General features: G+C 36.8%; 2 protein-coding genes and 1 long non-coding RNA gene across 6 annotated transcripts; all 3 read right to left on the bottom strand.

Annotated features, from left to right (window-relative positions):
• Positions 1–23949: 23949 nt before the first annotated feature.
• Positions 23950–25436, bottom strand: LOC141598309 (uncharacterized). 2 transcript variants are annotated; one of them, XM_074418110.1, is made up of 5 exons: positions 25289–25436; positions 25076–25183; positions 24898–24973; positions 24357–24455; positions 23950–24249 (listed from the first exon to the last, which is right to left on the bottom strand). In XM_074418110.1, exons 1-5 carry the CDS (start codon positions 25345–25347, stop codon positions 24187–24189), a joined length of 405 nt encoding a protein of 134 aa, XP_074274211.1. In that variant the 5' UTR covers positions 25348–25436; the 3' UTR covers positions 23950–24186. The 2 variants fall into 2 exon arrangements, with proteins under 2 accessions (XP_074274211.1, XP_074274212.1); XM_074418111.1 differs by lacking the exon at positions 24357–24455 and having other exon boundaries at positions 24087–24249.
• A 1269-nt stretch (positions 25437–26705) lies between these two features.
• On the bottom strand, positions 26706–28184 carry LOC141600104 (uncharacterized). The gene is made up of 3 exons (XR_012524139.1): positions 28042–28184; positions 26939–27448; positions 26706–26853 (listed from the first exon to the last, which is right to left on the bottom strand). It is a non-coding gene; the product is annotated as an uncharacterized LOC141600104 (long non-coding RNA).
• Positions 28185–28287: 103 nt separating this feature from the next.
• On the bottom strand, positions 28288–36755 carry LOC141600103 (uncharacterized). Of its 3 annotated transcripts, XM_074420290.1 has the most exons (4): positions 36497–36740; positions 29438–29745; positions 28443–28649; positions 28288–28350 (listed from the first exon to the last, which is right to left on the bottom strand). In XM_074420290.1, the coding sequence occupies exons 2-4, from the start codon at positions 29735–29737 to the stop codon at positions 28315–28317; spliced, it is 543 nt and encodes a 180-aa protein (XP_074276391.1). In that variant the 5' UTR covers positions 29738–29745; positions 36497–36740; the 3' UTR covers positions 28288–28314. The 3 variants fall into 3 exon arrangements, 2 of the variants coding, with proteins under 2 accessions (XP_074276391.1, XP_074276390.1); XR_012524138.1 differs by lacking the exon at positions 29438–29745 and having other exon boundaries at positions 36497–36711; XM_074420289.1 differs by lacking the exons at positions 28288–28350; positions 28443–28649; positions 29438–29745 and adding an exon at positions 33195–34044 and having other exon boundaries at positions 36497–36755.
• Positions 36756–72089: the final 35334 nt, after the last annotated feature.

The following is a 72089-nucleotide window of genomic DNA, read 5'->3' on the forward strand; positions in this document are numbered from 1 at the left end:
CATTTGTTCATCTTAATATTGGTATAATTCCTTTACTCTTTACTTTATTGCTTATTGTTTTACTCTTCTATCATGTTTATACTTGCTAAGATGATTGACATCATTGTTAACATGTTTTCCATGATAATGAGTGAGTAGTTTCCTAACTAGGGATTAGTGGGGGATTAGGGGAGTTAATCATGGGGAAGATTTGTAAGATTCATTAATCTCTTATTAGACATTTCTAATAACTATATAAATTTAGTTTAGTCATAAACTAACTAGATCTTATGCATGCATAACAAAATAACATAAAGTAAGAAGAAATCGATCAACTTACATAAAGGGCCGAATGGTTATACTAATTGGACACCTTCCAAATTAGTCTTCTTAGGAAAATCCTAGTGCTCCAAGGATGAACTTAGATTCAATATTAGAATCTACTACTCAAGGATTTGTACCAAGATAATCACCCTTAATACATATACTAATTTAAATACTAGAATTAGTATATGACCCCTTAAAATTAATAACTAATATTATTGATTACTACTACTAATAATGGTGGAATAATATTAGAGATTTTGTGAGATTTCTTCTTAAGAGTAACTAACTAGAATTAGAGAGAGTATTTAAAATTACCCTACTCCTTTTTATGTATGAATGAACTGTATGGTTAAGAAGAGAAAAACTCTCCTCTTTCTCCATGAGTGGCCGGGTGGTAATAGGGGAAGAGTGCCCTATCCATGCTGAAGATGTTCTTATGAAGATATAGGGTGTAGGGCTAGGTATAGGTCTTTTAAAAACATAATCATTGTGCTTAATTCTCAGTTAGAGCAACAATTAAGTCCTGAACCTACCCACTCCTTCCATTTACACGGCTCACTTAAGGACTTAATATGGTCCATTTTAAGTTTGTCAATTGTTCATTTGTATAGTGTGACAGATTGGACATGTTACTAGACATGTTATTTAATAATGCATTTTTAACTTATTAAAAATCATTATATAAACAAAATAAATCACATACAAAAATTGACTAGTAATTCATGATTACAAGTACTTAAAATGGGTCATAGAATTATAAATCACAACAACTTGTATTTATAATAAACCATTTATTCTTATTTTAATTGTTTCATAAACAATAAATAAACCTAAGTAATAAAACAATTTGATTACTTAGTACGAATCTTATTTAATCGAATAACAATAAGATACGAATTCTCACTCACAAAATCATCCGTTCAATTTTAAGGAATTAATTAACTTGTATCAACATACAATTAATTAATTAATTAATCAATTAAGAGTATTACCCTAGAGGTATGACCTTAAGGGATCAACTGATCACCACCGTCATACGACAGTAAAGTCCAACTCTAGCCAGCCAATCATTACCGATTAATGTGGATCAGTTGACAATAAAATATTACTTTTCCTCAAATATTCTTATCATGAGATTTAAACATGTGATCGCATTATTGTCGAGGACACATACTCCAACAATCTCCCACTTGTCCGCGACAAGTGTGCGTCACCAATTTTCTTGTGCTATTACTATCTCCCACTCAATGCAAGGTGTCTTGCAGGTCGTACTTGCATTTGATCATATCATGAGTGGTTTCCTCGATCTGGAGAATAACTGTCTGACCGGAATTATCTACCGTAGAAACTTTCCGAGTGTGGCCACGCATTTCCAATTCATTACTCCTCGAGTGACCTTGAGATATAAGATACCCCTGACAGGGATGGACAATTCCTATTGCACTCTTCCCTTCGAATAGCCATAACTCATTATGACCCAAAATGTGCTCATTTGACCCCAATTACGAAAGTCGTAGAACATAAATCAAAGTCACTCTGAAATTGTGCCATCTTAGGCGAACAGTCTTTAGTCAAAGAATCGACACTCTAGTTACTTCGAGACGTCACCTCATATAAGCAACTATTGGCCAATACTATGTTAATCCAGTTCACTTTAATAGCGTTCAACATTGTCCTTACAACCTATTTGGATATAACAAAGTAATAGAAGAGTTTTTAATAAAACTCAAACGATGAATGTATTATCACATATGTAAAATTGATACCATATCAATTACTACATAATCTATAATCCATATTAAATATTGTATATAACTATACATCTCAACTCAATTGAAATGCCATGACTTATCATGCTTAGCCTATGAAAAGGTCATGGTTAGCAAGTTTTAGCAATACATTGCACTTTCCCTAACCTTACTATACACTATTTCTCATTTTGTATAATCTTTATTATGACAACCTTTTGAATACACGTCCCAATCCAATCTAGAGATAGGTTCCTTCGCCTTAGAATATCTCCCACTGTCCTTACAGTGAATGGGATAGGACCTTCGGTTATTGGAACGAACTACCATAGTTCCTCCAATTCACAAAACCGAATCCTAATATCATCCCTTCCTTCTTGCATATCTCATTATTGCAAGTGTACTCAATTTCCGTTGTATATATCTCATTGTTCAACTGCCTAGGACGTTTCTAGCAGATATCCTCCTTAAAAATATAGCCAAGATGGTTCTCCAATCATCCTTATGTGTTTAGAATATGGTTTTTGTGTAACTCCTTGCACATAAATCCATCTCATTTCTAAATGCTTAGCTTCATATCTTTATTACTTCCTGAGTACTAACTAATGAACTATGTGGCTATATAGAGACTTCTCTCAAGGATTCGATTTGTAACATCTCGTTATACTCCAAGTATACGAGGTTTAATAATGGTAAATAATACATCTTAGCGTAATGAATTAATCCCGCAGCGGAAGCAAGTGGATTAAATTTCTTCATGTTCAACACCTTGAACTTGTCTAGACTCTTATCAATATAAGAATATTCATTTATCGCTAATATCCTCTTAGATCTATCTTTATAGGTCTGGATACCTTAGAGATGTATTATTCCTCTTCTAAGTCTTTCATCATTCACAATAATCAATATGTTGCTTACATATAAGACTAGTAACACCACATTACTCCCACTAAACTACATGTATAAACAAAACTAATCGACGACCCGAGAAAGGTTTATCACATGATCAAAATACACACTTTAACTGTAACACCCCGGTTTATGAAGGAGCCTTTCGCAAGACATTCCCTAATAAACCGGACTGTTATCATCTCGGTTTCCCGAGGTAGTGAATAACAAAGTACAACAATGCCAAAGTACTTTAAATTAAAACTTAACGAATACGGGTTTATTACAAATTATCCAACTAATACTTAATATGAAATAAATACAACCCGCAGCGGAAAATAAATTAAGTGATAAAATCTTCTATGTGGTCTAGACTTCTAGGTAGATTGGCCAAGTCCTCACGCATCCCATAGCTCCCAAGTCAGCTAAACTTTAGCACCTGTCAAATCTGCTCCCCATTATGGTTCATCACAGGTGTTCATGAATACACAGGGTCAACCACGAGGTTGAGTAGGGAAAACAATGAAACAATAAATATGAATGCATGCTCCTCCGTCACCTCCATCTCCATCTCAACTCATATCTCATCTCATACCCCGGACAACCCAGCCATACCGATCCCCGGTAGACTATATATATATCGACCGTAGCCGATCTGCCAGCTCGCAGCTGAGGACACCAGGGCAAGTCCTGCAGAACCCGCTTGGGCCTTATCACAACATCGCATCGTATCCCAACATCGTCACCACCACATCCTCCTCCAACTCCAATGCACATGAAATGCTCAACAGTAATTAATGCAATGCAATATGTAAAACATTGAACTGATAAATCATAAAATCATGCCAGTTACCCGATGTTGTGATATCATACTCAATATAGTCAATTCAGTCAATCACCTTCTCGTATATGAAACATAACGTAAATCAACAACCACGAATCAAGTCAACTCAATTCAACAACAACGATAATAGGACAAGTGTATTTCCCTACCTCAAAGTGCCAGCAAATCCAATTAAGCGATTAAGCGAAATTAAAGTAAGCGAAGTGAATTTGGTTACCGATCCTTCACGAATTCGTCACCTAGAATAATTATAATAATTATAATTACTAACTACTAAATATAGAAATCTCCCAAAATAGAAACTTTCCCGATATAGTAACTTTTCTCTTTTAACAAACCCGACTCAGAATAATTAATTATGATTAATTATTATTTTATTTTAATAACTCGGAACTAAAATCAAATGATAATTAAAGGATTAAACAAATTATGCGATTTTAATAAAAACCCGAATCGATTATTTGAATAACTCAACACCCGACTCAAACCCGTCTTTAATTATTTAAAAGACTCGGAAACAAATTAATTAATTAATTAATTAAGGGTACGATAACTTAAATAATAAAGACACGAATCAACCCACTAAATACCACGCCCCAACCACGGTTTCCAACCCATTTCCCGACTCCACACGCCACCTAACCACCGTGACAACCACCAGTCGTGTCCCCCACTTCGACCCAGCCACCAACCACCGACCCCAAGGTGGTCGACTACCGCCGGCGAGTCAAACCCAGGCCGCCATTTGGCCTGGTTCACCACCTCGCATCACCAAACACCTCTAATACCCAACCTACAACCACCGCACCCATTACCTAACCTCTGCCAAACAACCACGACCCTACTCGCCGTCAAGCAGCGCACCCAGGTACAGTGGCACCACCATTTCGACCTCCCCCAAGTCCACGGTGGCGCCACCTCAAAGTTACCCATCTAACTCGCCTGAAAACTCATACCCAAACCCGTTTTTATGGACTCGTCGACAAGACCTCCCCACCATTTCCGCCGTCTCTCTGTACACCCTAACTACCACCAACAGGGGCGCCTCTAACCACCCAATACAATTTCCCGACACCCACCATCATTACCACCCCCACTGAGACACACTGTGCCAACTAAAACTACTCGACAAACGACAAAATGGAAAAGGAACGGGAACTGCTTACCTAACTGCCACGAAAACCGCCACTACAGCCGCCTCAAAGCGTCGACAACCACTCCGTGCTCCTCCTTGTTGCGCCGTCAACCACCACTCTCTCTCTCTCTCTCTCTCTCGAATTGCGTGAAGGTTGAGTTTGGAGCTGGTGAAGAAGGGAGGCGTGAATGAGGGAGGCGGGTTGAGGGAGGTTAGGGTAAATTAGGTTTAGGGTTTAGGGTTAGGGTTAAATTAGGTTAGGGTTATTGGGCTGGACATGTTATTGGGCCAGCTCAAATGGGTCGATGATTAATTGTTTAGCTCACCTTTCGAATTCCTTATAAACCCGTCTTAAATAACTTAGCTCGATAACTTAACATAATTCTCGACTAACAATTAACCCGACATAATTAGTAATATGAAAATACATAATAATTAATATATAAAAATATCCGTTTACTCGATTATATAAAATACGGGGTATTACAGTCTTCCCCTCTTAGAATGAACTTCGTCCCGAAGTTCGCTCCCGTACTCAAACCTCAGAAGGGTACACTATATCGTACATACGGATGTCACGCATTTCTAACACAGTTAACACACACTTTTGACACATCAATTAAACATAACAGACACGAAATGTTACATTCTCGCCTCCTAAAAATAAACTTCGTTCCGAAGTTTAACTCATCTTCACTTAACCCAACTAACTACAACTAATAACTACCTGAGAACACAAATGCATAACAACTAAATAATCGTCTGAGAACACCGTCGTCTTCCATCTAAATTTCGATCTCGAACTCAAGTAACTCAATAACCATGATCACACTGGACCGTAAACATAACTCGGCACAAAGGCCCCACAACTCATAACTCAATACCAGTAGTTTGACTTATATTCTCCTTTTTCACCTCAACCAACTAACAGAAGTATGAATAAAACGTATAGAACTCATTTGCATAGATACCCCACAACGATACCCCACAACGAAACATCTACTTGGTCAAAACTACCATCTACAAACAAGTGCAACATAAACATTAAGATTTTACAATCCTACCCGACTAGAAACATGGTTACGTCCTCGTAACCTCTTTTCAATTTTCATATACCTATACAACAAAATCATTATCAACCACATGTGACAGGAAAGAATACATGATAAGAGATTGCGCATCAACATTAAGGTCGAAACGAGGTTTTATTAAGGAATTAACTGATCGTCAACAAGTAGCATTTATTACTAGCTCATGCTTAACTTAAAAACACAACATCAAACTAAAAGAACAACAAGAAAGGAACCAAGGTTTACACGGTTTCACAACTAAACAAATTTGATGATCAATTATAGACTATGAACGAGCGAGAGCAAAATCAACAAAACAATTTAAGAACTTCTCACATTTGTAAACATATCACAGAAATAGATCTACCACTATTATCTATCACAATCACAGGATCTTATTGACACGTCCATTCAACCCTTTACTCACTCACTGGTTTAGGTCACGAATTAGGTCGATGAATTTAAGCAATCAACAACATACCCATAATTCATACTTTAAATTATAAAAATTGTTTGCACGATATCAATTCTGAAAACATGTTTCCCAATAAAAGTAACTACATATGATCTATGACAACGACAACATTACTTCCATATCACACCTATGTTTCACATTTTAGCAACCATATCATTCAATTGTGTCCAAAGAACTTAGTATAATTCATTCTCAAAGAAAACAAGGGATATTGTATAAATAGTTTAAACATATACATTTGCCATCATATACTTTGTAGAACACTAGCTATGATAAAAGATTAGCAACTTGAACAACTTCTCTGATTTGCATGATTGAATACTTAGGCAACTCGTAGGCTCAATTAAATGTAACTATAATGACTATCAATTAAACCAATGCATATCATGTGAATCATCAAAAGAGTTATCCCATTATAATTGCCAACATAGTTATCATGACAATTTTATTATAATATAATTGATAGTAACGACTGGAGAATATAGATATGCCAATTGTCATGTTATATCAAACAGTTTCCTTTATATCACACCCATACAATTGCAAGAATCACTTTAGCATTTTATGACAATATAATAACGAACATATTCAATAAGGAATAACAACATTGTTTATTATCATGTTATAGTTTTAGGTCCAACTGAAATAATTTAATGTGATGAGGGTAATAAATATAACTATTGGCACACAACTCATATGAAAGACGTTAGAACTTAGATGCATCCTACATGTGTGAACATTTAGACATAATTATTATAATTATTCATGCGAGTATATTAGAACAATCAAATTAACTTTTAACGCCATCAACTTTACCAAGATATGAGAACATAGTTTTATATTTATGTATATCCGACCACCATGCAAATATAATGAGCATACTAGAGATATTACAACATGCCAAACATACGTAAAATATGCAACAACTGGACTCGTATAAAATATTTCATCCTTGATTAAGAATCAATTTAAGTTATCCAATTTTACCCACGCTATCATGCCAACAATGTTATCAACTAGACTTTAATTTTATCGCCTGTTAAGATACATAACTACTGAACATGCGTGCTACTATCATCATATAAAACATTATAAGATCATATTAATAAGGCTCATGAAATAACAAAACAATTATATGAGAACTCACATAGTACGCACATGTTACAAGTCATGATTCACGTTGTAACTTTCAAAAATCACAAATAAATAACCGTCCAACGAATACTTGAGTTAGATTACTTTTTATAACATACCGAGAGTTAAAAACATAGGGGAAAAAGAATTATGTCTAAAGTACAAGAATTTCATTTTTAAAGCATTTTACAACTCAGTTGCTCTAAATAAGTATGTGACGGCAATTGGTTCGAAACTTGGGTCAGTTTGCAAAATGTACCATTTAATATAGAAACATCAAGAATTTTCGTGGCTTAACAATTTGAAAACATATGCGAATCTTCTGATCGATGGAGTTGGAATTATGCAAAAATTATCAGTACAATTTAAATGAGGATTTTTACAAAATCATTGGTCAAAACATCACTGCACAGGAACTTCCTGACCACAGCCCACTAAAATATTTATTACTCCTAATCCGTATATCATTTAAGCATGAAACCAACGCCAAATGAACACTAACTCACGAGGCTATCTCTCACAAAATGTTCATCCATAGGGGTTTAACAGAAAAGAAATGACAGCAAGATCAATTAGGGAGTAAAATCAAACAAACGTGTTTCAGCACTAGGTCATTCATCTAATATGTTCCAAGCTCTTACAACCACACTATCGATACTAACTCATCCTAACTTAAATCTCACACTGCATACCTTCGTAACATCTACCCCATAGAATCCCGTTGCATCTCGATCTACTCCTTAAATCTAATCATGATTGCTATGACTAGAAACATGCAATTCAATAGTGTTTCTTATTACTATCACAAGACTATACTAGCATGGCTTTGGGATCACATAACCGCATATCACTAGACATAATAGTACTATCAGCACATCATTCAACATCCACCTAGGTAAATATCATAATTTCGTAATTATTTTCACGCTCACGATTACCACATTCCAACACTTCATTGATTATCAATCTGAACACGAAGATTTATTTCTCATTTCCACAACATCATATGATCACATCATCATTCATACAAAATACTTACCGTAACGTTGTCCTGTAGAATGGTTAGAACATATGGGTCTCAAGGTGTACATCCACTCGATTATATTTAAGGTTTTCCTTCTAACTACCCATTCACTCAATTTCTCTCGGGTTACCTGGTTCAAAACTGAGAGGGCAAAATAGCACGTATTAAGGGCGCCTTCTTAAGCGCACTGTGAGCTCCTATCAGTTTATTCCCAGGGGTTCATTTTACTTGGACACATCCTACGTTCATTGGGTTCATTGGTTTAGGCCAGAGGATCGTTTGCTCTGATACCACTTTGTAACACCCCGGTTTATGAAGGAGCCTTTCGCAAGACATTCCCTAATAAACCGGACTGTTATCATCTCGGTTTCCCGAGGTAGTGAATAACAAAGTACAACAATGCCAAAGTACTTTAAATTAAAACTTAACGAATACTGGTTTATTACAAATTATCCAACTAATACTTAATATGAAATAAATACAACCCGCAGCGGAAAATAAATTAAGTGATAAAATCTTCTATGTGGTCTAGACTTCTAGGTAGATTGGCCAAGTCCTCACGCATCCCATAGCTCCCAAGTCAGCTAAAATTTAGCACCTGTCAAATCTGCTCCCCATTATGGTTCATCACAGGTGTTCATGAATACACAGGGTCAACCACGAGGTTGAGTAGGGAAAACAATGAAACAATAAATATGATATGCATGCTCCTCCGTCACCTCCATCTCCATCTCAACTCATATCTCATCTCATACCCCGGACAACCCAGCCATACCGATCCCCGGTAGACTATATATATATCGACCGTAGCCGATCTGCCATCTCGCAGCTGAGGACACCAGGGCAAGTCCTGCAGAACCCGCCTGGGCCTTATCACAACATCGCATCGTATCCCAACATCGTCACCACCACATCCTCCTCCAACTCCAATGCACATGAAATGCTCAACAGTAATTAATGCAATGCAATATGTAAAACATTGAACTGATAAATCATAAAATCATGCCAGTTACCCGATGTTGTGATATCATACTCAATATAGTCAATTCAGTCAATCACCTTCTCGTATATGAAACATAACGTAAATCAACAACCACGAATCAAGTCAACTCAATTCAACAACAACGATAATAGGACAAGTGTATTTCCCTACCTCAAAGTACCAGCAAATCCAATTAAGCAGTTAAGCAGTCCAGAAAGTAAGCAATGAATTTGGTTACCGATCCTTCACGAATTCGTCACCTAGAATAATTATAATAATTATAATTACTAACTACTAAATATAGAAATCTCCCAAAATAGAAACTTTCCCGATATAGTAACTTTTCTCTTTTAACAAACCCGACTCAGAATAATTAATTATGATTAATTATTATTTTATTTTAATAACTCGGAACTAAAATCAAATGATAATTAAAGGATTAAACAAATTATGCGATTTTAATAAAAACCCGAATCGATTATTTGAATAACTCAACACCCGACTCAAACCCGTCTTTAATTATTTAAAAGACTCGGAAACAAATTAATTAATTAATTAAGGGTACGATAACTTAAATAATAAAGACACGAATCAACCCGCTAAATACCACGCCCCAACCACGGTTTCCAACCCATTTCCCGACTCCACACGCCACCTAACCACCGTGACAACCACCAGCCGTGTCCCCCACTTCGACCCAGCCACCAACCACCGACCCCAAGGTGGTCGACTACCGCCGGCGAGTCAAACCCAGGCCGCCATTTGGCCTGGTTCACCACCTCGCATCACCAAACACCTCTAATACCCAACCTACAACCACCGCACCCATTACCTAACCTCTGCCAAACAACTACGACCCTACTCGCCGTCAAGCAGCGCACCCAGGTACAGTGGCACCACCATTTCGACCTCCCCCAAGTCCACGGTGGCGCCACCTCAAAGTTACCCATCTAACTCGCCTGAAAACTCATACCCAAACCCGTTTTTATGGTCTCTGCCGACAAGACCTCCTGCCACCATTTCCGCCGTCTACAAACACCCTAACCGCCACCAACAGGGGCGCCTCTAACCACCCAATACAATTTCCCGACACCCACCATCATTACCACCCCCACTGAGACACACTGTGCCAACTAAAACTACTCGACAAACGACAAAATGGAAAAGGAACGGGAACTGCTTACCTAACTGCCACGAAAACCGCCACTACAGCCGCCTCAAAGCGTCGACAACCACTCCGTGCTCCTCCTTGCTGCGCCGTCAACCACCACTCTCTCTCTCTCTCTCTCGAATTGCGTGAAGGTTGAGTTTGGAGCTGGTGAAGAAGGGAGGCGTGAATGAGGGAGGCAGGTTGAGGGAGGTTAGGTTAAATTAGGTTTAGGATTTAGGGTTAGGGTTAAATTGGGTTAGGGTTATTGGGCTGGACATGTTATTGGGCCAGCTCAAATGGGTCGATGATTAATTGTTTAGCTCACCTTTCGAATTCCTTATAAACCCGTCTTAAATAACTTAGCTCGATAACTTAACATAATTCTCGACTAACAATTAACCCGACATAATTAGTAATATAAAAATACATAATAATTAATATATAAAAATATCCGTTTACTCGATTATATAAAATACGGGGTATTACAGTCTTCCCCTCTTAGAATGAACTTCGTCCCGAAGTTCGCTCCCGTACTCAAACCTCAGAAGGGTACACTATATCGTACATACGGATGTCACGCATTTCTAACACAGTTAACACACACTTTTGACACATCAATTAAACATAACAGACACGAAATGTTACATTAACTCCTTAACATCTACTTAAGACTTCTTCTTAAGTTTTCATCCCACCTTAGGATAGTTGCGATTTTCAAAACTCGTGCAAGATGATTTTAAAATCCAACCATTACGGAATCCGAATTCAATGAAACTTTGTTGTAGCGTGCAAAACTCTTTGCAATAAATTAACTAAGCTAAATGAACATCTTCATGTTAATGCTCACTTTGGATTCTTGTGGAGTTTAAACTAGATAAAGCATCTTAATAAGTTACCGGTTTGTTACTTTTGAAAATAACATGACTCCTATCTACTTAGATTTCGAAGAAATATTTACTGATTTTGACCAAGAAGGAACATCTTCCTACGTCTTATTCTCAGCTTGTGGCTCTTGAACATTTTCTCCCACTCTGTTTATAAGAAATAATACTCTTTTCACTAATAGACAGCATCACGAACCACAAACCCTTTGTTCTTGTGAACATGTAGGAAGAGAGACCACACGTTCATTATCGAAACAAGCTACAATTTAGGTATCATGCCTAACCATATTACATATGAAATGTATATTATTGCTTTAATTATGTTTTGTTTTAGTGGAATAAGTAAAAACTAGACAAATTGTGATAAAAACTACTTCCAACTTTATAGTAAAGATTCAATCATATCGTATAGGATTCTTTGTCACTTTCTAATATTATGAAGGTGAACTTGTGGTACCATATCACACTCCTTTTGGTGCATATAAAAGCCTTCACTTTGTTGTTCCCTATATTAACAAAGTACTAATACTTTGGTCACAATCTCTAAGTTTTGATACTTTTAAACATTCATTGAACTTATTCAAAGAATTTCTCTTCTTACCTCATTAAGTGGATACCAAGTATCTACCTAGTTCGTTGGTAAAAGAGATGAAGAAGTAATAACCCTTTCTGATTGAATTGTATTCAACCATACACATCAAGGTGTAAATAGGGCGAATATCTTGCTATATTCATAATTCTTTTCTAGAAAGAAGTCATGAATTAATCTTGCTTTGAATACAAGATTCACACATACTAAGAGATTCCCTATCAAATGGTTTGGGACACTAGTCAAAACTAGTCTTTATGAGCAATTTCAATCGAGAATCGAGAAATAATGGGGTTCACCAATTTGAGTCTTATACAATATATATAAAATTTATTTTAGTTTGAATATAATTACCTAGATATGTATGGTTTCACCATAACCTTAATCGTGATATGCAAGGGCACAACACTTGTTTTAATTGCACAATAGTGAAACCCTTTGCGTTTTTCTACAAAAACGCGAATTATATTCTTATTTAGACTTAGTGTACATCATAACAATTATTGAAGTGCAATTCTAAATACAAAACTAAAATGAATACACTATAACAGTTATATGTCCATGGATGAAATGGCAACTACCCTAGTTCCATTCATGTAAATTTCTGAATTTATTCTTGCTAGTCGTCGTACGATAATTCAATGTTAGGATTCTAAGGATTTAAAAAACCCTCGGATTGTGTTACGAACACATCCTCCTCTAATTACCCATTTAGAAAGGTGGTTTTTGACATCCTTTTGCATTTTTCATAATCATGAAATGTGGTATTTTCTAACAGTGTTCATGATGAGCTCCTATTTCTACTACATTTTGGTATCATTTTGAGCTCATTTGGTAGCATTTGGTAGCGGTTTGTGACGTTTTTGACGTTATTTAGCCAATTCTATATGTTTCACCATTTAGCGTAGTTTCAAGTAAAGATTAGGAAGCCGAAAGATCAAGAGAAATGTCCAAGGAAGAGCCAAGAACAAGCTTGAAGAAATGCACCAAGAAAGCCTTCCAAAGGATCAAAGGAAGAACGAAAGGAAGACGGACTCCAGCAGAGAAACCGCACGGTGCGAGTTTCCAGACTCCATAACTCGCACCGTGCGAGTTTTCTGGGTTTGACGGTTTTTGTTAGCGTTTTGTATTACGGGCCTGTGTTTTGTTAAGCCCATAAGTGTTAGGTTACGGGGTATTATAAATAGGAAGTTTGCAATTAGGTTAACCATCTTTTGTCACTTTAATTAATCAAGGTTGTAATTTGGGAATATTTTCATCTTTTGAATTAGGTATTAGATCTAATTATGGAGAACTAATCTCCTATCTTAATCCGGCTCAAGGCTTAAACTTTGGTTGTAAGATCCTTTAATCCTTCTTTAATTTTAATTATCATTGTTAATCCTTTTATGTTTATTGTTGAATTTTGGAATCCTTGTTTATATTGAGTAATTAAGTGTGATTTCCTTGTTGCTTAATTAATCAAGCTCCTTAATTTATTGTTGTTGAGATTATTAAGTGTGATTTCCTTGTAATCTCATCTTTGCAACACCTTGTTATTATGCTAATGAATGTGATTTCTTCTTGGCTTAATTAGCAAGTAAAGGATTAACTTGTAATTGGGCATTAATTGTGATTTCATTGTGTCTAATTACCCCTATTGAATCTCTTGTGCTCATATCTTCTTATTTATTTGTCCAATGTATGTGATTTCTACTTGGTAGAATTGATAAGTTGGGTTATTTGATTAAGTGTGATTTCCTTGTCATTTGACCATTATTAAGGAGATTTAGAAGATTTATCTTCACAATAGGGTGATAATATATAATTGAAGTATTGATTGAAGGGTTTGTCAACTAAAGTGTCATGCTTTGAGTCGGGTTAAGTCTTTCCTAATATTGATTAATTTCCATCTTAAACTCTTGATTGTTTACTTGTTCTACTCTCTTGTTTGAATCCCCTTGCTTTGGTTACAATTGAAAACTCAACCCAAAACCCTCCTTTTTATTTACTTGTTGTTATTGTTGTCACAATTGTTCTAAATACTCTTTTAATTTCACTTTTGCAAAACCCATCTTCTCTTGGGTTCGATCCCTTGCTTGCTATTTTACTAGTTTATAATTAGTGCTAATTAGTGTGTTTAGTGGTATATAAATTGTTAATTTGGCCGTCTTTTAGTGCGACATTTTAGGCGTGTCAAATTTTGGCGCCGTTGTTCTTAGGGAAGGTAACGGTTTTGCTAGTGTTTGTTATTTGTGTTTTTAGGATAGTTGTGTTAGTTAGTCTTTGTTTCTTGTTGATAGTGTCTTGTTCTTTACTTGTGGGAACCTTTTGATTGTGTGCACTTGTGTAGAATTGTTTATGGTCAATACTAGGAACTCAAGAGAACCACTTTTTCCTTTCGACCCGGAGATTCAAAGATCACTTGCTTGGATAGGAGGAGGTATTAGAAGAGACAACCCGATTATTGAAGAAATTTATCCCGGTTTTCAACAAGACCAAAGAGGAGATAACAACATCCCTTTTGAACAACCCATACCCATTCAAATCATCATGGGTGATCGTGAGGACGGACAACCACTTGGGCATGGTGAAAGAGAGAACCCACCACGGCCTAGAACTATTAAGGAACTTACCGCCCCGGATCTCACACAAGTACCCTTGTGTATCTCCTTTCCGGCCTTGGCGGAAAATGCCACCTTTGAATTGAAGTCCGGGCTCATTCACCAATTGCCTAATTCCATGGTCTTAGCACGGAAGACCCCAACAAACATCTCAACAAATTTCATGTTGTTTGCTCAAGCATGAAGCCTAATGGGGTTACCGATGAGCAACTTCAACTAAGGGCCTTTCCTTTCTCACTCAAGGACGCGGCCAATGATTGGCTTTATTATCTCCCTACCGGGAGCATCACCACTTGGAATCAAATGAAGAGGGCTTTCTTAGAAAAGTATTTTCCCGCTAGTCTCTCATCTCAATTGAAGAAAGAAATAAGTAATGTTGAGCAATTGGATAGGGAGAACTTGTATGAGTATTGGGAGAGGTTTAAACAACTTCTTGCTAGTTGCCCATACCATGGGTATACCGACCACGACCTTCTCTTGAACTTTTGTGGTGGTTTACTTGAGGATGATGCTAGGATGATTAAAGCTGCCACCCAAGGTGGAATTGAATACATGTCGGTCCAAGAAGCAAATGAGTTGATTGAAAGGTTGGTAGGAAGCTCTAGGAATTTTGGGAGGAGAATTAAGAAGTCAAGTGGAACATTCTCCTCAAGGCAAGGTTCCAACCATATGGAGGAGAAAGTTGACTTTCTCACTAATTTGGTGAAGGAACTTACAAAAGGTGGTGGGAGTACTTCTCATGTGAAATTTTGTGGTATTTGTAATGACCCAACTCATCCCACCGATGGGTGTCCATCTTTGCAAACGGAGGAGGCAATTGAAGCGGTGAAGGCTATTGGTTTTAGGAAGTTTGACCCCTATTCTAACACTTACAATGAAGGTTGGAAATCTCATCCAAATATGGGGTGGGGTGGAAACCAAAATCAAAACCAAAATCAAAATCAAAAAGGGGCTTCAAACTCTTCATTTCAAAAGCCAAATCAAAACCAAGACCAATCACAAAATTCCTTGGAAGAAATGATGAAGACTCTTACCATGAATCAAATGGCAATGCAACAACAAACCAAGGAATTTCAAACCGCCGTGTACCAACAAAACCGACTCACCGACTCTAGGTTTGTCAACCTTGAGACCCAAGTTGGTCAAATCCTCACTACACTCAATTCTCAACCCAACCAAGGAGGGAGTCTCCCTTCTCACACCATTCCTCCACCGAACAAAGAACAAGCAAAAGCGGTCTCTTTGAGGAATGGTAGAGAGTTGGAAGAGGCACCCAAAGCTCCTAAGAAGACAAGACCACTTCCTATTGTTCATGAAGTGGAGGATGTGGTTGAAGATGAAATTGAAGTGGTAGTGGAACAAGGGGAAGCATCTTCACCTCAACAAGTAAGGGTACATGAACCTCTTCCGGAATATGAGCCACAAGCTCCATTTCCAAGTGCTTTGAATGATACAAGGATAGTTGACAAGAAGACTTCAAGCTTTTATGATATCTTTCGTAAAGTGGAGGTAAACATTCCTCTTCTTGATCTTCTTAGTAGTGTACCCAAGCATGCAAAATTTTTGAAAGAGTTGTGCACTACTAAGAGGACCAACAAGGCTAAGAGCATGAAAAAGGTAAGGGCTAGTGAACATGTGTCGGCAATGTTTCAAAAACGGTTGCCACAAAAATGTAGTGACCCGGGCATGTTCACCATCCCTTGTAAAATTGGTGATTTGGATTGTCAACATGCTATGCTTGATTTAGGTGCATCCATTAATGTCTTGCCCAACTACCTTTATGAGTCACTTAAGTTAGGACCTTTGAAACCGACTCGTACGGTCATTTCTTTGGCCGATAGGTCCAATATCTATCCTAAAGGGGTTGTGGAGGATGTCTTGGTGAAGGTGGGGGGAATGCTTTTCCCCGCCGACTTCTATGTGATTGAAATGGAACCCGAGAAAGGCTCCACTCCCATTTTGTTGGGAAGGCCTTTCATGAGAACTTCTAACACCAAGATTGATGTATCTAGTGGCCGCCTCACAATGGAATTTGAGGGGGAAAAGATTGAGTATAGCATACATGAGGTTATGAAATACCCATCCGAGACTTCATCTTTGTGTTTTCTTGAAATTTTTGAGCCAATTGTGCAAACCGTGTATGAATTGTGCAATGTTGATTCATTAAATGTTGTTTTGACTAATGGATTGGTTGGAGAGGATACGGGGTATGCTTTGTCTTGTGATTTGCAGGAAACAATCAAGGACCTAGAGGAAAATCCCCCAATGGAAGAATGGGAAGAAAAGGAAGAAATCCGGAAAACAGCACAGAACTCGCACCGTGCGAGTTCTGGGGAGGGGAAACTCGCACCGTGCGAGTTTGGTCCTGTCCAGGAACTTTTCTTCCTTTCTTCCAAATTGTTATAAGAGCTACCAAAGGAGAAACTTGTTCCCTCTATTGTCAAGCCTCCTACTGTTGAATTGAAGCCCTTACCAAGCCACTTGAAGTATGCATTTCTAGGAAATGAAGAAACTCTACCGGTAATTATTTCAAGCAAGCTTACTAAGGAGCAAGAAGAGGCTCTCATCCGGGTTCTTAAGCAACACAAGGAAGCAATTGGGTGGACAATGGCCGACATCAAGGGCATTAGTCCCACTTTATGCATGCACCGGATTCTTCTTGAAGATGAAGCAAAGCCCGTCCGACAACCACAAAAGCGTTTGAATCCTCCAATGATGGATGTTGTGAAGAAAGAGGTACTCAAACTCCTTCATGTAGGTATGATCTATCCTATCTCCGATAGTCAATGGGTTAGTCCAACCCAAGTTGTCCCAAAGAAATCCGGGCTAACGGTAGTCGAGAATCATGAAGGTGTTTTGACCCCCACTCGAGTTCAAAATGGGTGGAGGGTATGTATTGACTACCGTAGGCTCAATGCCGTGACCCGAAAAGATCATTTCCCGCTCCCCTTCATGGATCAAATGTTGGAGAGGTTAGCGGGAAAGGCTTTTTATTGCTTTTTGGATGGCTACTCGGGGTATTTTCAAATCCCAATCGCACCCGAGGACCAAACGAAAACAACCTTCACATGCCCCTTTGGAACGTTTGCCTATAGAAAGATGCCCTTTGGTCTTTGCAATGCCCCGGGGACGTTCCAAAGGTGTATGATGAGTATCTTTTCGGATCATGTTGAGGACTTTATTGAGGTGTTCATGGACGATTTCACCGTCCATGGTCAATCTTTTGAGGATTGTTTGAGTCATCTTACTTGGGTCTTAAAGAGGTGTATTGATACCAACCTCGTTTTCAACCATGAGAAATGTCATTTCATGGTTGATGAAGGAATAGTCTTGGGACATGTTGTTTCCTCTAGGGGAATCGAGGTTGATAAGGCAAAGGTCGATACCATTCGCACCTTGCCTTATCCTACTAATGTGCGTGAAGTAAGATCTTTCCTAGGTCATGTCGGGTTCTACCGGCGTTTCATTAAGGATTTCTCCAAGATTGCCGCTCCTCTATGCAAGCTACTTCAAAAGGATTGTGAATTTTTCATGAGTGAAGAATGCAAAGGAGCTTTTGACATGCTCAAGGAGAAGCTTATTTCGGCACCTATAATTCAACCTCCCAATTGGAATGAACCGTTTGAGATCATGTCGGATGCAAGCAATTATGCCCTTGGCGCGGTACTTGGCCAAAGGGTGGGAAGAGCACCTCATGTTATTCAATATGCATCGACAATGATGAATGAAGCTCAAAGGAACTATACAACTACCGAGAAAGAATTTCTTGCGGTGGTGTTTGCCTTAGAGAAATTCCGATCTTATATTCTTGGAGCCAAGGTCATCATCTTCACGGATCATGCCGCTTTGAGGCACCTTGTCTCTAAGAAAGAATCCAAGCCCCGTTTGATGAGATGGGTATTACTTTTGAGTGAGTTTGACGTTGAACTCAAGGACAAGAAAGGCTCCACCAACACGGTGGCGGATCATCTTAGTAGAATCATCCAAGAAGACTCCTTGGTACCACAAAGCTCAATAAAGGAGACCTTCCCGGATGAAGCCCTTCTTGCCTTGATGTCTACCGAACCTTGGTATGCACATATCGTGAATTACTTGGTCTTGGGCAAATTTCCACCGGGTTTGACTCGACATCAAAGAGACAAAATCAAGAGTGATTCCAAGTACTATGTGTGGGATGATCCTTATTTGTGGAAATTTTGTGCCGATCAAGTGATAAGGAGGTGTGTGCCGGACACCGAAATCATGTCAATTCTCCGGTTTAGTCACGAGTATGCTTGTGGCGGGCATTTTGGAGCCAAGAAAACGGCTAGAAAGGTGTTGGAAAGCGGTTTCTTTTGGCCCACATTATTCCGAGATGCTCATGCCATGGTGAAGACATGCGATAGATGCCAAAGAGTTGGTAATATTTCAAAAAGAGGAGAAATGCCCCAAACACCCATGATCTATTGTGAAATATTTGATGTGTGGGGTATTGACTTCATGGGACCATTTCCCGCCTCTTGTGGCAATGTTTATATACTTTTGGCGGTGGACTATGTCTCCAAGTGGGTGGAGGCTAAGGCCACCAAGACCGATGATGCAAAGGTGGTTGGAGAATTCATCAAAACCAACATCTTTTCTCGATTTGGTTTTCCAAAAGCTTTGATAAGCGACCGGGGTACTCACTTTTGCAACAAAGCCATTGGAGCTCTTCTCAAAAAGTATGGGGTACTTCATAAGGTCTCAACCGCCTATCACCCTCAAACCAACGGTCAAGCCGAGGTTTCTAATAGGGAGATTAAGGCTATCCTTGAGAAGACGGTGAATCCCGACCGCAAGGATTGGAGCTTGAGGTTAGATGATGCCTTGTGGGCCTATCGCACGGCTTACAAAATGCCAATCGGGATGTCACCTTACCACTTACTTTTTGGGAAATCATGTCATCTACCCGTGGAGGTTGAGCATCGAGCCTATTGGGCGGTTAAATCCTTCAATTTGCAATTGGATGAAGCGGGACTTCATAGGAAACTTCAACTACAAGAGTTGGAAGAAATCCGGAATGATGCTTATGAGAATGCTTCCATTTACAAGGCAAGAACAAGAACAAGAGCATGGCATGATAATATGATTTCAAGAAGAGTGTTCCAAGTGGGAGAGAAAGTCTTACTTTTTCAAAATCGACTTAGACTTTTCTCCGGGAAATTGAGGTCTAGGTGGATGGGACCATATGAAGTGGTTCGTGTCTTCCCATATGGAGCAATTGAAATCAAATGCTTGAAATCTGGAAAAGTTTTGAAAGTGAATGGGCAAAGGCTAAAGCATTATCATGAAGGAATTGAAGTGGGTGAAGTGGAAACACTCCATCTTGTTGATCCAATCTACTCAAATTGATGAAAGTGCAACTTTGTCGAGCCATCGACGTTAAATAAACGGCAAAAGTTTGTAAATATTTCTTTCCCTTCATATTTAAATTTTGCATTGCATTTTTTATATTGCATTTGTCATGTTGCATTGTTCATATTGCATTTCTCATGTTTAAATTCATTGCATCCTTTACTTTTTGCATAATAAATTAAATCATTTGCATTTTCACTAATGTTTTTGGCATATTAGAATGGTTTAATGTGTGTTTTAGTGTTAGGATATCAACTCAAGGGCATATGTGAAGAAAGGAAGGAAGAATGTTGGGTAAAAGAATTAGCTAAAGTGAAGAATTAAGCAACAAAAAATCAACATCCAGCAGCAAAGTCGCACGGTGCGACTTTTACGAGGCCAAAACTCGCACCGTGCGAGTTTTTTTTTTTTTTTTGAGAATACGCGAATTTCAGCTCTAATTTCGCACGATAAGCTCACTTGTTCTTCCCCAATTCTTCTCACATTCTACCTCTCCCTTCACCATAACCCTAAACACCCAAATCACCAACCAAAATCCTTCTCAAATCATACAAATCAATCAATTTACCTTCAAGTTTCATCAACTTTCATCTCCCAACATCGATTTGGGTAAGGTAAATTGCATACAATCCGAGGAATCATCATCATTTCAAGCTAGGGTTTCGGGTCAATTGAAGAAGTTGAAGATTTGGGGTTGCAAATCGGTTTTAAGGGACGAATTTGAGAAATTTGGGTTAGCATTCTTCACCAAACAACCCAAGCAAGGATCAAAGGGAGGTATAACACCTTATTCTTCTCCTTGTCAATTCTATTTCACTAAAATTCGAATTTGTGTTCTTCAAATTCGAAATTTAGTTGTCTATTTGTGTTGTTATCGTCCTTAAAACAACCCTTTAACTAGTGAGGTGTTTCTTTCCTAGCAAAAAGCTAATTAGCACAACATTTCTTGTAGTGCATATTAGGTGTTTGATCAATTGCCTCACCCAAAATTTTGTTCAAAAATTGTGTTTTTCTGAGATTCTAATTGTTCTATAATGGGAAAAGGAAAAGAAACCGCGGCTTCCTCCTCCAAAGGATCCAAGGGAGCCTCGGATTCTTATGCAAATGAGTATTCGGGTAAGGAGGGCCTCCGAGACACGGCCCTCTCAAATTGGAAAAAGTTTGCCTCGGTGTCTACCGTGGCACAAACCAAGTTCCTTGATGAAAAACTTCTTATCGAGTTGGGAATTCTTCCCATAACTCGTATGCTTTTAGAAAAGGTCGGACTTGAGGCCTTTATTCATGTTGCCGCACCCACCCGAAGGGGTGTCACCTTTGAGTTTTTGTCATCGTTGGAAAAGGTTAAATTGGGGAGGGACAAAGTTCCGGGAATCAAATTCCGGGCATGCCGCCTCACCCATACTTTGACTTATGATGAGGTGCGCGAGGCCCTCCATATCACCAAAGCCCCCGTCAAAGAGAAACTTGATAAACCATTGATGAGTGCTTTTTGGAGCGATATTACGGGTGACGTACGTCACGGGAACTCAAAGAACACCACCATCCCCAACCCGGTCTTACGCCTCCTTAGCCGTCACATAAATACAAATTTCTTGGTCATGACCGAAGCAACAAAAATGCAATACCAACAAATTCAAATTCTTTGGTCAATGACCCCGGAAGGGAGGGGAGTGCCGGATTGGGTGGAATTGTTTGTGAGTGGGTGCCTTGAATTGCAAAAGAATCCCAAAGGGACCATTTTTATTGGGGGCATGATCGATTTGATCGTGCAAAAGACGGGTGTGCCATTTCCACCCAATGCTTACCCTCTTGATGGTAGTGGTCTCATAGACTACCATTACTTGAAGCACTCTAAAGTGATTGAGGTGGTTGACAAAGTCTCTCCCTTGGTCATTTGGTGCATGGGTGGGCAACATTCCAAGCATTACATGTATTTACCCCGTTCCTCCGACTTACCACCCTTGGGTTGGGGGAGTGCAAAAGATTTCTACATGCCCCTCGATGATGCTTTTGTGTACCTTTGGGTTGATAAAGCCCAAGTAGTTGAGCCGGAAGAGGATGAGGGAGGAGAGCAACCGCAAGTGGGGGGGGGGGGGGCTTTGACTTTTGGTGACATGCCTCATGATGCACCATTTGATGAACCCATGCCTAATGCCCCCTTTGATGAGCCACATTTCACTCCTCCCCATATGCCACAACAACAACCACAATATCCTTTTCCGGGTCCTCAATTCGACTACCCGGCTTTCAACACATGGCAAACCAACATTACCAACCGTGTCTCAAACATTGAATCTACCCTCTCCCAAATACAACTAACGGAGAATGCTCGGTGGGGAATCACCGAAAACCGCTACCACCATTATCAAGAAGATTTGGAAGAGTTGCGTTATACTTCAAATGCAACTTTTGATATGGTGACCGCGATGAATGCTCAATTCATGCAACAATTCCCCACCCAATATGAAGGGTACAATGCGGCTAAGGTTGAGGAAACAAGAGCCGAAAGGGCTAGAATGAGAAGAAGAAGAGAAGCAAGGAGAAGAGGAGGACCTCCGGACTTTGGAGGTGCCTCAAGCTCACACTCTTGAGTGAGTTTAGGTGTGGTGTTTGCCTCACACTTTGGGGACAAAGTGAAGATTTAAGTGTGGGGTGGACATGAGTTGGTATCATGTATATTTTGTAATATATTTCAATTCCATGCATTGTTTTTCATAAAAAAAAACGAAAAAAAAAAAAAGAAAAAAAGAAAAAATAAATAAAAGGAAAAGAAAAACCCGGCTAGGATGAAAACCCGAAAGGGCATCCTAGGCAAAAATGGGAAAGTGGCCGAGGTCGGAGTGAAAACCCGAAAGGGCGCTCCGGGCAAAATGAAGAAAAGAGTGCGAGCCACGAGAGTAGAGGTGAGGAAAAGAGCTAAACCGAAAACCCGAAAGGGCGGTTTAGGCAAAATGAGAGAATTAGGAAAAATTAAAAAAATCATGTGACCTCTTTGAAGCCTTGAAATCATGTCACATACTTGACTATTTCCATTGAAGTTGGTGACATAAGTGGTGGAGCTCTAGAAGGCCGGAAGGGTAGGATAGTGATATGCCAAGACTAGGAGGGGGATTTGGAAGCTTACTTTGTTACTAATGCTTGGTATACTTGAAGCATGGGATTGTGTTGACTTGTATTGTACTTTGTTGGAAAGTTGTGTTTTGATTGATGAGTTGTTGAGTTGTTGTGAATTGTTGAAGAATGGAGGTGTTTGAGGTTGCCAAATTGATTGGAAGGAGAGGTTTTAGTGACCATGGTAGCCTTGTATTACCAAGTGGAGTGATAAGGGGGAGTAATAAGGAGGAGGCACTACTACAAAACATAGGAAAGAAGACGGTTGAAAACCGTTCTCATATTATGAACGGAACCGTGCTCCCGTTGGCCGTTCTCTTTTCCTAAGAGAACGGTTTGTGATATTCTAACCGTGCTCTTTATTTAACTTAAATAGGACGGTTCAATTTACAACCGTCTTCTTTTGTACACCCTTTTAGACCGGTTAAATATGGAACCGTGCTCTTTTGTCGTTCTCTTCCTACAACTCCAACCGTCCTCTTTATTAAAACTTCCCGCACTCCAATTTTTACCAACGGCTATATTTTTGAACTAATAGAGCACGGATGTTATTGAACCGACGTCTTTGTACCTGTTATTTTTTTTTTAATATACAAAATTCTATTTTAATCTACCCAGCTATAAAGCTTACAATAATGGCTAAATCCTGCAATATGTTATACCAAAAAAATCTCCAAATACTCCATTAATGTCAACATGCATCTTCGATCCACAAATTCTAGCTAGCACAAGTTTTCAATAAGCGTACATAAATATATGTAAGTTGATCAATATTCTCTTACGACACAAGTAAAGCAAACAAAAAACTACTTAAGCTAATTAAACTTCATCATCGCTTATCTTCGGCTTAAATTGTAGTGCAAAGTTAGCTCATATATCCCTCACTTCATCAATTTGCTCAAATGCATATGTCTTGGGAGCTTTAAGCATGAACTGAAAACGTATTTACAAAAATATTGTTAGGAAAATTATATGCATGACGTCTAAATGAAAGTAAACAAATAGATTGTAACAATTTAAATAAAGAAACAAAAACATACATTCGGAATAATGCTAACATATCTTCCTCTGATGATCTCCGGCATGTATCGACAGATATAGTATCCACATAAGACACTACCTATGGGCTGCGTAGGGCACTAAAATAGAAGCTCATATTATAAATACATACACACTATACTTAATAAGAGAAACGGCCAAACAACCAATACACACTATACTTAATAAGATTTGATAATGAAAATTCAGGGACCTTCAAAATCTCTCGCATAGACAAATTAGCTACAAGTATGTTAGGGTGACTAGAGGCAACAAGGAAGCTACAAGGGTCGGGACTAATGAAGGTAATACATGTACTTCATGGTTAGAGGCTGCTGCTGCAAAGAGAGCAAAGGGAAGAGGCAGGGGAATAGGAACTTCATATAGGTCACATTCACCATATGGATTAGGTATATATTATGGTGGTCAAGGGGAGGTGATATACAAAGGTAGTATGACGGCTCCAGGTATCGTTATTAGTGACCCCAATGTTCTCGACAAATGACTCGAGCAAAAACTAAAGTATTGACACACAAGAAGTACCTTAATCTTTTTCCAAACAAGCTCTTTGGCTTCATATGCAGCAAGTGGATCAATTGAGTTCCTTTTATCAAAGGCCCTGTATATATAGATAGGTTTATAAATTTATTCCGTTTTAGAAAATGAAATGATAATTTGAAGCATAATAGAAAAAACAAGATCACATATACATTGAACATACTTAGAAATTGTATTCACGAAAAATTGACGAGGCTCCTCATATCCAGCAGGATCACACCAATAAACTATACTTTGAGCCGGATTGATCACACCCAACATCCAATGTTCACTATGAGTCATGGATAAAAAAAAACAATTAAGATATCAATTTAATTATGGGCAAAAAATAAGATAATCACCAATAATAATACTTTGAAAAGAAGTTTATATTTACCCCTCGACATATGGAGCAAATATAAGTTTCCGACCTCTACCACATCCGGTACATGTCATGGCCCTAGCAATATAATCGGATCGATAATTTTCATCCTCGACACTTGAATACGGGGACAATGTATGTGGGCACAAGAATCCATATGAACTCGTACTGTTCGAGGTTTAGGGTATTAAGTTTCGTAGAAGTGTCTAATTCATCCATGACTCCACACAAAATGTAATACCAAAACACTTCATGAATGATGAAACACGGGTGCTCTAGAGAAAGTAACCTAGAGCAACGTAAGTCTTCACAAAAGATTATATTCTATGGCAAAGAGCTTTTAAACAACATTCTACCTGATAGTAGAATAAAAAGAATACTATCAAGTATATACAGAGAGGAAATCTTATAAAAAAGGAGTTGAAGGGAAAACATAAGAAAATACTTCATTCAAGGGATTCACTATATTTTTCTTCTGATTCATTCAAGGAACATAAGAAAACATGCGATCAACGGAGTCGTTATATTTTTCTTCTGAGTCATTCAAACCAATTAACCACTCCTGATAACAATGTACTTTTTTCCCTTGGTGAAAAACTAAATCTCGCAAGTTGCTGGAGTGGAAGATAAATTTTGGTTAGCTAAGTGTTACTATTAGAGATGAATACATGAACAAAATCAAATCAGATAAACTCCAACCATAGCTACATAATAGCTAGCTGAACTTTATGCCTACTTGAACCTAAACCATGTTCAAATACAGTCTTCACCATAACAAATCATTAACACATCTAATTAATTGTTTAGATGGGGAAAAAAACAAATCTTTGAACAACCAGTCGGACAAGTAGTAATTCCAAAGGGCTAGAAAACTTCCAACAACCACAAGTCAGCACAAAGATAAAGGCCATGCCAAGATCTCAGCAAAAAAAGCGAACCTTATAAAAAGAGTAATGTGAGAGGCACCAATCTCATCTTCATCCAACAAATGAACAAGCTCCTCATAACTAAGGTTGCAAATTTGTTTATTGTGTAATATATGTTCATCAATCTCAACGTTGATCATTGTCCCGCTTGCCTTTAAAACCCGAGCCTCAGTTTCTAATAACTTCAAATCCATGGTCCTATGCTTTTTCTTAAACTCACGGCTAACTTTTATACCAAGGAAAGTGTTTGGCCGAATCAAGGGCGAAACCTTTTGAGGCTTGGCCTTCATTGCTAATGCTTCTTCTCCTTGATAATTCTTTTCATATTTATTTAAATTAGCATAAATAAGTGGATACACGTCATAAATGTCAATGTATTTTATATTATTATAGTAAAAATATTAATTACCTTATCAGGACTATGAATATGACTTTGCGGCCACTGAACATATGATCCCTTAGCATGAATCAATGTCATCATATCATCAACAGGCACGGGTAATAGACCTCCACGATTGATACTTTTCTAAAACCATCACGAAGGGTGATGCCATGAACAGAAACAATTTCGTCCTTATTTGATAGGTATACCAATCCTGAAGCCACTATCTTTGGTGATTCCCTTGGCAATGATAGTACACAAGCTTTCCAGACCTGAACATTTATGATAAAACATAATTTCAAACTACTTTCATTTACTTTGAAATTAGGGTCTTAAATGAAAAGCTTATAGAATAACCTGCTTTGGTGATGGGCCAGGAATCTTCGGAATAATGGTCTTGGGTGTACGATAAACCTCCTCTCGGGGTGTCTCCTCTTGGGGTGTCTCCTCTTGGGGTATCTCCTCTCGGGGTGGCAGTGATGACTCTTCGTTCTGTTGTAGTGATTGACTATGAGACCCCTGAATAGATGCAGAATTTCTCGATCCCTCGGTACTCATAGATACCCCCTTCATTAAATCATCTAATACTTCAGGACTTGGTTTCTCACCAGTTTGCCAAAAATGCATCATCATCGCTTTCATCTTTTCTATGTCAGCAATTTGCTTTTGCATGCAATTTATCTTCTCGTACAACTCTTCTCGTGTCGGTTTTCTTGGTCCCTTCCCAAAATACTCGATTATGCATATACCTTGAGGAACTCCTCGCACACGACCAGGATGCTCGCCTTGCCTATCGCCCTAGCAAGTATGTCTTCCCGTCCTTCGTGGCACAAATGCACCAGCCTCAACATCCTTTTCTAGTGCTTCCTAGAAAAGAAAAGGAATACATTTTCAAGTTTTTCTTCCTACAAAAAGCAAGTTACCTGTTTTCAACATCAAAACGCGCACATAGGAAGGTGAAAATTAGGGATCGGAGTGATATCCCATTCGCATCCACGAAAAGAAAAACTGACTAAGCTAGCAACACCAACTCCCTAATTAACACAAACATGGAACTTTGGTAAAAAGTGACATCCAAGTAACGGTAGTATTTACATTTGTACAACAAACTGAAATTGAGAGGCAACACATTCTATATACCTACATCAAAATGCAAACCCAAAGACTCGAAAAATGAAAACAAAACAAGAAATGTTCTGAAATGCAATTTCAATGAGATTGTTGATCAGAGTTTTTATGTAACACAAGAACAAAAGTTTTTATGGGAGGTGGTAGTGAAGGTGTTCTAAGACTTCGACAACTGGAGAGTTGACTGATGATTTTATGGCGCTGGGAGAAGCTAGTGTGATGGGCAACGAAGAGTTCGGATAACATAATCACAAAAAGAGTTCGGATATGCGATATAAATGCACTATAATAACAATAAAAAAGATGCTAAATTGCAAACATCTTGAACTTACAATTTTCAAAGAGATTTCTTTAACATAATCAGTCATGTCCCCTTTGTCAGACTTGTGAGCCCTGAGCCAGGTTAAATATCGATCAACTTTTTCCACTTGTTTTCCCTTGGCGGCTAAATCTTTTTCTAACAAAAACAATAGAGTTCATGAAAATTAACGCCAACTTTTAACTTACAAGTTAGTATCAATATTAAACAAATACAAATAACTTACGACTTTAACTTGAACACCTCGATATCCCGCTAACGAGAGCCATAGTATGTTCCTCTTCTTTTAGCAAAGATTCTCCTTGTTCTTTGCACTTATTGCCTTATAAAATAAGTATATAGGAAGAAAATAGTTTGAGATACTATATTATCATAAAATAATTAATGTGTATTAAAAAAAAGAGCAAATATTACCTTAAATGCTTCAGTAGAGTGAGATGCCACAAACATGTTCCACTCCTCTTGTGTTATATTCTTATACAAGGGTGGTGTTGTCATTTGGATAACTCCCGTCTCATCATACATCCACTTACGAACCAAGGTACATTTCCACTTTCTCCATAAATCAGCCAACTTGTGGAGACACCAATCGTGACGCTCTTCAATGACATTGAAAGCACCCTAAAATATACAACAAACGATATTCAGCAGCTCTTGATTTGGGTGTCTATAAATATAGATTCATTATGAGCACATCATTGAAATGAAGGAAAATGGTATAATGAACATTTGAGGAGATAAAGTCACTGCCGCTTTAGACATTAGATCAGTTAGAGCAAAAGAAACCCGCTCCAAATATTTATCAAAGTGAAAGGTCTCTGTTTTTTAAGCCTGCATGCCATGACCCTCAAACAGATGTCTAAGCTTCTACACTTTACCGAGTCTGTGAGCCTCTGCTTTTTAAAAAATAATTATGGTGTATATTTGTTCTTTCACTTTGTGGCTTATAATTTTGGTTGATTCATAGAGAAATTTGGTCCAGATGTCAAGTGCCTGTGTACAGATCCATGACTTTTGCTTCCACGAGCAAACTTAACCTTTTGGCGGGAAGGAAAGGTAGTACGTGAAGGTAATGCCATGCTTCCTACAATTTCTTCCAAGGTCAGAACAACTACTTTTCTTAATCTCATTTCCCTGTCAAATGTTATTTCCACCATCCTTCCAGAACTGTATAAGGTGTCTGATATCTAATACAAAAGTTATTATGCTAAACTACTCCAAATTTGTGTTGAAGCGTAAATTGTTCTGTAATGGCACTCGCCTGTTAACATTAATATTTTTGTAGGAAAACTATGCTCATTTCTGAGCAAAGAGTATCAAGGCCATGATTATATGTATTGATTTTCATGTGTTGAACAAATGGCGTGTATACCCTCCTCCTCTTCCTTAAATTGGGAAAAAAAACATACCGTGAGTTCACTCAGCATAAGGTCTAACGTCGGTTGATCCACCTCATCCCAAGAGTTCAGTGTGCAACTAACGTTCCCTCTAACAGTCACACCAATCCATGAACTAAACTTAGACGCATATTTTCCTGTTGGCAAGTTATCTTCTTTATCCCACTCAAGTTTAATGGGGTTTTTATCTTTAAGAGCTTTTGCAGCCATATCTAACACTGTTCGACCCCTGTGAGAATATCTCCTCTTCTTTCCGCTTGCCTCACCATCAGAGGGGTTCTTCCGACTTCGTTTACGTCTTTGCGGGCCCATAACGCAACCTGAACATAATAAATAACAATCTCATTAAAATAGCTAAATTAAATAAATGATAGTAAGTACTCAGATTATGTAACTGCCAGATATTGAAATAAAGAAGCTATAGATATAAATATAAATAAAACAGTTGGTCTTATTTAAAACCGTCTTAACATAAAAACCTCACACAACTTCCGTCTATTTCCACCTTGTGCATTTGTTTTCTGAGAACATTCTAGCCACAAGAAGAATAAAAATATGGACTAATTCTCGATTATATTTCCCACATTGAATTTGAGTTAAATCAGTTGTGGCATTTATTTTCTGAGAACATTTGTTTTCTGAGAACATTTGTTTGCATGGTTAGTGTATATGAATGCTCTAAATACTAGACATAAGCTGAAGAGAATTGGGGTGAGTGACTCATCTCTGTCTGTGAACAAGAGGATGAAACTGTGCAGCATTTGTTCTTTGACTGTGCTTATAGCAGGAGGGTGAAAGCTGTGGTGAGTGCTTGTGTTTATGGCATTTGGAAACAAAGGAATGAGTGTAGATTGGAATACAAAATCCATAGACCAGAATACATTGCTGAAATCAGGAGAGTGATGAGTGCTAGGTGCCTGCATTTGACTAGGAATCCAGTCCACGGACCTGATGCTAATTGGCTAAGGAGAATCAGTACAGTCCATTGATATCTTAATCTTAAGATGAGAGCTGATTTGTATTGATCTATATCTTGCTATATAGCTCATATTTTGGTTAGAGTTTTTGATACCTGATGGGAGGAACTAAATGATGCTCTCATGAGCATGTCTTAAGTTTCCTATTTTGTAATTATTCTTCTTTATAATATATCTTACATTTTAGAAAAATAAAAAAATAAATGATAGTACATATATATATATAGTAAAACTAGAATAAAAGCATGTAATAACAATAATAATAAATCACACTTATCATGCATCAAAACCGCGAGGGCGTTTTTTTGAAGTAGACTCAGTAGTGATCCATATCCCTTCATCGTGATCATCACGGATGTATAAACTAGGAGGGTCGACTATATCCATATCATCTAACCGTGATACATGAGGATCAAAGCCCTCAAATACCACATCGCCGTCGCAACTGTCCAATGTGGGTCTACACCTTACAGATAGAGCAACTGACCACTGTTTATCCGACGGGTCGGTGACATAAAACATTTGTTTCGCTTGTGTGCCTATTATAAAGGGATCTTCCTTATGACCAAACTTATTAAGATTTACCAAGGTGAATCCTAATTCATCCTTACGAACGCCATTATTACTTTTAATCCACTTGCATCCAAATATAGGTATTAGAAAATCTGTGTAATCTAACTCCCAAATCTCTTCAATAACTCCATAATAATGCATTTTACTTAAAACTGGATTCTTATCTTTTGAACTAGCAAAATACATTGCTTCTGCCTCTACACAAACCCCACTATTTTGCATCGTGCTCAAGTCATCTTGCTCACGAGTGTAAAAGGTGCATCCATTAATGGCATAACCACTATAAGACGATGCAAAAGTCTTTGGCCCGAAACAAAGTCTCCGTAATCTGGAAGAAATAGAATCTGGATATTGTTGCAAGTCTTCTATCACTCGACCCTTGAACCAAACTCTAAAAGACTTGTTGTGCTCATTTGCGATCCACTTCTCTGTTTTATTTCGATGCTTCTCCCTCAAATATACCATGTGCTCCTCAATGTATGGTTGTACCTCATCCTCGTTATGAAGAACATATGTATGTGTTATATGCCACTTCTCAGTTGTCATATCTCGACGAACATGCCCCCTAAGACCTTTTCCCATCATCCACTCACTATGCCTATTCTTAGGAACCCCAAGTAACTCAGAATTTGATAAGTGTGTATAGCAATAAGAAAGTGCTTCATCCGTGATTGCACGCTCAGCAATACACCCTTCAGGACGATATCTATTAGATGTATAGTCCTTGTACACTTTCATCAATCTTTCAAAAGGATATTGATACCTTAGATAAACTGGGCCAAGATATTTGATTTCTCTAACCAAGTGTACAGTTAAATGCACCATTATTGTGAAAAATGAAGGAGGAAAGTACATTTCCAATTGACAAAGAGAAGTGGCAATTAGTTTTTCCAAAGACTATAACTCAGTGGGATCTAACACTTTATTGCATATGGCATTGAAGAAAAAGCATAACCTAGTGATGGCATACCGAACTTTTTTAGGTAAAATCGACCGTATAGCCACTGGTAGTAATTGCTGCATTAAAGTATGACAATCGTGAGACTTTAAACCAATAAGCCTTAGATCTTTCATTGATACAAGGCTGCTGATATTGGAAGAATATCCCTCAGGCACTTTAACACCACGCAAGCACTCACAAAACTCTATTTTCTCCTTTCTTGAAAGTGTGTGAGCAGCCGGAGGCAAATAATATCGCGATCCCTTCTCTTGTGGTGCCAACTCGGGTCCAATTTTCATATCCACCATGTCTTTCCTAGCCGCTGTGCTGTCTTTTGACTTATTAGGAACATTGAGAAGAGTGTTGATTATATTGTCACATACATTTTTCTCAATATGCATAACATCTAAGCAATGTCTTATAGAAAGGTCACGCCAATATGGAAGTTGCTCAAAAAGAGGAGACATCTTCTTATATCCACGAGACGCTAATTTAGAACCCTTCTTGCCATAAGTTATCTTTTTATCTTTCACTCTTTGATATACTTCATGACCGGTCAATATCTTAGGAGGGGATCGATGTTCAGGTTTTCCATTGAACGCCTTTTGTTGCTTACGATATGAATGACCATCTTCCAAGAACCTACGAGATCCCAAATACGCTTGTTTGCGAGAAAACTTCAAATAACAAGAATCGACATCTTCTCCGCACAGGGGGCAAGCCTCTTTCCCGTGTACAGTGTGTCCACATAGATTACCATATGCAGGAAAGTCAGAAATAGTACATAGTAACATTGCTTTCAAATTGAAATTACTATTCTGGTAGGCATCAAAGACTTCTATTCCTTTATCCCACAATAGTCTCAAATCATCCAGAAGAGGTGCCAAGTAGACATCTATGTCATTACCAGGTTCTTTAGGACCAGAAATCAATAAAGACAACATCAAATACTTTCGCTTCATGCAAAGATAGGGAGGCAAATTGTAAATAGCTAAAAACACCGGCCAAGTACTATGCTGACTACTCAAATTTCCAAAGGGATTTATCCCGTCAGTGGAGAGTGCAAGGCGAAGATTTCTAGGTTCTTTACCAAACTCGGGATATTTTGCATCAATAGATTTCCAATCTATCCCATCAGCCGGATGTCTCAATTTCCCATCATTTGCTTTTGATGTTCTATGCCATGTGAGCAATTTGGCATCTTCTTTATTTGCAAATAATCGTATTAGTCTAGGAATTATTGGAAAGTACCACAAAACTTTAGCTGGGATCCCCTCCTTTTTGTATCGTCATTCTTTACAAACTGGACAATTAGTGAGATTAGCGTATTCTTTGCGATACAGTATGCAATCATTAGGACATGCGTGGATCTTTTCATATTTCATGCCAATCCCCCTAAGTATCTTCTTTGCCTCATATGTACGATTAGGAAGTACATTATCTTCGGGAAGCACGTCCTTCAATAATTCCAGGAGGCCAGTGAAACTTTTGTCACTCCATCCATTTGTTGCTTTTAAATTATATAGTTTAACAATAGCTGCCAATTTTGTGTGCTTACAACTACTATACAAAGGCATTTCAGAATCTTTCAATTTCTCCAATACAACACTTGTATCCTCCAAAGCAGTTTCATCAGGATCTTCATCAGTTTCGTTTAGGATATCATCAAAAATTTCATACATATTCCCTTCTTCTTCATCATCTCTGAACACATCTCCCCATGATTTATCCGACATATCATCACGCCCATCACTAGACTCAAAATTCTCACAACCCGAACCTTCTAGTGATGAATTAGACTCATATGGATCTTCATCATCACTCAAGCATGTTTCTCTTTGAATCTCCCCAAATTGGACATCTACATTTTCTTCCATATGGTCTATAATTTTTGATTCTCCATGGAAAATCCAACGGTTATACTTTGGATTAAAATTTGTCTTCTCTAAATGTATTCTGACATCTTCGAAACTCATATACCTAATATTTCGACACATATCACAAGGGCACGCCATACTTGATTTGTCTTTCACATTCGTTCTTACGAAGTCATAAAATTCAGCTAACCCGGCATCATATTCTAGGTCACCTTTTTTACCTCCAATCATCCAAGTACGAGCCATATTCGTCTATATAATCATAACATGTACATACAACACATTAGAAACTCGTCAAGGGTATATATTGAAGTCTTGAGAAAATTAGGTCCCTATACACCACCCTAAACCCATCGTTGACACCCCCCCCCCCCTCGGAAAACCACAATATAAAAAACGAAAACCAATAAAAAAAGCACTTAAAAGCTAGAAAACAAAGAAGATGATGATTTAAAAACCGAAAAACAAAGAAAAAAAGGGACTTAAACCCCAAACAAACAAAAGTAGCTAGACAATGTAAACACAAGAAAACAACAAAGAAAAAACACGCTTTTACCCCAAAAACAAAGATCAAGACAATGCAAAAACCAAAACAAACAGAGCAAAAACACACTTTAATCCAAAAAAAAGGCAACAAGACAATTGAAAAAACAAAAACAAGAAAAAAAGCATTTTAATTCTAAAAAAAGCAAGAAGAAGAACTAAAAACCAGATTACAAAGAAAAAAACGCACTATAACCCCAAAAAAACCGCAAGAAGATAATGTAAAACAATAAAACATCACAAAAAAAAAATACTTAACGCTTGAAAGAAGAAATAAAACAAAAGCCCTAAAAATTCAAAGACACCAGTTAAATATTTCAAAATTCAACTTGGCTTCTAAACTTTTTTAAAGTGTTTTATAAATAAAATTTTTATCCTTAAATAAGCTAATCATAATTTATTATGAGGTCTTGTAATAGAAAATAATAATTTATTATGAGATTTATCCATATAAAATTTAAACGGAGTAATTAATCAAAGGTAGGTAAACCAATGATCGGGACGAAGGAGTAAGTTGTTGTGAGTTATTTTAGAAATGACTCCAGGTTGGTTCACCTCACGCTCAGGGGCGTTTTTAGGAGTTGAATAATGGCAGTTCAAGTTTTGACAACGATGTTTTTGCGGTAGAAAATAATTTTGCGAAAATTTTAGAAAGGAGAAGTGACAATAAAATGAAATGACTTGGATATTTTATATGGTAAAATTTCAAACAAGGTAACCCAAAATTTCATAGGTAAGTAAAAATGAAATTAAAAAGGTAAGTTTTAACGATAAATGACAAAGAGAACTTTTACGAATTCAAAGAAAAGAACAAATTAAAAAAGGAAAATGGCAAAAAAATTACTGGGATTCGACACCCTCAACCTTAAGAGAAGAATACTCTCATCTTTACCACTACACTTAGTTGCTTTCACTGTCAGTTTAGTGTTCTAAATTGTACATATATTTTTCAATGGGGGTAATTAGCGGGTTTAGTTCCAAATTAATACGTTTTGTAATGTAGACTCGGATTTGTAGAATAGGCTTGCTATAAGGTAAGGGTGAATCCATACTCATGGGTCACCCGCTCTCAATCTAAGCCTTTTTTTAAATTTGAACTTTGTACATTACAACTATAACAATAACGAAATTTGATTAATTGAAGTCTGACAATGACAAACTAAACAAATGTAAACAAAATCTCTACAAAAAATCTTATTTAATCTCATCTAAGGGTGAAAAGTAAACCGTATTTAATCTAATCGAAGGGTGAAAAGTAAACAGTCGTGCCAATAAAAATTGGGTTTGAACAGTTGTAGGCCAAAAAATGAAATCCTCAAAATCGCACCCGAATTTTTAAATTGAGATTCCTGATCTACCATTTACCAAACAAAAAATTGAAATAAAACACGGATGAGGAGGTAAATTTGCCGTTATCATTATTGGATGTTATTAAGAATGGATAGTTTGCAGTATGCCTCCATCAAACATTTTCTATTTTGGTTATTAAATTAATAGACAAGGCACTTAAATTATTAAACATTTTCTATGTGAATACTATAGCATATGAATTATGATAGATAGCCTTAAATACATTCAACTGTTTTTTAATAATCTTTGTTTCTCAAAGCAGACTTAAAGTTCCAAACAATCAGCTATAATGTCGTCGTCAATGAGTAAAATATTCCAACGTCTCAAACCTAAAACCCGTTTCTGCAAAGGAGGAATTCATCTATCATGGCCTTCACCTCCCGTCAATCCTCGGCCAAAGACGTAAAACATAAATAAGAAACTTTGCATAATCAAACTTTGATTATGAGCACGTCAATCCTTAGGCTCACTATCTCATGCCAGGACTAACAAGACTAACAAAGAGTTGATGGATTAACATTCAATGGTACACGAAATTTGCGCAACAAATAGGAAGAGTCATGTAAATATTCACATATAAAGGCTGAGATTATACACAAATCATAAAAAATTGGATTAAACCCTAAACCCACAAATACAAGTAAATCACGATTAATACAAAAATAAAGCAAGATTAAGCAAGGAGAAGCAAAACCAAACAAATTCAATGAGCAGTAAACCCAAATCAAATGGACAAATATTAATTAATCAATGGGTAATTCATAAAATTTGCGAGAAATATAAAAAATAGTTGATCAGAAAGAGGGCGTACGATTGCTGGTGCTTGGAATGGTGGTGAATGTCGCAGTGAAGGACGAGCAATGGCCGATGAGTGTGCAGAATTCGATTAGCTAGGGTTTGAGTGATGCGTGATTGAGAAGTTGAGAACGAAGTTGAATATGGTTGTGTATATCTAAATTATGAAGAAGGAGGAGGACGGTTGAATAGAAAACCGTCTTTGTTTTCGGTTTTCTAGACCGGTTAAGTTTCTCAACCGTCTTCTTTGTTTTTTTTCTAAAATATTCAAGACAGTTGGTAAAAGGACCCGTCTTCTATCTCTATATCACAATTGGCGCGCAATATTGGTGAAAATTTAAGACGGTTGCGAAATAATTCGTTCCTTATGCCTCGTCTCCTAAGGTCATATTTGTAGTAGTGAGGGGTTGAGTTTTGGGAAGGATGTATGGATGAATTGGTGGACTTAGGACCATCTTAGTTGAGGGATGACACAAGGAGAGGGAGTGAGAGAAGAGAGGTTCGAATAGGTGGAACTTGAGTCACTTAGTCACTTATTGGAGCTATGAAGGAAAGTGACCATGAGCTTAGTTGAGGGATGACATAAGAAGGAAGAAGTGAGGTGAAGAGAGGGGAATTAGGAGTGCCCATACTTCTTGGCCTAGGTGGTGATTAGACTTATTCTAGTTTGCTCGGGACGAGCAAAGGGATAAGTGTGGGGTGTTTGATGAGCTCCTATTTCTACTACATTTTGGTATCATTTTGAGCTCATTTGGTAGCATTTGGTAGCGGTTTGTGATGTTTTTGACGTTATTTAGCCAATTCCATATGTTTCACCATTTAGCGTAGTTTCAAGTAAAGATTAGGAAGCCGAAAGATCAAGAGAAATGTCCAAGGAAGAGCCAAGAACAAGCTTGAAGAAATGCACCAAGAAAGCCTTCCAAAGGATCAAAGGAAGAACGAAAGGAAGACGGACTCCAGCAGAGAAACCGCACGGTGCGAGTTTCCAGACTCCATAACTCGCACCGTGCGAGTTTTCTGGGTTTGACGGTTTTTGTTAGCGTTTTGTATTACGGGCCTGTCTTTTGTTAAGCCCATAAGTGTTAGGTTACGGGGTATTATAAATAGTAAGTTTGCAATTAGGTTAACCATCTTTTGTCACTTTAATTAATCAAGGTTGTAATTTGGGAATATTTTCATCTTTTGAATTGGGTATTAGATCTAATTATGGAGAACTAATCTCCTATCTTAATCCGGCTCAAGGCTTAAACTTTGGTTGTAAGATCCTTTAATCCTTCTTTAATTTTAATTATCATTGTTAATCCTTTTATGTTTATTGTTGAATTTTGGAATCCTTGTTTATATTGAGTAATTAAGTGTGATTTCCTTGATGCTTAATTAATCAAGCTCCTTAATTTATTGTTGTTGAGATTATTAAGTGTGATTTCCTTGTAATCTCATCTTTGCAACACCTTGTTATTATGCTAATGAATGTGATTTCTTCTTGGCTTAATTAGCAAGTAAAGGATTAACTTGTAATTGGGCATTAATTGTGATTTCATTGTGTCTAATTACCCCTATTGAATCTCTTGTGCTCATATCTTCTTATTAATTTGTCCAATGTATGTGATTTCTACTTGGTAGAATTGATAAGTTGGGTTATTTGATTAAGTGTGATTTCCTTGTCATTTGACCATTATTAAGGAGATTTAGAAAATTTATCTTCACAATAGGGTGATAATATATAATTGAAGGATTGATTGAAGGGTTTGTCAACTAAAGTGTCATGCTTTGAGTCGGGTTAAGTCTTTCCTAATATTGATTAATTTCCATCTTAAACTCTTGATTGTTTACTTGTTCTACTCTCTTGTTTGAATCCCCTTGCTTTGGTTACAATTGAAAACTCAACCCAAAACCCCCCTTTTTATTTACTTGTTGTTATTGTTGTCACAATTGTTCTAAATACTCTTTTAATTTCACTTTTGCAAAACCCATCTTCTCTTGGGTTCGATCCCTTGCTTGCTATTTTACTAGTTTATAATTCAATGTTAGGATTCTAAGGATTTAAAAAACCCTCGGATTGTGTTATGAACACATCCTCCTCTAAATACCCATTTAGAAAGGTGGTTTTTGACATCCTTTTGCATTTTTCATAATCATGAAATGTGGTATTTTCTAACATTGTTCACAAATTTGTATTAAATACTCATGACGTGATAATTCGCAAGAAGGCTATGTCAATGTCATACATATTCAAGAAGGAATATGTTGGTGTCACACGACCAACTTCCTTGATCTTTACTTATTAGGGATTTGTCTCTATTTTAGTGTCTAACACCTTCTCTTTCGAGCCTAAGTCTATCCTTAACGATTAAGATAGGTACTTATTTCTTATTGCTCCCACTGACTTCAAGAATTTCTTCTTGATGAAGACTCATCTTCATATATATTCCTAGTTAATCCTTCACAAGGATGAACTTTATAGTGGTATTTGGTCAATCAAAATTTCTAACAAATTAATTTACCAATCTTACATTGTCATGTGCTTAACAACTTAAGTGCTTTGATGACAACTGATTAGTTTGAGCAATAAGACTTTTGAACCGTGGATGCATAGAAGACATTATCAAAACATATTTTGACTAATCATTACTTCTATTCACATTTCTTCATAAGAAATCATAGGTATGTAAGGAATTTAAGATGTTAATCTTATATTTGCATAGGACGATTCCTATCGAGTTCTATGGAATAGAACGATTCCTATGGATCTAGTCCACAACGTATGATACAGTTAATTTTAGAAAGAGATTCTATTTGTCGTAAGTAATAGTGGTTTAGCGGAGACTCATGTTACAAACGAATTGATATCAAATATGAGTAGGAGCGATAATAAAGAACAACATAAAACAATGAAATAGTGGGAAAACAAACATTCATCGTTATATTTAAAACATTTAAGCATGTTTTAGCATTTATATAGTGACCTCTACCCAACTATTATAAATGATCTCGAGATCCAAATTCATATCAACTTGGGCACGGTGAGCCGATTCATCCCTAATCAATATAATTCGGTGGATTAACTCTTTAATCGATTCTACTTCTAGAACTCTCGGTCGATAAAATTACTTTAATATTTATCTTAAGCCCGGAACACATGCGGCTAAGGTCGCGAATACTTCCGTTGAGCTCAATCCAAATTTCGATGTAGTAACAATTTACCACCCATTTACCCAACGTAACAAGTTTAGCACCCCGGTGAGCCGAGCCTACTTCCTTATGAAATTGGGATTCATGGTTCTACTATTTGGTAAGGCTAATTCTCAATTATTATTTAGTGAGAGGTCTTGTAAATTTATTATCTATCTCGTTTTTAGTGAACTAAAGCCGAGAACTACGATAATTATAATTGACACGGTCGATGACTCGATAAAATATGATATGCATGTGTAGTTATGGCGATTTGGCTATGCATGCAAACATAAAATAAATGCAAAGCAAAGCAATAAAATCCTAGTATGGCCTTCCTAAAAAAGTAAATCAAATAAACTATTTACAAACTCGGAAAACAACTCTTTTGGTCCCTAGAACTTCATTTGACACGCACTTCAATGGCAACACCGTCTTTCTCGGAACGCCTTCCCGAATGGCACCGTCCTCAAGGAACTCCGGGATAAATAAATTACATAGCTTTTCTACTTTATACATTATAAAAAGAAAAAGAAAAATAAAAATAAAAGTGATACGAGATCACATTAATTACAACCGAATCGATATCCCCATTCATTTTGGGAAATATCAATTAAAAACTAAGGCCATACTAAGTACAAATTACATAATTCAAAATTATATAAAATATAAAACATGACATTCATAAAAATGCAGAATTAATATATGTATGAAACATACTATGTGATGTGCCAAATCGCCCTATTTAAGCTAATATCGTATATTTGGTCCGATTTTATGGATAATTGTGACTATTAACTTATTAAAATCACACAATATTACATAAATCAAATCTATGTCCAAGTTAATTACCCCAACCTTCTTAGGACTCAAAAATTTAGTCTTCACTAAATATTTGACAATAATTCAACTTCATATTTTATTATTGCTCTTTAAACACTTTTATTCATAATAATAAAGAAATAATTCCCAATAAGTCATAAAAATTCAAAAATTTCAAAATCATAATTTTGTATATTCTAAAAAATTCCCAACATTCCAAAATTTTAATAAAAATTGCTCATAGAATATATTCCACTTATTTCACAAATAAAACGCATAATACGTAACTTTAACCCCTTAATTCCAAATTAAACATAAAATTATTTAAAAAATCAAAATTAAAATTTTTAATATTCTATATAAATATCTAGAACCTGGAAATGATAAATTTTCAAGCTCAAAAATCGAATTTACAATTATGACTATTTAAAGTTGCTATTTATCAATTTTACAATATAAAAATCAATAAACATCCAAATCAAACGAAATTTGACATGCAACTTTAGATCTGATGTTCATATCATATATACAACTTTGGAAAAAAATTTCATGCTATTAAATTTATTTTAGCTACTTTTGCTAAAATAGTCGCTATTTAAATGATTTTTACATCTAAAAATCATAAATCATGCAAAATAAAACCATTTTACCTCAAAATTTACATACAGTGTGTAAATATAGCATGTGACAACATACTACAATTTCATGGACAGAAACGATGTCTTACTAATTTTAACAAAATACCTCCATTTAATCCATTTTTATCATGTAAAAATCATAAAACATGCAATATAAAACACTTTTATACGAAATGTTACATACAATAAGTAAAATATGCATGTGAGGTCGTGTTAAAATTTCAAGGTCATAATCATAGTTTAACATATTTTAGTATTTAAAAGTCATTTTACCAAATAAAATGTAATAAAAATACTAAAAATAAACTAAAGAGCAATATTTATACCATAAATCATCAAAATGACCTAAAATAAATTTAGGACCAGAATGTTATTCATGCAAAAATTTCGTGGTATTTATCCTCATAAATCACAAATTTCTAGTTTTATATGTTTACAATTTAACTGGGAAAAACAATAACCGATTATGCATGCAACAACCATTGCTCTGATACCAATTGTAAGATTCATTAATCTCTTATTAGACATTTCTAATAACTATATAAATTTATTTTAGTCATAAACTAACTAGATCTTATGCATGCATAACAAAACAACATAGAGTAAGAAGAAATCGATAAACTTACATAAAGGGCCGAATGGTTATACTAATTGGACACCTTCCAAATTAGTCTTCTTAAGAAAATCCTAGTGCTCCAAGGATGAACTTAGATTCAATATTGGAATCTACTCCTCAAGGATTTGTACCAAGATAATCAGCCTTAATACATATACTAATTTAAATACTAGAATTAGTATATGACCCCTTAAAATTAATAACTAATATAATTGATTACTACTACTAGTAATGGGGGAATAATATTAGAGATTTTGTGAGATTTCTTCTTAAGAGTAACTAACTAGAATTAGAGAGAGTATTCAAAATTACCCTACTCCTTTTTATGTAAGAATGAATTGTAAGATTAAGAAGAGAAAAACTCTCCTCCTTCTCCATGAGTGGCCGGGTGGTAATAGGGGAAGAGTGCCCTATCCATGCTCAAGATGTTCTTATCAAGATATAGGTTGTAGGGCTAGGTATAGGTCTTTTAGAAACATAATCATTGTGCTTAATTCTCAATTAGAGCAACAATTAAGTCCTAAACCTACCCACTCCTTCCATTTACACGGCTCACTTAAGGACTTAATGTAACACCCCGGTTTATGAAGGAGCCTTTAGCAAGACATTCCCTAATAAACCGGACTGTTACCATCGCGGTTTCCCGAGGTAGTGAATAACAAATTAAAGTCCAAGGCAAATTATATAATTATTTTTAACTTAATTATTACAAAACCTCTTTTACGTCAAATTACAAAGAACTAACATAATTAAAAGTGGAAGTCTTCTAGATGATGATCTAGCTACTAGGTCTTCTGATCCAGTGTCTCACGCCCACCAAGCTCTCGTTCTATCTCTTAAACCTGTTAAGTCTGGTCGCCAATATTTGGGTCATCACAGCTATTCACGAATACACAGGGTCAACCACGAGGTTGAGTAGGGAAAACAATGAAACAACAAAATATGATATGCATGCTCCTCCGTCACCTCCATCTCCATCTCAACTCATATCTCATAACTCATATCTCATAACTCATATGTCATAACTCATAACCCGGAACGCCCAGCCATACCGATCCCCGGTAGACTATATATATCGACCGTAGCCGATCTGCCAGCTCGCAGCTGAGGACACCAGGGCAAGTCCTGCAGAACCCGCCTGGGCCTTATCACAACATCATCATCACCACACCACATCACCACAACATTCTCCATCTACGATGCATATGAATGCTCAAAAGAAATTAATGCAACACAATATATATATATATATATATATATATATATATATATATATATATATATATATATATATATATCATTGAACTGATCAATCATAAAATCATGCCGGTTACCCGATGTTGTGATAATATACTCAATACGATCAATTCAGTCAATCACCTTCCAGTATATGAATCATAACGTAAATCAACAACCACGAATCAAGTCAACGTTCACAGTTTGGTCATATGACACCCAAACAAGTCAACACAATTCAACATCAACGATAAGAGGTCAAGTGTATTTCCCTACCTCAGTACTGCAGTCAAATAGTCGGGTGACCAGTAATATTCCACAACAATTCGCCCTCTGAAAGATAATTAAATGATAAACAATTACTTAACTATTTCCGTTCCCAAAATAGAGAGTTATTAAAGATAGAACTTCCTAAAAATGGAAACTTTCCCGATATAGTAACTTTTCTATTAAACCCGTCTCTAATTAATTAATTATTATTTTATTTTAAATAACTCGGAACAAAAACCAAATCGATAATTAAAGGATGAAACGAATTATGCGATTAAGAAAAACCCGAATCAAACATTGAACAACTCAACAACCCGACTCAAAACCCGTCTCTAATTATTTTAAATAACTCGGGAATTAAATTAATTAATTAAGAATACGACCAATTAACGAATTATAACGATTAAATCTACGACAAACCCGATTTAAAACTAAAACAACCCGTCATCAACCACCGTCCCTTCACACGCACTCCCACGCTCCCACGCGCCACCCCTCCACCGTGTCAGCCACCAGTCCAAACCCCCACTCTGACCCAGCCACCAACGACCACCCCCACTAGGGTCGACTGTCGCCGGCGAGTCAAACCAGGACCGTCTTTTGGCCTGGTTCAGCACCGAGCCTCACCAACCACCCCCTGTTCTCACCTTACCACCACCGCAGCCAACACCTATCCCCTGCCAAACAACCACAGTCCTGCTCGCCGTCAGCCCACGAACCCAGACACAGTGGCACCGCCGTTTCGACCTCCCCCAAGTCCACGGTGGCGCCACCCCAAATCTACCCATCTAAACTCGCCTGAAAACCCATATATAAAACCGTTTGACTACCCCTGTCGACAACACCTCCTGCCGCCATTTCCACCGCCCAAAACCCACCTAACCACCACCAATAGGGGCGACTCCAACTACCCATTACCATTACCCCGACACCAACCACCCTTATCACCTCCCTAAGACACGCAACAACCACCAACAACCCGACAGAAAAGCGAAAACAGAGGAGGAGGGTTGCTCTTACCTTTTTCTGCCACCACTATCGCCACCAGAGCCGCCTATGAACGTCGACAACCGCCCCTAGCTCTTCCCTGATGTGCCGTCAACACCCACGGCCACTCTCTCTCTCTCTCTCTATGCGTGAAGGCTGAGATTGGTGTTGATGAAGAAGGGAGGCGGGTGAGGGAGTAAGAAATGAGGGAGGCGGGTTGGGGTAGGGTACTATTAGGGTTAGGGTACTATTAGGGTTAGGGTTAATTGGGCTGAACATGTTATTGGGCCAACTCAAATGGTCGAGGGCAAATGGGTTAGCTCACATTTCGAATTCCGTATAAACCCGTCTCAATTAACTTAGATCGATACAACGCGAGTTAAGTAAAATAATTTAACGTGATTATCGACTCAACAATTAACCCGACTTAATTAGTAATATAAATGTATAATAACTAATATATAATAATATCCGTTTAATTGATTATATAAAATACGGGGTATTACAGTCTTCCCCCCTTAAAATGAACTTCGTCCCGAAGTTCGCTCCCGTACTCAAACCATAGAAGGGGTATTGTATATCGTACATACGGATGTTACGCATTTCTAACACAGTTAACACACACTTTGGACACATCAATTAAACATAACAGACAAGAAATGTTACATTCTACCCTCCTAAAAATAAACTTCGTCCCGAAGTTTAACTCATCTTCACTTAACCCAACTAACTACAACTAATAACTACCTGAGAACACAAATGTATAACAACTAAATAATCACCTGAGAACACCGTCATCTTCCATCTAAATTCCGATCTCAAACTCAAATAACTCAATAACCATGGTCACCATGGTCACACTGGACCGTAAACATAACTCCCGTAAATATAACTCGGCTCATACGCTAACTCATAACTCAATACCAGTAGTTTAACTACACTCTCCTTTTACACATCAACCATCTAACAGAAGTAGGAACAAAACATATAGGACTCATTTGCATAGGTACCCGACAACGAAACATGAACTTGATCAAAACTACAATCTACAAATAAGTGCAACATAAACATTAAGATTTTACAATCCTACCCAACTAGAAACATGGTTACGTCCTCGTAACCTCTTTTCAACCTTCATATCCATATGCAACAAAATCACTGTCAACCACATGTAACAGGAAAGAACACATGATAAGAGATTGCGCATTAACATTAAAGTCGAAAACAAGGTTTTATTATGGAATTAACTGATTGTCAACAAGTAACATTTATTACTTAGCTCATGCTTAACTTAAAAACACCACATCAAACTAAAAGAATAACAAGAAAGGAACCAAGGTTTACACGGTTTCACAACTAAACAATTTGATGATCAATTATAGACCATGAACGAGCGAGAGTAAAATCAACAAAACAATTTAAGAAACTTCTCACATTTGTAAACATATCACAGAAAATAGATCTACCACTACTATCCATCACAATCACAGGATCTTATTGACATGTTCGTACAACAATTTACTCACTCACTGGTTTAGGTCACGAATTAGGCCGATGAATTTAAGCAATCAACAACATACTTCATAATTCATATTTTAAATTATCAAAATTGTTTGCACGATATCAATTCTAAAAACATATTTCCCAATAAAAGTAACAACATATGCTCTATGACAACAACATTACTTCCATATCACACATGTGTTTAACATTTTAGCAACCATATCATTCAATTGTGTCCAGCGACTGAGTATAACTCATTTTCAGCAAAACAAAAGATATCGTATAATTAGCTTAAACATATACATTTGCTATCATATACTTTGTAGAACACTAGCTATGATAAAATATTAGCAACTTGAACAACTTCTCTGATTTGCACGATTTGAATAATTAGGCAACTCGTAGGCTCAATTAAACGTAACTATAACGACTATCATTTAAACCAATGCATATCATGTGAATCATCAAAGGGTTGTCCCATTATAATTGCCAACATAGTTATCCTAAACAATCTTCATTAGAATATAATTGGTAGCAATGAATCGAGAATATAGATATGTCAAATGTCGTGTTATATCAAACAGTTTCCTTTATATCACGCCCATACAATTGCAAGAATCACTTTAGCATTTTATGACAATATAATAACGAATATATTCAATAAGGAATAACAACACTGTTTATTATCATGTTATAGGTTTAGGTTCAACTGAAATAATTTAATGCGATGAAGGTAATAAGTATAAATATAGGCACACAACTCACATGAAAGACATTAGAACTCAGATGACATTCTACATGTGTGAACATTTAGATATACTCATTACTACCATCCATGTGTAAACATTTAAACATAATTATTATAAATATTCATGCGAGTATATTAGAATAATCAAATTAACATTTAACGCCATCAACTTTACCAAGATATGACAATATAGTTTTATATTTATATATATCCGACCACTATGCAAATATGATGAACACACCAGAGATATTACAACATGCCAAACGTATATAAAATATGCAAACAACTGGACTCGTATAAAGTATTTCACCCTCGATTAAGAATCAAATTAAGTTATTCAATTTCACTCATACTATCATGCCAACAATGTTATCAACTAAACTTTAATTTTATCACTTGTTAAGATACATAACTACTGAACATGCGTGCTACTATCATCATATAAAACATTATAAGGTCACATTAGTAAGACTCATGAAATAACCAAACAATTGTATGAAAACTCAACATAGAATGCACATTTTACAAGTCATGATTCACGTTGTAACTTCCAAAGACCACGAACAAATAACCGTTCGATTAAAACTTGATTCATATTACCTTTATAAAATAAGGAGAGTTAAAAACACAGGGGAAAAAGAATTAGGTCTAAAGCACAAGAATTCCATTTTTAAAGAATTTTACAACTCAGTTGGTCCAAACAAGTATGTGACAGCAATTGGTCCGAAACTTGGGTCAGTTTGAAAAACTTACCATTTAATATAGAGACATCAAGAATTTTCGTGGCTTATCAATTTGAAAACGTATGTGAATCTTCTGATCGAGGGAGTTGGAATTATGCAAAATTATTAACATAATTTAAATGAGGATTTTTACAAAATCGTTTGTCAAAACATCACTGCACAGGAACTTCCTGACCACAACCCACTAAAATATTTATTACTCTTAATCCGTATATCCTATAAGCATGAAACCAACGTCAAACGAACACTAACTCACGAGGCTATCTCTCATAAAATTTTCATCCATAGACAATAAACAGAAAAGAAATGGCAGTAAGGTCAATTAAAGAGTAAAATCAAACAAACGAGTTTCAGCACTAAGTCATTAATTTCCTATGTTCCAAACTCTTACAACCATACTATCGATACTAACCCATCCTAACTTAAATCTCACACTTTGTACTTACGTAAACATCTATCCCATAGAATCCCTTCGTATCTCGATCTACTCCTTACATTTAAATCACGATTGCTATGACTAGAAACATGCAATTCAATAGTGTTTCTGATTACTATCACAATACTATACTAGCATGGCTTCGGGATCACAAAACCGCATATCATTAGACATAATAGTACTATCGACACATCATTCAACATCCATCCAGATAAATATCATCAATTCGCAATTATTTTCACGCTCACGATTACCACAATCCAACACTTCATTGATTATCAACCTGAACACGAAAATTTTATTTCTCATCTCCACAACATCATATGATCACGTCATCATTCATACAAAATACTTACCGCAACATTATCCTGCAGCGTGGTTAGAATATATGGGTCTCAAGGTGTACATCCACTCGGTTATATCCAAGGTTTTCCTTCTAACTACCCCATTCACTCAATTTCTCTCGGGTTACCTGGTTCAAAACTGAGAGGGCAAAAGAGCACGCATTAAGGGCGCCTTCTTAACCGCACTGTGAGCTCCTAACAGTTTATTCCCAGGGGTTCATTTTATTTAGACAAATCCTACGTTCATTGGGTTCATTGGTTTAGGCCTGGGATAGTTCCCTCTGATACCACTTTGTAACACCCCGGTTTATGAAGGAGCCTTTAGCAAGACATTCCCTAATAAACCGGACTGTTACCATCTCGGTTTCCCGAGGTAGTGAATAACAAATTAAAGTCTAAGGCAAATTATATAATTATTTTTAACTTAATTATTACAAAACCTCTTTTACGTCAAATTACAAAGAACTAACATAATTAAAAGTGGAAGTCTTCTAGATGATGATCTAGCTACTAAGTCTTCTGATCCAGTGTCTCACGCCCACCAAGCTCCCGTTCTATCTCTTAAACCTGTCAAGTCTGCTCGCCAATATTTGGGTCATCACATGTGTTCACGAATACACAGGGTCAACCACGAGATTGAGTAGGGAAAACAATGAAACAACAAAATATGATATGCATGCTCCTCCGTCACCTCCATCTCCATCTCAACTCATATCTCATAACTCATATCTCATAACTCATATCTCATAAATCATATCTCATAACTCACAACCCGGAACGCCCAGCCATACCGATCCCCGGTAGACTATATATATCGACTGTAGCCGATCTGCCAGCTCGCAGCTGAGGACACCAGGGCAAGTCCTGCAGAACCCGCCTGGGCCTTATCACAACATCATCATCACCACACCACATCACCACAACATTCTCCATCTACAATGCATATGAATGCTCAAAAGAAATTAATGCAACACAATATATATATATATATATCATTGAACTGATCAATCATAAAATCATGCCGGTTACCCGATGTTGTGATAATATACTCAATACGATCAATTCAGTCAATCACCTTCCAGTATATGAATCATAACGTATATCAACAACCACGAATCAAGTCAACGTTCACAGTTTGGTCATATGACACCCAAACAAGTCAACACAATTCAACATCAACGATAAGAGGTCAAGTGTATTTCCCTACCTCAGTACTGCAGTCAAATAGTCGGGTGTCCAGTAATATTCCACAACAATTCGCCCTCTGAATGATAATTAAATGATAAACAATTACTTAACTATTCCCGTTCCCAAAATAGAGAGTTATTAAAGATAGAACTTCCTAAAAATGGAAACTTTCCCGATATAGTAACTTTTCTATTAAACCCGTCTCTAATTAATTAATTACTATTTTATTTTAAATAAATCGGAACTAAAACCAAATCGATAATTAAAGGATGAAACGAATTATGCGATTAAGAAAAACCCGAATCAAACATTGAACAACTCAACAACCCGACTCTAATTATTTTAAATAACTCGGGAATTAAATTAATTAATTAAGAATACGACCAATTAACGAATTATAACGATTAAATCTACGACAAACCCGATTTAAAACTAAAACAACCCGTCATCAACCACCGTCCCTTCACACGCACTCCCACGCGCCACCCCTCCACCGTGTCAGCCACCAGTCCAAACCCCCACTCTGACCCAGCCACCAACGACCACCCCCACTAGGGTCGACTGTCGCCGGTGAGTCAAACCAGGGCCGTCTTTTGGCCTGGTTCAGCACCGAGCCTCACCAACCACCCCCTGTTCTCACCTTACCACCACCGCAGCCAACACCTATCCCCTGCCAAACCACCACAGTCCTGCTCGCCGTCAGCCCACGAACCCACACACAGTGGCACCGCCGTTTCGACCTCCCCCAAGTCCACGGTGGCGCCACCCCAAACCTACCCATCTAAACTCGCCTGAAAACCCATATATAAACCCGTTTGACTACCCCTGTCGACAACACCTCCTGCCGCCATTTCCACCGCTCAAAACCCACCTAACCACCACAATTAGGGGCGACTCCAACCACCCATTACCATTACCCCGACACCAACCACCCTTATCACCTCCCTAAGACACGCAACAGCCACCAACAACCCGACAGAAAAGCGAAAACAGAGTAGGAGGGTTGCTCTTACCTTTTTCTGCCACCATTATCGCCACCAGAGCCGCCTATGAACGTCGACAACCGCCCCTAGCTCTTCCCTGCTGTGCCGTCAACACCCACGGCCACTCTCTCTCTCTCTCTCCCTATGCATGAAGGTTGAGATTGGTGTTGATGAAGAAGGGAGGCGGGTGAGGGAGTAAGAAATGAGGGAGGCGGGTTGGGGTAGGGTACTATTAGGGTTAGGGTACTATTAGGGTTAGGGTACTATTAGGGTTTAGGGTTAATTGGGCTGAACATGTTATTGGGCCAACTCAAATGGTCGAGGGCAAATGGGTTAGCTCACATTTCGAATTCCGTATAAACCCGTCTCAATTAACTTAGATCGATACAACGCGAGTTAAGTAAAATAATTTAACGTGATTATCGACTCAACAATTAACCTGACTTAATTAGTAATATAAATGTATAATAACTAATATATAATAATATCCGTTAAATTGATTATATAAAATACGGGGTATTACACTTAATATGGTCCATTTTAAGTTTATCAATTGTTCATTTGTATAATGTGACATATTGAACATGTTACTAGACATGTTATTTAATAATGCATTTTTAACTTATTAAAAATCATTATATAAACAAAATAAATCACATACAAAAATTGACTAGTAATTCATGATTACAAGTACTTAAAATTGTTGGAATATGTGTCGTCAACAATAGTGCGATCACATGAATTAATATCATAATTAAATCTCATATTAAGAATACGAAAGGGATGATAAATTAAATAGTCAACTAATCAACAGTAATCGGTAACGATTGGCTTGCTAGAGTTTGACGTTACTGTCGTGGGACGGTGGTGGTCAGTTGATCACTTAAGGTCACACCTAAAGGATGATGCCCTTATCAGTAAAGTTAATTAATTGTATGTCGATACAAGTTGATTAATTCCTTAAATATGAACAATTAATATTTATGAGAGGAAATATGTATCTTATTGTAATGTGATTAAATAAGATCCTATTTAGTGGATTAATATGTTAATTCACTACATTATCTTGAGGTTTTATAAATGTTTCGAGGTAGAAGTAATTAGTTATTTACATTTACAATAGGTTGTAAATTTAACTAACTAGCTATTATGGGACTAATTATATGTTGATATAATGGTAAAATATTACTCAAAAGGTTGAGTGAATATATGATTATTAATTTGTCACATAATTGTTGTATGATCAAATTAATAATTAATTATGTAAGATAATTAAACATAAGACTTATAAGCATTTGTAGGACAAATATTATAAGACAAAAAATGGACCATAAGAGCTCATGTGTGTCGACCAAATGGGGTGAATGCTTGAATTTTTGGCTTTGTCATTTAGTTGTTGGAAAGATACTCCAACAACTTATGACATAGTTTAAGGTTAGTCTACACCTACACACTAAAAAGCATCTTGCATGAGACAAAATTGAAAAGACCAAAAATGCTCCATATAGAGCATTTTGGACGGTAGGAATAAGATGAGAGAGAAGTTGTTCTTCTCATTTTTCTTACACTACTTTTCTCTAAAAATATTCACATGTAAAACCTCTTACATGCTTATTTTTCCTTCACCAAACCTTGAGAAGTTTAATTGATACGTGCATTTTATATAGTCCTTTTAGGCCTTTTCATGCACGTATTTCCATGCTTTTATCGTAGTTTATGCTACGAAATGCCCCGAATATCTACTTTGGTGTGTTTTGCTCTATTTGCAGGGATGGACCTGAAAGTAGTGAAATCAAGCCTTTTATCGTCCGTTTTGCATGCATTTGGAGAAATAGTGAATTTGGAGCGGAATTATTGCTATCTTGGGATGCGTGAAGCTGTTTCGGGAGCTAAAAAGGACAAGTCAAAGCTGAACTAACGAGATTATGAGCTGCTGAAGTCAAGAAGCACTCGATCGAGTACTTTACTGGTCGATCGAGTGGATTTAGGTCAAATAATAAGTCGATCGAGCACTTTCCTTAGTCGATCGAACAGTTGCATATTTAGGTTTAGTCGATCAAGTGGTTATTTCACTCGATCGAACGGTTTGAGCCAGGAATTGCTGGATCGAGTGGTTCTAAATCACTCGATCGAGTGGTTTCTCCTATGGGCTTGGACGTTTTAGTTTATTTCCGTCATTAGGTCAAATAATTCCTATTTTCTTATAAATAGGGAGGTAGGACGTCATTTGTAACTCTCTCCTTTTCTCTCGCACTCTCGGATCAGACGTTACCTTTCCTTTGGTTACTGTTTCTGTTACTTTGTTCTTCTCTATTTCCGGATCATTATTGCTGTAATTGATTCCTTCCCTTTACTCTTATTTAATGCTTATTTCTTCTTTATCTCTCTCCTTTATTCTTGTGCTTGCTTATTTAATTATGTCTAGCTAAATTTCTCTGCTAGGATTAGGGAAGTTAATGAATGGATGTTAATTGCTAATTAGGTTATTAGATTCGTCGTTGTTGTTTTAGTCTTTGTTGTCAATCGCTGCCTTAACTGTATCCTGCTAGTTGATTCGAAGCAATTAGCCTTTTAACTTCGGTAAGCCTTGACCTGGACCAAAAGGTTGGAAGGGGTGAGACCTGCAGTGAACAATAGGATGCTTTAGTGAGGGCGAAAGTTAAGCTAATAGCATTTTAGGGAGAATTGAGACCGAAAGGAGATATTCGTTGCCCCTTAGACCGACACATCGACTAATCTGTGATCTTAGCTGCAGTTGACTGACGTTCATTGATGACCCGAAATCCTAGTTCCCTTCTCTTACTGTTAATTTCTCTTACCTTTATCACTCTCGCCTTAATCTTTTTAGTTTAGGTAAAATATTTCAAAACCCCCACACTGTGACATTAGACAGACTGAATAGACAAGTAGATAGTAAACCGCCTCCTTGTGGAGATCGACCCTACTTACCGCTGACTTCTGTTAGTAGTACTTAGGTATCTTATTTTTGGTACATAACGACCGTATCAAATTTTGGCGCCGTCGCCGGGGAGGCAACTATTTATTTATTTGTTTAATTCTGTCTGTTTTTAGCCTCAGGGGATTTTTCTCTTGAGGCCGTTCTAATCTTTTTCTTTAGTGCTGTTTTGATAGGCCTTACAGGTTTTACCTAGACAGTTCTAAGTGAAAGATCTTCAAAGGGAAGGCTTGAGTACCTTTAACCCATCGCCTATGTCCCATTATATGGCACAACAGGTGATTTACTGCGGGAGATGTGGTGCTGCTGAGCACAATGCAGTTTTTTGTATGGCAGAAAATGACGCGGTCTACGAGTTCAAGCTTTGGGGACGTGTTAGCCATTCCCCTGTATTTGTGCCGCCACATCCACCCTATCAATGGCCACCGCAACAAGATCCTCCTGATATACAGAAAGAAGAAGTTGCGGAGCTGAAATCTCTGTTGGAAACACTTGTATCCAAAAGGCAAGAGTGTGATAGACGTATGGAAGCTCAACTCATTGAGCTGGAGTCTCAAATATCTCAGCTAGCTACTGAGTCGGATAATAGGCAACCAGAAGAGGTGTACTTTACTGAGAGCGGTTTTTCCTATGAAGAAACCGTGTTGCCCAATGCTGAGGATGATTTTTATGACTCAGATTACGTGTTTCTATCATATTTCACTGCCTTACACGAGGATTTCAGCACTATACAGGAAGAATCACTCGATCGAGTGACTTATATTAGTCGATCGAGTGAATTTCCAGAAAAACCGTTCGATCGAGTAGATCAAAGCACTCGATCGAGTGAAAATCAGGAAGGAAGTGGTCGATCGAGTAACAATTCTACTCGATCGATTGAATTGGCCAGTGAGAGCATTGATTCGTCATGTGGGCTTGTTCTAGATGACGATTTTGACTATAATAATGGATATGGTGAATCTCCCCTATTCAAACCCGAGTTGGATGCACTTGAGGCTGCGATTTACGGGCTGAAATCCACTGAGGAGGGTGACGAGGAGGCAGCTGAGTCGTTAATTGCTCCTAGCACGGAAGAGGTAATATCTTCCTTTGTCAATGATTCCGTCATTGAGAGCGACCAACCCGAGGTAGTAAACGATAATTTTATTATTGTTTGTTTAAATAGTACATTGCCTCATTTGACTTTTGCTTCGCATTCTGATGCTTTACCCTTTCCCAGTTGGTCAATTAATTTAATGCCTTTTCACCGTCCTTATCATCTCAAAATTGTTAATCTAAAATGGAGCCCTAGATTATCATTAATTGCTCCCGAGTTTCTTTATTTTGTGGATAAATTTAGGAGCTCTCATAGGAAATTTGTTAGGCTTAAACGGTCGTACATTTTTATTTCCTATTTCTTTATTCCACTTTGGTGCTACTAACATTTTTGTGTAGCACATGCACAGCTGTTTGATCGGTTGCTGCGCACTTTGAGCTGTTTTGATTGTGACTGATTGGAGCAGCTGGATGAAAAAGAAGGTCGAGCTGGGACCTGTCTGAAGCTAGCGCTACCCGGAAGGCAATCCGGAGATTTATTTTTAATTGTTTGCATTTTATTTCAGTTTTAGTTGTAATAAATGGTCTTCGTACCATAGACTATTTCAGTTTTGCTTGTTTTGTTAGTTTTGCGGGCTGTTATTATTTGCATCTTTGCAGGTTTCTACTAAGGATCACTCGATCGAGTACTTTTTGTATTCGATCGAGAGCTTTTGCTGCTGTTTTACTCGATCGAGTGCTTACATTCTACTCGATCGAGTGCCTGCAAGGAGGGAACAACTCGATCGACCGCTATTCCTCTCGATCGAGCTGTTTTGGATGCCCTTTGACTTGGATTAGCTTCTTCTGACGATATTTGAGCTGTTTAGTGACCTCCCACGTTGCTGGCTGGTTTGGGGAGGTCCCTTATTCGCGCAATCTTGTAAGCTTTCCGTATTTACTCTCTTTCTCTTTTAGTTTGCATTTCCTTTCCATGTTTTGGTACAATGGGGGCATTGTACGGTTTGGTTTGGGGAGGCTATGCATCCATATCTATGTCTGCATATTGTTTTATTGCATTTCTATTATCATATTTAATTTACGTTTGCATTGTTGTTTATTTTTATTTAAAATTCCATAAAAATTAAAAAATTGATAAAATTCAAAAATTTCACGTTTACTTTAGCATATAGGTGGTAGATTTCAATGATGAAATTGCTCTGTAATTTGTCTTTTTTCTTAAGCCTTGCATTGAACTATTATCTTTTTAGCTTTGTCTTTTGCATGTCTTCGAATTAATGTGTAAAATTTAGCTGAACGAATAGACTTGACCTGAAATTTTGGCAACCTACTTATAAATTATAAGATATTTAGAGCCGTATAAACTGGTGTCATTTATGTCCGGTTTCATGTAGGATTGTGAGTAGTTACTCCTTGCATAACATGTTCATCAATTTGCACATATGTGAAATTCAATTGCTTTTTGCCTGCATACATTCGGGTTAGTGGTTGGTGTCACATGCAGGGAGGTGCTTACAATTTCCCTTTTCTTTCATTTTTACCCATAAACTCCACATTAGCCAAATTTGCCTGTTGACCCTTAGCTACATTCCAAATTTAGCCTGCCTTGTCAAGCTAGTTTAGTGTATGTTTTTGCGGTACAAGTTTCATTGTGCCAAGTTTGGCTTGTCTTATTTTGATTCGGAGTTGGTAATTTATGAAGAAAGGGAGGATGATGAAAAAAAAACGTGAAAAATGAAAAATGAAAAAGAATTCGAAAAAAAACGTGAAAGAAAAGAAGAAACCGAAAAAAAATAGAAAGAAAAAATCAAAAAAAAAAGATGTTGTTTGGTTGATGGTTTCTACTCCTATGCTTTATCTGTATCTTTTGAGGAGTATTTTCAGTTCGGTTTGGTGAGTTTTGTGCCAAATGAAGGGGCATATGTGCTTAATTCATAATTGAGTTGGAAATGGATATTGTTATATGGTTTTGTTTAGGTACTAGCTTGATCGCCTATACCTCCACATTCCCATAAATATTTTGTCTTTTCTTACCCATTACCTCACTTTACCATATTTTTGTAAGGCCTCGGCTGTGACAGGACCTTGTTTGGTTGGAATGTATGTACGGTAGTTAGAATTGTCTATCATATTAGTGCATGCATGTTTATGTGGGTCGTAGTCTAGGTGAGCGACTATTTTTCTTTCTCTCTTACATATATATGTTCACCCTTTGCTTCATGAGAGAAGATTGACCTGTGAGAGTCCATTATTAAAGGTCTTGCAAGGTCGATGGTTCAGCTTTATTATAAACATCTTACAACTCGTTTGCATTTGACTGTTTGCTATAAGTGTTAGTTTGCTTGCATTAAATTGGTTTAAGCGGGCATTTGTAGCTAGCTCTGAGTTATCTTTTCCGTTCCATTAGTTTGCATTTAGTTTACTCGAGGACGAGTAAAGGTTTGGTTTGGGAGATTTGATACGTGCATTTTATATAGTCCTTTTAGGCCTTTTCATGCACGTATTTCCATGCTTTTATCGTAGTTTATGCTACGAAATGCCCCGAATATGCTACTTTGGTGTGTTTTGCTCTATTTGCAGGGATGGACCAGAAAGTAGTGAAATCAAGCCTTTTATCGTCCGTTTTGCATGCATTTGGAGGAAGAGTGAATTTGAAGCGGAATTATTGCTGTCTTGGGATGTGTCAAGCTGTTTCGGGAGCTAAAAAGGACAAGTCAAAGCTGAACTAACGAGATTATGAGCTGCTGAAGTCAAGAAGCACTCGATCGAGTACTTTACTGGTCGATCGAGTGGATTTAGGTCAAATAATAAGTCGATCGAGCACTTTCCTTAGTCGATCGAACAGTTGCCTATTTAGGTTTAGTCAATCGAGTGGTTATTTCACTCGATCGAACGGTTTGAGCCAGGAATTGCTCGATCGAGTGGTTCTAAACCACTCGATCGAGTGGTTTCTCCTATGGGCTTGGACTTTTTAGTTTATTTCCGTCATTAGGTCAAATAATTCCTATTTTCTTATAAATAGGGAGGTAGGACGTCATTTGTAACTCTCTCCTTTTCTCTCGCACTCTCGGATCAGATGTTACCTTTCCTCTGGTTACTGTTTCTGTTACTTTGTTCTTCTCTATTTCCGGATCATTATTGCTGTAATTGATTCCTTCCCTTTACTCTTATTTAATGCTTATTTCTTTTTATCTGTCTCCTTTATTCTTGTGCTTGCTTATTTAATTATGTCTAGCTAAATTTCTCTGCTAGGATTAGGGAAGTTAATGAATGGATGTTAATTGCTAATTAGGTTATTAGATTCGTCGTTGTTGTTTTAGTCTTTGTTGTCAATCGCTGCCTTAACTGTATCCTGCTAGTTGATTCGAAGCAATTAGCCTTTTAACTTTAGTAAGCCTTGACCTGGACCAAAAGGTTGGAAGGGGTGAGATCTGCAGTGAACAATAGGATGCTTTAGTTAGGGCGAAAGTTAAGCTAATAGCATCTTAGGGCGAATTGAGACCGAAAGGAGATATTCGTTGCCCCTTAGACCGACACATCGACTAATCTGTGATCTTAGCTGCAGTTGACTGACGTTCATTGATGACCCGAAATCCTAGTTCCCTTCTCTTACTGTTAATTTCTCTTACCTTTATCACTCTCGCCTTAATCTTTTTAGTTTAGTTAAAATATTTCAAAACCCCCACACTGTGACATTAGACAGACTGAATAGACAAGTAGATAGTAAACCACCTCCCTGTGGAGATCGACCCTACTTACCGCTGACTTCTGTTATTAGTACTTAGGTATTTTATTTTTGGTACATAACGACCGTATCATTAATCTAAATTGTTCAAATGAGATTACTAATATTACTAGTGTAATATATGAGTGTTAGTAATCAATTTTAAGGTAGACTACTAAACAAATATCTAGCACATATTATTTAGTAGTGATAAGGGTTAAATCTTGGGTTCAATCAAGAGGATAATCTATACTTTGGGATTTTTGGAGGATCATCTAGTTTATTAAGCTCAAGAACAAATAAGGAAGGTGACCTTATTTGTGCCCATTAATTTCGAACCAATATACAATGTAAGGGACATTGTTTTTCTTATAAATCTCTCATTTTGTTATGCATGCACTAGATCTAAAGAACAAATAATTAAGAAGTTAGTTAGTTCACTATTAGAGGAGTCTAATAATAGGTATATGAACCTAACAAGTGGTATCAGAGCATAGGATGCTGCATGCATAATCGGTTATTGTTTTTCAGAGTTAAAATGTTAACATATAAAACTAAAAATTTGTGATTTATAAGAGTAAGTCACGAAATAATTATGCATGTTATATATTCTGGTCCTAAAATATTTTTAGGTCATTTTTATGATTTATGGAAATTTATTGCTCATTTTAATGATTGTTAGTGATTTTATTATATTTTTATGAGTAAAATGAACTTTTATTCACTAAAATAAGTTAACCTTCACTACTGGCCGTGGTATTTTAGTTTGACCTCACATGAATATTTTATGTATTGCATGTAAAATATCATATTAATGTGATTAATATTTCATGATTTATGAGTTTTAGTGTAAAAATAGCATAAATGGAGGTTAAATGACTAAAAATGGTTAAACTTACTCTCTGACTTTGAAAATTTTATATGACCTCACATGCATATTTTACAAGCTGTGTGTAAAATCTCGTATTAATATTGCATGATTTATGATTTTTATGAGATAAAAATGGATTAAAAGAGGTAAAATGGTTAAAAATAGTTAAATTTCGACTTAGGCAATGAGATTTTAATATGTTATCACATGCATGATTTACAGAGTGTATATAAATTTCTAGATGAAATGATCTCATTTTGCATGATTTATGAATTTTTAGTGTAAAAATGGCATAAATAGTGACTCTTTTAGCATAAATAGCTAAACGAATTGCATGTCATGAGAAAATTATTTTAGGTTGCATAAATATCCCACTAAACAGATCTAAGGTTGTAAAATTAATTGGATTAATTTTTGGATACTTTAGATTTTTTATGAGAAAAAACCAATAAAATGCAACTATATTTTCTCAAAATTAATTTAAAAATTTTAACCATGATTTTTTGACATTATGAGTGTCATGGATATATTCAAGAATATTCAAGAAATTTAAAATTCAAATTTTAAAATTATTATAATTTAATTTTGATTTATTTCATAAATATTATGATTTAAGGTAAAAAATGAGCATAAAAAATTAAATCAAGTTGAATTTGTAATATTACGGTTTTCTATGTCTATGGGTACTCTATCGAGTGGGGCTTACTCTGTCGAGTAAGTATGTTTTTATACGAAACGGTAGTCTGTCGGATGGGTACTCGATCGAGTATGTATGGCACTCGATCGAGTAAGGGGCACTCGAACGAGTAAGTTACTTACTCGATCGAGTAAGTGTGTTTTACGGGTTTGTTTTGACGGGTTTTGTTAATAATGCGGGATTAATATAAAAAAGCTTTCGTCACTTTTCCTTAAACACTTTTATCATCCTAAAACCTTTCTAGAGAAGATTGAAAGTTACGTTCTTCGCATTCATCGCATTATTAGCAAATCCCAAGGCTTGGTTGGTCGGATCATCTTGTTCTTTACACCGTTGTGATCGTCGTGTCGGGGGTAAGTTCCTTGTATATTTTATGTAGTGTGTCGTTGAGTTTCTTTAAAACCCTAATTGGGTAATTTGGGGGTTTTTGGGGAGTATTGTTGATGTTAGATTGTGATTGTATGATTGTGTGATTGTATGTCTATAGCAGGTGATTTCGCTGAAGAATGATTATGATTAGCTGATTGTGACTATCTTGGTGATTGCTATTCCAGGTAGGGTTTCCCTACTCAGTATTAATTACATAATGTGTGGTGATTGTGCTTTAGTTAGTGATTGTTGATTGATTCAGACGGTTGTGATTTCGTATTATTGATTGATTCAGACGGTTGTTGGTTTTGTGTTGTGATTACTGTTTATCTGTCTGTGATCTTCGGGGTGTGTCCCTGGCTGAGTGGAGTCACTTGCGAGAGTGGCTTCACGCCCTTGATTCGCCCTCTGTGGAACCCGCCACAGGAGGGGATGTGCACATTAATGAACTTGGGTTTCTCGCTCGATGGAGATGAGCGGGGATTTGGTGGGTACGGCTGCGGTCCCCTACTGGCGGCGTGGAGTACTTGTTGCGATGGGTACTCAGGCAGGGCTACACACTTTAGTGTCTAGTCAGTTGTGTGGAGATTGGAGATGGAGACTGGGGATTTGTTTGAGCTGTTTGTGATATTATTCCTTTATGGTGTTTGTTTTATGTAATCAGTACTGACCCCGTTTAAATGTTTTAAAAACTGTGGTGATCCATTCGGTGGTGGTGAGCAGTTATTGAGCAGGTTTGGTTGATGCGCATGGGATAGCTGGGTTTAGTCATCACGAGCTGTTTTAGAAGTCTTCCGCTGTGTCGAATGTTGCTCTTTAGCTAGTTGGTTTAACATTTGAGAACAGTTGTATTTTCTTTTAACAGTTTTGGAGTTTAGTTGTATCACCTAAACTTTGTAATCATTTAAGTATGTTTCGTTATTGTCTATTTGATTATCATTACCTCGGGTAACCGAGATGGTGGCGTTCTCATACCTTTAGTGGTCCGGGTAAGGCACTTGGAGTATGGGGTGTCGCAGAATTATTGTCAAAAATTGAGTGATGACTAATTTTTGAGTCCTAAGAGTGTTAGGATAATTAAGTTGAGCTTAGATGTGATTTAAGTGTTAATTTGTGATTTTAAGAAGTTACGATCACGCATTTCCATAAAACCGGGTTATATAAACGATATAAGTTAAATAGGGCGATTTGGCACATAATTTGGCATGATAGATACATATTATAATGCAGCATATTTCAATTGTTGAATGTCTTTTATTTATATAATTTTGAATTTTGAATTATGTAATTTTATCTTAGTATGGCCTTAGTTTTAATCGATATTACCCATAATGAAAGGGAATATGGATTCGGTTGTAATTTAATGTGATCTCGTATCACTTTTATTTTTACTAGTTTTTCCATTTTACAAATGTATAATAGGAATAGCTTTGTATTTTTATTATTATTTGTAATTATGGAGTTTCTTCAAGACGGTGCCATTCGGAGAGGCGTTCCGACGAAGACGGTGTTCTTGGGAAGCGTGCCACTTGAAGATTCAAGGGACCAAAGGAGTTGGTTTCCGAATATGTAATAGATTATTTGATTTTCTATTTTAGGAAGGCCATACGAGAAATTTTATTATTGCTTTGCATTTCTTTTAATATGTTATATGCATTGCCAAATCGACATAAACAACAACATGCATATCATATCGAGTCATCGACCACATCAATTACAATTATCGTAGTTCACCGCTTTAGTTCACTTAAAACGTGATAGATAATAAATTGACAAGACCTCTCACTTTTAATAATTGAGAATTAGCCTTACCAAATAGTAGAAACCATGAATCCCAATTTCATAAGGAAGTAGATTCGGCTCACCGGGGTACTAAACTTGTTACGTTGGGTAAGTGGGTAATAAAATGTTATTACATCGAAATTTGGATTGAGCTCAACGGAAGTATTCGTGGCCGTAGTCGTATGTGTTCCGGGCTAATGATGAAAAATAGAGTAATTTTTATCGAACGAGAGTTCTAGAAGTAGAATCGATTCAGAGGTTAATCCACCTAGTTATATTAATAAGGGATGACTCGGCTCACCGTACACGTATTAATATGAATTTGGATCTCGGAATCATTTATAATAGTTGGGTAGAGGTCACTATATAAATGCAATACTTGTTTACAAGTATTATTAAAACAATAGATGTTAATTATTTCCTTCATTTCCATTTTTGTAGTTAATTATACGCAATGAATTCATCTAATACTCCTACACAGATCACCTTTGATTCATGGCTCCAATCATTCGATGAAAAGTGCTCCGAGTATGACAATGATACGATTAGAGAATTACGCATTGGCATTGGTCAGGATGGAAACTTTTGCTTCTTTACCACCTCCACACCACCCACTCCAATATTAATGCCCACCACCTTGGTAACAAAATCTTGTGAAGAAAATCTCGCTAAACCCAAGGCATCCTTGTTTGAAGAAATAAGGAGAAGTATTAAATTCAGTGGGAGTTCTAGCAAGAGTGTCCTTGAAAATGAAAGGAGTATTGGTATTATTAAAGGGAAGGCAAAGATGGGTGAGAAACCCAAACCTGATAATGAATTGGAAATGGATAGTGGGACTACCAAAACCAAGACCAAGAAGGGTGCCCAATCATATGAGGAATGTCATTATTGTAATGTCATGGGCCATTGGAAGCGAAATTGCCCCAAGTATTTGGGAGATATCAAAGTTGAACTTGTTACTCCAAGTGGGACTTGGAAATGTGGAAAAGTTAAACAAGAGTGATATAAATCTCCGACAAGGAAATGGAGCTAGGGTAGCCGCCACTTCGAGAGGGACTTGTGTACTTGTTTTTGCTAATAGCTTTGAGTTGTAATTTACATAATAGTTATTATGTACCCACCTTGTCTAAAAACATTATTCCCATTTCTATGTTAGACATGAAAGGATTTTTATTTTCATGAAAATAGACATGGCTGTGAGCCATGTCACTTATCTTTATGATATACAAGTTTTAGACACGTCCAACTCAAGCAATGATATCTTCATAATACAATCCAAAAGACTCATAACTAATAATCCAAATGATTTGTACATTTGGCTTTTTTCGATTAGGTCACATAAATGAGAAATGCATTGAAAGCTTGTGTCGACTAGATTTTATGAACCATTTGATTCTCAATCATATGGAATATGCGAATCTTGTTACCTTTGCAAAATGATTTGTACTCCCTTTAGTGGTAAAGGGACATGAGCAAGTGATTTGTTGGGACTAATACATGCCGATGTATGTGTTCTAATGAGCATCACCGCAAAGAGAATTTATGACTACTTCGTCACTTTTACCAATGATATAAGTAGATGTGGGTATATTTACGTAATCAAATATAAAGTGAAGCATTTGAGAAATTTGAGAAATTTCTAAATAACGTAGAGAACCAATTGAACAAAATACTGAAGCATTACGATTCGATCGTAGTGGCAAAGATCTAAGTAATGAATTTGATTTATTAAATATGGATTATGACCAAGTGTCACTACCCATAAGATCAAACTAAAATGAGTCGGTTTGAGTTATTGAACTCAATTTTGGGAAGTTGCAATCCAAAACAGACAAGTAATTCTAAACGGATGGTCAACCATGAGATACCTAAAATAGAGAGTTTATTAAACAGATGACATGGATAAGACTCGCATATCACATGAATCAAGCTGCCATGATAGGGATGGCCTTTTGAAAGCTAATGCATAGTCTAGATAAACTCCTAAATACTCCACCATATATATGTTTGCATCTCACAAAGCTATCTCTCAAGAAGATAGATGTATTTCTGAGAGATAGAGTGGGAGTAGATTGGATCGTTACAAACATGTCTTATAGTGTTACTTTGTGAAAGTAATGGAACTATAGAGTGGGAGTATAGTTAAACTATAATCTATAAAGATAGATTGGGAGCATAGTTCAGTGGGAGTTTATCACACATGTCTTATTGGTTAAAATATTGCTTTGTGAAAGTGATAGTATTATGACCTTGTCCCAAATTTACCTTGTTATATACGAGCCATAGCATTACAATCCAAAAATTGTTACTCAAGAGTAGATTTACTTTAAAGTGAGGGTCTCTTTAAAGGTAAATAGAGCTTTAGAGTACTCAAATGCATAAGATTGACATGAAGATGTTGATCAAGATAAATTATGTTAGGAATTCTCGCATTTCATTTCACTGAAGAATGGGAAATGATAATTAAAATTCGCTTTATGCGTAGCTTTCTTAAGTGATCCTAGAATGGTCATAAGCAAGCATCAAAGGATTATACTTTTCGTTCATGCGATAATTGAGATTGGTTTCATTCACATGATTGAAGAATCATGATTATACATGAAGTTAAGTGGCAGCAAGAATTGTTTTTCCATGTCTTATATGTTGATGACATATTACTTATTGAGAATAATGTACCAATGTTCTCTTCTGTGAAAGAGTGATTGGAGACTTGGAAAAGGATGCAAAGTATTCTAGATTTTTGAATCTATGTGAGGGAATATTGGCATAGAGTTGAGATCTTATGAGGATAAGATCTTTCGTATCTGTTGAACATCAACAAGGTTGAATAGGTTATTCATGTTGATGAAAGTGGAATTACCATGATGGAGTCATAGTCGTTCACTAACCTATTAAGTTGTTGATTACATGAAATCGATTGCTAATGTTTCCGCCATTAGAACGATCATGTATGCCATTAAATGAACACGCCGTGATAAATCATATGCTTGGAGCATAATAAGTCAATAACAAGATAATTTCCATGATATGGCTTGTGAAAGCCTTAAAGAACATCCTTGAGATTCTTGAGAAGAATTAAGGATTCGTTCATATGTTTGGATGATAAACTAAGTTATGTGTTGAAGGTTTGTACAAACTTTAGTTTCCAAACCGAAAAGGATTTGTTGAAATCCTAGGATGTCTTATTGACTTAGGAGTAAGAGACAAGAAAAGTGTTTTAGTTTCGTACATTGCAAATTCTACAAAAGGAATCTAAGTAAATTGTGATAAGTTGGTCAAGATAGGGATTAAGGGTGAATCCCTCTACAAATGACTTTATCACAAGTTATGTGATAACAGTGGGAGCATCTTTCAAGTTAAAGAGCCCAAGTCTAGTAAGAAGACTAGAGAAATACTTAGAGATAAATTCAAGTTATAAGAAATAACGTTGAATAGAAGAAAATAACAATCGACAAAGTTGGAATATATGGATATAAGGTATATCCACTTGCCAAGCTTTTATTGCATTTTGACTAGTGCAAAAGGTACACTAAAGATTATAAGATATGAAGTAGTAATAGTGTATTGACTATTCATATATGATAATCGCATTTATCGTTTGAGTTTTATTAAACTCACCCATTACTTTGTTAAATCCAAATGGGTTGTAGAGACAAATTGAACCCCATTAAAGTGAACTGGATTGACATGGTATTCGCCCCCAGTTACTTATATGAGGTGACGTCTCGAAGTGACTAGAGTGTGATGCGATTGATGGCAAGTTTAAGTGCCATAGAGTCATATGGGATGACTAGTCGATGGGACACTCTGTCGGACTTTGACCGCTTATAGAGTTCTGGTAATTCATAAAGCCTGGTCGTGGCAAGAGATACTATAGTATTCTTATGAGTCAATTCTTTTGACTAGAGACTATTTGCCCAAGTTGGCACAAATTTCTGATTAGCTTTGATTTATGCTCTACGACTGTCGTAAATGAGGTCAAATGGGTATATTTTAGGTTATGATGAACTGTGGCTGAACGAAGGGAATAATGCGATAAGAATTGGTGATCCACACTTGTCTCGGACAAGTGGGAGATTGTTGGAATATGTGTTCTCAACAATAGTGCGATCACATAATTTAATATCATAATTAAATCTCATAATAAGAATACGAAAGGGATGATAAATTAAATAGTCAACTGACCAACATTAATCGGTAACGATTGGCTTGCTAGAGTTTGACGTTACTGTCGTGGGACGGTGGTGGTCAGTTGATCCCTTAAGGTCACACCTAAAGGATGATGCCCTTATCAGTAAAGTTAATTAATAGTATGTCGATACAAGTTGATTAATTCCTTAAATATGAACAATTTATATTTATGAGAGGAAATATGTATCTTATTGTAATGTGATTAAATAAGATCCTATTTAGTGGATTAATATGTTAATTCACTAAATTATATTGAGGTTTTATAAATGTTTCGAGGTAGAAATAATTAGTTATTTATATTTACAAGAGATTGTAAATTTAACTAACTAGCTATTATGGGACCCATTATATGTTGATAACATGGTAAAATATTACTCACAAGGTTGAGTGAATATATGATTATTAATTTGTCACATAATTGTTGTATGATCAAATTAATATTTAATTATGTAAGATAATTAAACATAAGACTTATAAGCATTTGTAGGACAAATATCATAAGACAAAAAATGGACCATAAGAGCTTATGTGTGTCGACCAAATGGGGTGAATGCTTGAATTTTTGGCTTTGTCATTTAGTTGTTGGAAAGATACTCCAACAACTTATGACATAGTTTAAAGCTAGTCTACACCTATACACTAAAAAGCATCTTGCATGAGACAAAATTGAAAAGACCAAAAATGCTCCATATAGAGCATTTTGGACGGTAGGAATAAGATGAGAGGGAAGTTGTTCTTCTCATTTTTCTTACACTACTTTTCTCTAAAAATATTCACATGAAAAACCTCTTACATGCTTATTTTTCATTCACCAAAACTTGAGAAGTTTAATCTAAATTGTTCAAATGAGGTTACTAATATTACTAGTGTAATATATGAGTATTAGTAATCAATTTTAAGGTAGACTACTAAACAAATATCTAGCACATATTATTTAGTAGTGATATGGGTTAAATCTTTGGTGTAATCAAGAGGATAATCTCTACTTTGGGATTTTTGGAGGATCATCCAACATATTAAGCTCAAGAACAAATAAGGAAGGTGACCTTATTTGTGCCCATTAATTTCGAACCAATATACAATGTAAGGGACATTGTTTTTCTTATAAATCTCTCATTTTGTTATGCATGCACTAGATCTAAAGAACAAATAATTAAGAAGTTAATTGGTTCACTATTAGAGGAGTCTAATAATAGGTATATGAACCTAACAAAAATGGGTCATAGAATTATAAATCACAACAACTTGTGTTTAAAATAAACCATTCATTCTTATTTTAATTGTTTCATAAACAATAAATAAACCTAAGTAATAAAACAATTTAATTACTTAGTACGAATCTTATTTAATCGAATTACAATAAGATACGAATTCTCACTCACAAAATCATCCGTTCAATTTTAAGGAATTAATTAATTTGTATCAACATACAATTAATTAATTAATTAATCAATTAAGAGTGTTATCCTAGAGGTATGACCTTAAGGGATCAACTGATCACCACCGTCATACGACAGTAATGTCAAACTCTAGCCAACCAATCATTACCGATTAATGTGGATCAGTTGACAATAAAATATTACTTTCCCTCATGCATTCTTATTATGAGATTTAAACATGTGATCGCATTATTGTCGAGGACACTTACTCCAACAAGATTTATGCTTAATGAGTTTATATGAATGTTTGCTTATTATTTCTTCAACTTATGCACATATTATATTTGATGAATTGCTTGATTGACAACCTAGCTTGATTCTCTTATCCTTTCAACAAGACTTGTAAGACATAAACTAACTCAAGGCTTGTTAGACCAAGCATATAGTTGATTAGGAAGAATTAAGTCGATTGTAGGTGTTGTAAAGTCTTGACCGACTCGGCTCCAGGACCCAAACCTTCCTAGGACTCATTATGTTATCTCACCATGAATAGGGAAATCCAAGTCGACTTGTAGGTGTGGTAAAGTCTTGACCGACTCGGCTCCGAGACCTAAGTTTCCTCTAGGAATTGTAAGATATACACTAAATTGATTCCAACAATAATAATTGCTTGCATATATGAAACTTGTTTGTTTGATCTCACCATGATTCCCCTATGATCCCATGATTCCCTAGTATTATTTATCATTTGATCACACCCTTGTTTTTATTGCTTGTTTTACCTTTCATTGTTTTTCATTGCTTTCATTAGTTTAGAATCTTCAACTCCAACCAATAGTGACACCCTAGTGCAACTAAAATTAGATTGAACAATTGGAGTACCCCCCATCCTTTGGGTTCGACCCCGACTTGCTTGCTACGCTAGTAGTTGGGTATAAATGCGTTTGAGAGCATTCAACAATACGCTCATCAAAATGGCGTCGTTGGCAGGGACGGTGTTGTGTATTTGAATCGTTCTTTTGTCTAGTTTTAGTTGTGCTTCTTCTTGAGGGATCTTGGTTCCTTGAGAATTTTATTTCTTGTACTCGCCTTATTTCATATGGTCAACATGTCTACTTTAACTTTTTGGCAATTTGAAAATGCGTCATTTGGTAAGTATATTGCACGATTTGAAGATTAGATGACTTATGCTTGGCATCATGGTTTTACTCTTTCAAATTATGAAGCATGTTATGTTGTTTGTGATGTCATGAATCTTGAAACCCACAACTTAGCATTTCACTTAAGTGGTGGTAGGATATGTGAGATCAGTTGTGAGGAATTTTGGGAATTTGTTGAGTTCATGGTCACCGAATGTCTTAAACAAATTGTACATGACATCTTTGAAAGAGCCAAGGAAAGTATGTTCGAAGTGATAAATACCACATTTCAAAAAATCAATGAGGAAAACTATGATGAAAATGAGATTTGTGAGAATAAGACACCTTCCTATAACCTTGAGCCAACCTACTATGTTCAGAAATTTGCCCCTCCTTGGGAAGATGGAGTGATGGATGAAGAGAGTGATGATGATGAGAAGTACATTTTTGATTGTGAGACCAATGCTTAGACCCCGTGACCTTACTCTTCTTGTGTAACAATGAACCCAACTTCCATGGAATTTGATGTTAATGGGAAAAGTGAGAGTGAGATGGATGTGAGCTTGAGTGAAAACTCACCATTTGAGGATGACATGTTAGAGGGAGACAATTGTGTTGAACTTGATGAGCCTTGTTACGACAACCCCTTTGATAATGGTCCTTGTTGGGATGAGGAATATGATGATATTTGGGAACCCCAAATAGACACCATTGAAGTCACCATAGATGATAATGAGAGTACTTGCCTTGAATGTGGTGACTTTGACTATTTGGAAGACGAGTTGAGTGATATGTTAAATTACTCAATTGATGTTCCTTCCATCCATCACATCTCTCATGATTTTTGTCATAGTGTTCTTAACATGATTGTTCAGTCTATTACTTAGGCATTTTTCAATTGCATAATTTTGTGTTGTTATCCATGTCTATTTATATCCCACTCCCAAGAATTTGACCGATTTCTACGTGCTTTGAGTGCTAGTGATAATTTTCTATGAAATTGTTTATTAACAATCTTTGGTTTGATGGAGTTCCTCAATAACCATTAACTTGTATATATGCATTTAGTGTAATTTTGTATTCATCCATTCATTTAATTATTGCATGAGAGATGAAAGGGAGGGATCTCATATTTTAATTGAGGTTTTTGAAGGAAATTGATGAAAGTAAGAAGATAGGAAATGTAAAGAAATAAAGAAAATGGAGAATTTGGGCTTGTGCATATCCTACTTATCATTAAAAAGGGGTTGGGTCAAAAATTGCTTGAATCCGTGGGGACCGAGCCCAACTCGTGCGAGTTGAAACCAAAGGAAACAAAAATTTCTTCCTGCCTGAGAATCCGGGCGAGTTCTGGAGAAAACGAGCGTCCCAAGTCCACAACTCGAGCGAGTCAAAAATGAATCGAGCGAGTCAGGTCCCAACTCGAGCGAGTTTATTTCAACTCGAGCGGGTTCAGCGTTAATCTGCAAAACTGATTCAAAAAACGAGCGTGCCCAACCCAGCCCTCCTGTGTTGAGCTATAAACCCGTGTTTGTCTTCATTTCAGTCCGTGACATTACTTTGCATCCTATCTCACCTACCATCTTCATCTTCTACATACAAAACTTATCCCCAACTCACAAAACATCACTCAAACATCAACCAAATCCAACCAAATCACCTTCTAATTACTCTAAAAATCATTCTAATCCATTTTTACACAATAAAAACCAACATTTCAACCTTCTACATACTCAAAATCACCCATTTTCATCACTTTTAAATTTGGGGCTCCAAAAATCCATGAGCCTCATTTGTGTTTCGGGTTTGATTTTCGCCTTCTACGCTCAATTCATTGCTTCTTGTGTTCTAATAAGGCATTTTCAAGGTTGATTGGTTCTTATTTGTGAATATTTGAAGAATTCTTGGGTGGTGATTCTTGGTGGATTTTAAGATAACAACAATGAGTTTTTGGGGCAAGAGTAAGTCTACTACTTCTAAAGGAACAAAGAGAAGAAAGGGAAGTAATTCTAATGCACCGCCGGAGTTCCAAAGGCAGGAAGAGGAGCTAGTACCGGAAATAGAGCAACTTGGGGACTTCCCGGAAGTAGTATTCATCAAGAATGAGCATAGGAGACGATTTGTGAAACTACTAGGTATGGAATTTGAGCCTACTCATTTCAGTTGTCGTAATATCTTGGATAAACTTGGTATTGAGAGTCAAATCGAGTCCTTCTTTAGAGGAATGGGTCTTGAGACGATGTTTAATATGCATGAGGTGACATATCATAGCCTCACATTGGAATTCTTGTGTAGGCTCAAAGTTTTTGAAGGAAAAAGATATGGGGTATGCTTGGAATTTAGGTTGTGTAATAAAACCCACCGGATGCATTTGGGTACTTTTGGTGAAATTTTAGGACTTGATATACCCGAGACCGACCTTGAGAAACCCATAGGGTTCACGGAGTCACACTTGTGGAGAGCGATTACTGGGTTGGATTTACATGGTTTTAGGAGGTGGCATGCTTTCTACATTCATCATCCGGTCATTAGAGTGTGGCATCAATTCATTGCGGGGACTATCAATGGTCGGAGTGATACAGGGAGTGTGAGTGAACTTGACATGACTTTTCTTGAGTCTTATTTGAATGTCCAAGGATTGTCAAAATATAACTTTAACCCTGCTCTTGAGTTACTTGTCCGGTTCCAAGCTCTAGCAAGGGGTAAGACTAAGTCCAAGGGAATTGTGATGGGTGGCCTTGTGACTAGGATGGCTAATATGTTATGTTCGGGGTTTAATGATGATGAGAGGTATATAGCTCTACCCGGGGATAATTTGATTGATGAGAAGGCTATCGTTAGGCATCACAAATGGTGCAAGTATAGTGATTCAGGAAGCATTTATTGGTACACCAAGGGGAGCACTACATTCACCCTTCCTTGTTGGGACCTTCCTCCTACCGAGCCTAGGTCGAGCTACCTTGCACCTATGCCGAGCTACCTCCTCCCCATTGAGAGGATTGTGGCTCCACCACCTAGGAGACATGAGGAGGCTCCTGCTATTCCTTCCTATGCACCACCACCATCCCAAGGTCCAAGCCTTGGCATCCCACCATTCCTTCATGGTGTTCGGCCCTCTTATGTAGAGATACCCCCATATCCCCATATCTACCGGCCCTATACTCCTCCTCCTTCCATCACCCCACCATCGGGCATTGATATATTGATGGGTATGATGAGAGACATGGATTTTAGGATCCACCGTGGGCATGAAGACAACTATTTGCCCCTTAACCACAATATTGCCATATGGCTCAACAAGAGTTTATTGATCCTAACGGTCCTAGGCCTTCTTGTGTGCAACCACACCTTGTGTTCCCAAACCAAGGCATGAATGAAGATGATCAAAGGGGAGGATAAGAAGAAGAAGAGGATGAAGATGATGATAGCCTCGATGAAAGGGGCTTTGATTGAGATCGTGATTGTAAGAACCCTTTCTTTCCCTATCTCTCATTTATAGTTGCATTGCATTTTAGATTAGTCTACATTGTAATATATCTCACATGATTAGATTAGTTTGCATTGTAATGTATCTCACATGATTCATGTAGTTAGTTGCATATAATTAAACTTGCATTCATACTTAGTCACTAATGACCAAACCTATTCCTTTCTACACTAGAAATAGTGCTTAAATCGGTTTGGGGAGGTTTGATCATAGGTGACCATAGCTTACTAGAGCACAAGCATCATTTAGTGTAGTTTAGATTGCATTCATTTGTTATATATGTCATATAGAATT

The sequence above is a fragment of the Silene latifolia genome, chromosome 9 (genome assembly GCF_048544455.1).
Source record: "Silene latifolia isolate original U9 population chromosome 9, ASM4854445v1, whole genome shotgun sequence".
Classification (NCBI taxonomy): domain Eukaryota; kingdom Viridiplantae; phylum Streptophyta; class Magnoliopsida; order Caryophyllales; family Caryophyllaceae; genus Silene; species Silene latifolia.

Coding starts and splice junctions, on each gene's coding strand:
- LOC141598309 (XM_074418110.1), bottom strand. CDS start 25,347: ATGACATGTACCGGATGTGGTAGAGGTCGGAAACTTATATTTGCTCCA. Junction 24,974..25,075: donor TTCGTGAATACAATTTCTAA/GTATGTTCAATG, acceptor CTATATATACAG/GGCCTTTGATAAAAGGAACT. Junction 24,456..24,897: donor TTGTTTGGAAAAAGATTAAG/GTACTTCTTGTG, acceptor CTTCTATTTTAG/TGCCCTACGCAGCCCATAGG.
- LOC141600103 (XM_074420289.1), bottom strand. CDS start 34,038: ATGGCTCGTACTTGGATGATTGGAGGTAAAAAAGGTGACCTAGAATAT.